The 72,089-nt window shown below is 41.8% G+C and overlaps 1 protein-coding gene and 1 non-coding gene across 11 annotated transcripts; one reads left to right on the top strand and one right to left on the bottom strand.

The window, feature by feature from the left end:
- Window positions 1-11,496: 11,496 nt before the first annotated feature.
- STC1 (stanniocalcin 1) lies at window positions 11,497-22,967 on the top strand. Of its 10 annotated transcripts, none has more exons than XM_064585377.1 (8): window positions 11,497-11,822; window positions 12,170-12,189; window positions 13,119-13,285; window positions 13,386-13,564; window positions 13,819-13,961; window positions 14,657-14,868; window positions 20,803-21,020; window positions 21,207-22,967. In XM_064585377.1, the coding sequence occupies exons 4-8, from the start codon at window positions 13,486-13,488 to the stop codon at window positions 21,437-21,439; spliced, it is 885 nt and encodes a 294-aa protein (XP_064441447.1). In that variant the 5' UTR covers window positions 11,497-11,822; window positions 12,170-12,189; window positions 13,119-13,285; window positions 13,386-13,485; the 3' UTR covers window positions 21,440-22,967. The 10 variants fall into 10 exon arrangements, 9 of the variants coding, with proteins under 9 accessions (XP_064441447.1, XP_064441448.1, XP_064441449.1 ...); XM_064585378.1 differs by lacking the exon at window positions 12,170-12,189 and adding an exon at window positions 12,967-12,980; XM_064585379.1 differs by lacking the exon at window positions 13,386-13,564.
- An 11,863-nt stretch (window positions 22,968-34,830) lies between these two features.
- LOC123849103 (U6 spliceosomal RNA) lies at window positions 34,831-34,934 on the bottom strand. The gene has a single exon (XR_006791944.1). It is a non-coding gene; the product is annotated as a U6 spliceosomal RNA (small nuclear RNA).
- Between the last annotated feature and the right edge of the window lie 37,155 nt (window positions 34,935-72,089).

A 72,089-nucleotide genomic window follows, 5' to 3' on the forward strand; every position in this document is an offset into this window, starting at 1 on the left:
CAATGAGCCTTATTGGTCTATTTATCCCCATGCCCTTCGCAGTAAAGGTGTGTCAGCAAATCACGTTTAAGTCATTAAATCCAAGGTGGTTTTCAGGTCAGGGTTTAGTTCAGGAATAAGCCTGTGACTCAGCTCAGTGCAACAACAAGCCAGAAGGAGTATGGTGAGGGCTTCTGTAAAATAAGTTGACTCACTCTCAACAGTGAGCAAGAAGAAGAGCCGAACTATCACTTCAGAACACCAGGAAGTACTGATGTGAAGCCAGAAGCAAATGCAACCATTTTGTCTGCATGAGAGAAATAGTCTAAAGAGAAAAGCCACAGAGGAAGGTACACACCTAAGGGGCTCCAGAGTAACGAAGGCAGAGCCATTAGAATTTCTTACATTCCAGTTAGAAGAGTCAATACATACCTTGGTTGTTTAAGAGAGTTTAAATCAGATTCTGTTATTTGCAGCTGAAGATATCCTACTTTATACCCTTGACGTCTCAACAGCAGTTAACAGTTAACTATTTCCTTCTTCATGAAACATTATCTTCCCCTAATTGGGGGATTGCACCCTCTTATCTCATTGGACTTGCCTTTTGGGTCTCCTTGCAACCTCCTCTTCCTCTACCCAACCATGTAACGTTTGCTTTCCACAAACCTCTTCGTTTTGGGGGCTTTCTCAATTCTAACCCAATACTTTCTCCTTAAATAATCTCAACTACTCCCATGTTTTCTAAACCCTGACAACCACCACCCAATTTGTAAATCCAGCTCAAATTCCCCTCTTGACCAACAGATCCATGTACCCAACCACTTATTCAAAATGTCCTAATTATTAGGCATCTTAGCATCTTAACACAGTCCAAAATTTGGGTCATCATTTTGCATTTAAACGCATGAAAAACTCTCTCCTCATGGTGTTCTATATCTCGGTAAATGTCACCACATCCATCTAGTTCAAGAGAGAAACCCAGAAATTACCTTTGAATCTACTCTCTCTCTCTCTCTTTCTCCACTGTTTCCCCACCCCATATGTCAATCACCCAGTGTTCCATGTGTCTCTTGGATCCTCTCATTTTTCTCCAACCCCACTATCCCTGCAGTCCAAATACCATTCATCATCAGTCATCTCCTATTAGTGTACCTGTTCTACCTGAGTGCTCAACCAATCCATTCTTCATCCTGTAGTATGAAATACACACTTTTAAAATGCAAATCTTACCAATGACGCTTGCTTAAATCCCTTTAATGGTCTTTCACTGCCTGTAAGAAAGAGTTGAAAAATCTTAATATGGACTACAAAATTGTGTTTGATCTAGCCCCATCCAACCGCTTTGGTCTCATCTAATATTGCTCTTCCTCTCCCTCCATCTTTCAGGTCCTTGGATGCACCATACTGCATCTCAGGACAGCCATGCATCCTGTTCCTTCTCACAAGAGACCTCTCCCCCTCTCCCATGTCACACACTTCCACATCCGAGTTGAATAACTAGAGGGCATCATATTCACAGAGTAGGTAGGCTGCATTTGGTGATCCTTAGGATTGAGCAACCCAATCACCCAGCCCCCACTATTGCCTAACTGCATCTTGTTATTGTCCAGATTTCAGCTTAAACACCTCCTCTTCTAGGAAACTCCTCTGACCACCCACCCAGGTTCAGTCTGATTACTGCCTCAAATGTTTGAACAGTAACACTCAGCACATTCGTGACTATTTGTTTATGTTAGCCTGTAGCTGCCACTTAGCCAAACTAGTGATATTAATAAAGGACTGAACATAATGTTATACATAAGAACGTGGTTGGATTTTTCCCCTCATAACATATCAAATGCCTAAGTAATATTTAACAACACATATTTTCTTCCTATCCCTGCTGATGTTCTTGGCTTAGAAATAGTGTGAAAGAAAAAGTAAAATAACATGGATAATCCTTTCTATGCCAATAACTTGCCTTTTAAATTTGACTTTTCATACAGTTATGAAGCCTAGAGAATAGATACGTACAAATTTCTATCTCCTCTATACTCATTCCTCCAAAAGAGGCATGGACAAAAGACCTCACCAATGGAGAATCAACTATTTGGATGGCACACAGATGCCCTTCTACCAAAGAGGTACATTAAAAAATTAGACTTCAGAAACTTTACCAAGCGTACACCCACTATACTACATATGAATGGAGAAAGGTGTAAGCTTAGAGTTTCCCCAGCAGTTTGGAGGAGTGAGAGCTTGGAACCCCTCAAGCAGTAATGGCTGTAACTCTAAAGGTCTTTTCTTTAAGGAGAGAGCAAGCCAAGAAACCACTGCACTCTCCCAGACTCATCAAAGCAGCCATTGTGTTCCTCCTCCCTTTTTCTCAAGACAAGAAAATAACCCTCAATCAGATTGAGCCATTCCCCAGCAAGAGGCAAAAGCAATTTCAGTGGGACAGTGAAAGAAACACAGACAAGCGTAACCATATAGTTTTGTTTTGCTGCAGTGTTTTGGGTAGTCAGCAGCAAACTCAGCAGTGACCACTAGAAGAAGCAGAGTAGGGAGACAGCCAATGAGGAGCTGAACCCAGCAGAGAACTTCCAAAGGGAGCAGCACTCCTAAACATCTGGGTGCAGCCTGGCCTGACAACTTGGACTCATTGGTAGCAGCAGAGGATTTTCTAAGCTGGAAGAGAAATACCATTCTGGAGTGCCTATTGCTCCTTCCTTCCCTGCTTTGCTCCAACAGGCAGTTTGGAAGAGTTTTGTTCAGCTGAACGTACAGTTTTCAGGACCTAAAAAGAAATGCACTCCACTGTCTTCCTAAATATACTTCTAGCTGAATTGACTGTTTCAGTTTTCTCCTGGAGAATACCATTGGTTAGAATCATGTACACTAGAGTCAGACAGACCCAATGTTGAATCAAGACACTACTTCTTAATAACTGTGCTTCTTTGAACTTCACTTTCCTTGTAGGTAATGCATAATAACACCTGCATTCTGCCATTGTTTTGAAGATTAAATGAGATATTGAAGCCCTGTAGACCCTCAAGGAGAGGTAGATCTAATTAAGAGTATAGCTGTAAAGGAGGAACTTGAAGCTGCAGGGATACAAGCTGGTCCAGAGCAGGACCAAGGTAAACTGAGAGGAGGTGAGTGGGAGCTGGGTGGCTTACAACCAGCATTCCCCAATGTTGATTCCGAGGAACACCAGTCATGCAGGATGTTAGTATTACTCGTTAAAGAAAAGCTTTCTGAATAATACCTTTGGGGTACATTGGACTAAACAATGTAAAAGATTTCTTATTGCAGGATTTCTGGGTGACTTTAACATGCTGACGCTCATGGCGAACCCCTGGTGTATTTCATAGGACCATTACCTCTTGGAACACACCCTAGGAAATGTTGATTTATACTAATGGGTGTCTGGGTCCTGTCTGATAACTCCTTAAACCAAAGGCTTAGAAGCAACTTCTTCATTAGGTACTAGAGGATGGTACCTGGTGTCTGTGAGCTCTTCAAGGCTTACAGATCACTAACAACTGAAGAGAAAATCTGCTGCTTCCAAAGGAAAATAAATACAATAAGAAAACTGCAGGGCGTGCCTGGGTGGCTCAGTCAGTTAAGCATCTGCCATTCAGCTCAAGTCATGATCCCAGGGTCCTGGGATCTGGGATCGAGGCCCGCATCAGTCTCCCTGCTCAGTGGGGAGCCTGCTTCTCCCTCTGCCTGCCGCTCCCCCTGCTTGTGCACTCTCTCTCTGTTGAATGAATAAATAAAATCTTTAAGAAAAAATTTAAAAAAAATAAAATCTTAAAAAAAGGAAACGGCAAAAATTTGAAACAGATATTTAAGTAAACATCTATAAAATGCAACATCATACCAACTAGTCAATTGCTGTTTAACACATCATATATAATATAAATAGACTTTTGATGGAATACAGGTGTGCCTCGTAGCATGCGTGCCATGCTATGAGTCAGGGGTTCCGTTAGGACGAGAGCCTAGAGTTTAAAAGGCCATTAGTTACCTTAACAAGAGCCACAGCTTTAAATCATGTATTACAGTGTCTGATGTACACACAACACACACACACACACATACACACACTGGAGCTGGAGAGCTTCCAACCAATTAAGAACCAAAATCATAAACCAAGCCCCTGGCATGACAACAGCAGTTTTGGATTCAGTCACTTCACAGTGAGGTAGGTTGGAGGCTCTGCACCTTCCACCAACCCGCAGTGCCCAAGCACTCAGTAGGGTTTGGATTCTTACCCCGGTAGCAAAGCCTTCTGGGCACGAGTCACGGAACCCTGCAGCAAGGCACAGGTCTTTCTCAGGAAACCACCACCTCTCCGTGAAAAGCCATTCGGGGCACCTATTTCACAGCTCATGGCTTTGCATTTACCACTTCTAAAGGAGCACGGTGTGTTCCGTTGGCTCTTTCCAGTTCATGCCAAAAGGCAACATTTTAAGGAGGTAGTGGGGGAAGAGGTTGGAGAGGGGCTGAAAGACAAACTCGGTTTCTAAATGTTTGCTAAAGACACTGCATTTATTTGAAAGAAGACACACAAGGAGAGGCACAAATTCTCAGTCTTGTTCCTGGGAGGGAAGACATCTCCTCGCATCCTGTTCGGTCAGCCTGGGTTGAGATGAGGAGCTCATGCCTGAACACAACCATTGGGATCCTAAGAGAAGTCACTCCACGTCCATGCACCTTTCTCTGTGATCTGAAAAGACATCTGGAGTCATGGGATAAATCTAAACTATCCATCAATTCCTCTACTTTTTTGGAGGCAAAAAAAGGAGAAAAGTTAGGATTTAACAATCCCAAAACATTGACTTTTCCATCAGATCAATCTGTTTTTCAACGTCTGTTTAATATCATGTTAGGATATTGTCTCATTTCCAATGTTTGGTTTTAACAGTGTGGCTCATTCTCGCTATTTTCTGTATTCTAAAGTCTGCTGTGAGTGATTTAAACACAAAATGAAGGATAAAGTGCACCCCCCTCCCCCAACACACACAAACACACACACACACAGAGGAAACTGCCCTTCCTTTGTTAATCTACAAGAGACCGGTAAAGACAATCAGGCACAACTATGTGAAGAAATCATTATAGACACAAATATGAGAACAAGCAATGAGAATATAATTAAAATTTGCTGTATGGAAAGAACAATATTCCACCAGGCCACACTATTCTGAGCTAAATTTCTCTGTGTTAGCACAGCGACTCCCCTGTTGACATTTTTGCCCTTAAGGATTTCACCACTTCCTCCAAAGCTGTAACTTTTTTCTCTCTCTCTTCCTCCCCCTTCCTATTATTGTCACTAGAGAGTGGGGAATGACAAGTTCAAGAAAATGTTTGCCTTGAGGCCAGAGTGTGTTTCCTTTGCACTTGGATTTCCATTTATTCCACTAAATTTCCTTACAATTAATTTTTAAATGGGCTGAGAGAGTTCACTTCCCAAACAGCTGACAAAAACCGTGTTCCATGAAAGCCAACGAAATGGCACTCAGTGACCATTTTTGCTACTATTATAAAACCCTTACAGTATAAATTCTGACTCTGAATTCTGCACTTTATTACTCTGATATAGTAGTCAGAATATGTTGATACTCCCATGATACCCACCCAGAGCCAGGAACTGGTTTATCTTAATTGTGCTTTAGCCTAAAGCATATTAAATGCAACTTGATTATAAAATGCATTTGAATTGCCACAATAAATTTCTTGGCAAGATTTCCAAACATCAAGTAAAGAAATCCATAATCTCCTAGTCTGGCCCCTTTGCTGACTTGCCAGGTAACTTTGTATAAAGGCTGCTCCCTCTCCATATCCCCTTTTCTCAGCCAATAAACTAGTAATAATAGATTTGTCTAGCACTCAGGAATGGCTGCAAGACACTTCTTTATACTAGGATGGCATTTTGCAAATGGCAAGCTGGCTTTAGGCTAAATATGTCAGAATGATGCTTCCGCACAGGTTGTAGAAGCGGGTTTTTTTTTTTTTTTTTTAATTTCTCCTTCACAAGCTCATTGGTGTCCTCTATCAATCTCACTGCAGAGCTAACGGTTTAACACTGTATTTACTGCCTCATGTCCAGGTCCGCGTGCCTCCATGCCTTGCCCCACACTGCACTGTCTGTTCTTTCACAGTGCTAACACCGTTCCGGGCACACAGAGCTTAAAGAATATGCACCGGTGGATGGATTGGTTGGCTGGAAGTGGTAAGCCCTGATCTCTAACTGGAGGTCTGCGTTAAGCACCGGGCTGAACCTTTCTCAGACACGTGCGGTGGGACAGGTCTGCCCCAACCCCTGCACGTTACAGACTGCAAACATCTTCTTCACCAAGGTGTTTGGGGACAGGACCAAGAAGCAGGAGAGCACTCAGGCCCCCACATCGACCTCCCACACTCCCCCCAGAAGATTTCCGATATAGGACAGGCACCAAAAACATGTGAGAAACAGAGTGAAAAGTTACTCAGCCTTGACCTTTGTCTAAAAACCACTGGAAGAAAGAATCCTGAGTAGAAAAATGGGTCAAAGAAGTTTCATTTTCTTCAATGATGAAAAGCAATGCTCACTACCACCTGGAAATAGAATTCCTTTTTTAAAACAAAGAACTCAAAGTAACACATGTGTGTTATCACCTGCCCTGAACAGTTAGTACGGGCATTATCCTCCCCTTAGCACTGGGGCAGAACAGTTCTAAAAAACTTCCCTGCAACCTACTTCCCTACTAGGCAATAAGAGGATGGTATCCAGAACGGTATAGATTGTAAAACTTCCAAATATGTACAACCATGCTAGTCTGCAAGCTCACCAGCTAAATTACAGAAGAGTGAGCTTTTTTTATTGTCCACATAAATAGTTATCCCCCTTAAAAAGCATCCCGATAGCCTGAAACAATGGCCAATCTAACAGAACCAAGATTCACAACTTTTTTTTTATCATTTTAAAAGCGGCATCTCATTGTTGGTTGGTTCGAGCGCCCTCATGTGTCTCAACAGAGTAATGTCACTTAAGGCCTTTCAAAGGGCTCCAGGTAATGACAGATTCAAGGACACACATCCCCTCTCCATCCTTGTTCCACTTTGTTTCAGGTGCCTCTTGTGAAACTGCAGATTTGCAGGTCGCCCCCTAGGACTACGAACTTGTCCTCCCAGATGTAAAGCGACATCATAACTTATACCTGAAAGAATGGGGAGCCAACGTTCACAGAAGTGGAGGCTAATTTCAACTTGCCTGCTCTGGTCTAAACATGTTCGGTCATCCTGCCTATTTCTTTTTCCTTCCCCTACCCAGCCTGAGGGGCACTCTAAGCCTGCATACCTCCTCCTCCAAGGTGGTGCTCACACAACTGAAGAACCCAGAGCTACCTCTACAATGAGCAAATCTCAGGAGACCTAGCTCCATCGTCCTCTCTATGATCATGGGCAAGCCATTCTTCTCTCTCTGGGTCCTGGGCTCTTCCTCTGGGAAAAGAGGAGAGCGGGTCTTTTCTCACAGATAAGAGGCATCTGCAGAAATGCCTGGCAGAGAGTAGATAGGCACCCAGTAAATGTTAATTGAATGCAAACCTATAAACTCTATTCCAACCCACTTGACGTATTACATTTCCAGAAAACAGATATTCTTCCTCAAATACAACATTCATGCGTTAAGAACTAGCTTGGGAATTCATGAAGAACAGAAAAAGGTCAAACATTTCTCTGCATTTCCCACAACACCTGACCTAGTGCCAGGCACTCAGTAACCCTCCATAAACCAGTGGGGGTGGCAGGAGTTTGACCCTTTCATATAGTTTCTTTCTTTCTTTGGCAGAGTTCAAAGAAATCAAAGACAAATAAAGAGGCAAAGATTCACTCAAGACTTTGAGACTGACCACACAGAAAACCTGGTATCTTTATATAGGACGAAAATAATCCCCCCCACCGCACACACACACACACACACACTTCTTCTTCCTTTTCCTTCTCCTTCTTTTTCTTGAGTTTTCTTGAGCACAGCCAGGGTATCATCACCCAGCCTTGGGTGTTGGCAGATTCTCCCACCCACTTCTTTGCACTTTTCCTGCTTGGGGGCAACAGCAAAGCCTCCCCTTCCTTCCCACCCACTGCACCTGGGGCACCTCCAACTCACACAGTCAGGCTGGGGAAGGTTCCTCATCTACCGGAAGTACAGTCAAGTCCTTTGGCCAGGTCAGTCTACTACGTTAACAGAAGCCACAACGTGCCTGCCCAACAGACATGCTAGATAATCTTGTCAACCATAAAAGCCATTCCCAATAAATGGGGCGGGAAAAGCTCGGATGTATATTGTCTCCATTATCATTAAACTAGGAGAAAGGTTTTGGTTTTTGTTTTTTGTTTTTTCCCAAGGAGGTTCTTAGAATACTTGATAATTTCCTTTGTATTTAAAATAGCTCTCATATTTTTTTCTTCTCTTCCTTTCTCACTGCTACCATAGTTGTCCGGGACCTTATCGTCACAAACTAGTATTACTAACTAGTCTTATAACCTCCATTCTTTTCTTTTTTTTTTTTTAAACTCCATTCTTTTCTTCCTCCAAACCATCATAAGTCTGATCAAAAGATCTTCCCCAAACACTAACTTCAGTGCATCCTTTAATAATTCCTAGTCAAGAATGCTCAATGACTCCCTGTTCCTGTTGCTTGGAGGATAAAATTCGAACTCAGAAATCTGCTGCTCAGACTCCTCCATATTCTCTCATACCACCCAGGAGACTTGCAAAAGACCAGACATCACCTCCAGAGTTCCCAAAACTCCTCCATCATTGCTATATCAAAGGCCAAGATAGGAGTAAAATGATCGTGAACATTCAGAGAGCCTTGAGCTGCCGTTTAGGTACAAATGCCCAACATAAACTTTACAACTGTTCTTCTTTGGGAAGAAACGTTACATTGGGCATTTCTCCTTAGACCTCAGTTCCTTTCTGTGATGTTCCCAAGTGCACTGATGCTCATGCTAGTTACATTCACACCAAAGTGGCTGGCCGCTGTTGGGTTTCTTCAGTCGACAGCTTATCTCCCCTGTGAAACACTTCAAACACCCGGCAATGAACCTCCAGGTACGTGACAGTCAATGAGTGAAATAAGAAGGAACAATAATAAATCAACATCAGAGAAAAGACAAAACACATCCTGACACTTGTAGGACACTGTGTTTTGGTGGATTCCCCCAGGTAATGGGGGAAAGAATGTGGATGGGAGAAATCATCACTCTACACCCTACCAAGCCAGTAGACCAACATGGGGAAAGGCCAACAAGGGAAACAAACAGGGCTGCCTTGAACAATGAGAAACAGCTAAGGAGGTAGAGAATGCTGAGGAACAGAAAACAAGATCCTCAGGAGGGAAATGCACGCATCTCTCCTCTTGTTCTCCTTCTAGAAGAGAACACTGAACTATATTATATTGCATTGCCGTCTGTCTGCCTCTCCTGCCTAAAGCAAAAAGGACAATCTCTGAGCTTCCCAGATACGAACTTTCTAAAAAAATGAAATAGTCATAGCTTTTTCCCAAATTCTTTCAAAGCAATAACCGCAGTTCACATCCTTCCCACACTGACCCTTCCTTGAAGCCCCTGCCATGAAGCCTTCCCCACATCTCTACCCAGTGTGGACCAGGACCTTCTCTTACCATCCAAGGTCCTGACATCCTGACCCTTCAGGAAACATGACTGAGGTTGACCACCTTTCCAACTTGACTGCAAACTCAACAACAAGAGTCCTTACTTTTCCTTCTCCTGTATCTCTTCTCTGTTACCCTCCCCCACTCAGCCCCCAGCACCCAGCCTAGAAGGTACTTGAGAAATGCCAATACTGTCAGTTAATCTAAATTGAAATGTACTTATTCTTTAATGAAAATGTGAAAATTCCCTTCCTTGCCTTTAGATATTTCCTTTATCCTTTATTTCCTCCATCCTTTTTCTAGCAAACTTCATGCTTCCCAAACAATCCTTTTGTGTAAGTGGGGCGGGACTAGAATCACTCAGCACGCCCACTCCCCTCACACATACAGAGCTGAGTCTTGGTTTGTGGTTAGTAGAGTTGGCATTCTTTCCTCAACCTTTGAAGATTTGGGGATCTAAACTAAAACCACTGTCTGTTTCTTTGCAAGATCATCTTGCTCCTGTGTCTGTGATTCTCCAATGGCCCTTTCTTATTTATGTCCTAAAATTTTGTAAAGATTTTCTTGCTTAATCCCTTCACTTCACTCCAGTCCTTAATGCAATGCCCACTTTTTTATTTTACCCTGATAAGTCCTCTCCTGGATCATCAGCCTCCTTCACAAGCTGGGGACATACCTCAGTGTTGCCAGCTTATAAGGAAATACGAGCTTCTACACTAGGCATGATTTCTGATGCCACTGTAATTTCCCCATTAAGTCTACAGCTTATCAGTCTTCTCTCCTACACATTCTGGTCTTTTCCTACTCCTTCTTCCCAGTCCTGCCTGCCCCCATACTCCCTCCCCGCCCCCAAGAAATGAACTGGTTTACCTAGCAGGTTTAGTCTTGCTTTGGCCAGCTTATTGTTTCAATGTGATTATGAAGTCCCCAGGCTTGAAAACACAGTTTGTTAATTTCCAGGCATTCCCAATGTCTCTCTGTTGAGCCTGGAGGTGTGCATGTGTGTACCTATGGTAGCTAACACTCCTAGAGTTAATCTTGCCGGTGACTAAAAAGATGGACTCGAGGTTAATTTGTGTTACTGGAGAACCATAGTTTTAGAGATGTAAGTAATTCTAGATTCCAACGTGGGCATTTCTCAGATTTGGAAACAGAGGCAGAACAAGGTAAAAGGACTTGACCATGGTTATAGAGCAAGTCAATAGAGGAATTGGGGCCACAGCTCAGAGCCGTCCTATCCCAGTCCATCAGGGCCCTTCCACTCACATATGTCCCTCCTCAGGGGCTCATATATGTGAGTGAGAACTCCGGATGCCCAGATGCAACCAGAGTGCATCACAGACCCAAATGTATGAATCAACGAGATGGGGACAGTGTTGTGCATGTAGCTTACAACACAGACAGTATGCTGGAAAAATCAGACCAAAACTGCTATAAAGAGGTTAAATTAGAACCCAGAGAGACCACATTCCCCATCCTGCCGATGCTGCCCCCCCGCCCCCCGCTGCCAGTAGCTCATTAAAAAAAAAAAAAAAAAAAAAAAAATGGATCTCCCAAAGCACCTTGTTGAGATTTTCATATGATTTTCCTTTAGTTCAATCAATACACAGTCATCCCTTAATTCCGTGAAAACAGCTTTTCACACGTCCATGCACACACTGTCACACACACATGTAAAACATTGGCAGCAGGTACTTTTAATTTGCTGGAAAATATTTCTAAGAAGTCAAACAGCTCCAGCCCAATGAGCGTGCCCTCCGATTGGCTAGCCGGACCAGTTGAGGGACCTGATTGGTCCCTGATCCTAAGGACCGATAAGAACGGCTATAAAATCCCTGGGTGCAGCTCTTGGGCCCCCAGTTTGCAAAAGCCAGAGGTGCAAGAAACAGCCACTGCAGCAGGAGCAGCAAAAGCGTCAGCAGGAGCAGCATCAGCGGCAACAAAAAACCCTCATCAAATCCTCACCTAGGCTCTCAGTGTATCCAGATCCACATCTTCACTCAAGCCGGGAGAGGGAAAGAGGAAAGGGGGGGAGGAAAAAAAAAAAACCCAACAACTTAGCGGAAACTTCTCAGAGAATGCTCCAAAACTCAGCAGTGCTTCTGGTGCTGGTGATCAGTGCTTCTGCAACCCATGAGGCGGAGCAGAATGATTCTGTGAGCCCCAGGAAATCCCGGGTGGCAGCTCAGAACTCAGGTAAGCGGCAAACCCAGGACCGGTTTCTCCCCCAAAGAGCTGTCCTCATTTGCCTCTCGCTTTTGCAACTGTGTCTGTGACGGCTGATCTTGATAATAAATGTGCTTCATGCCTGATGGCAATAAACTGCCAGTGTAATCCAATAGCCTTAGGAAGTGGAGCTCCTTTGTTTAATAAATTGCATGCAACTAACGAAGAAGCTGGGCGCTCTGCTGAGGGTATTTCATTGCATAAGCCTAGCCTGATTGCCTGAAATCTGGCACGTACCCTCTTGGGGGGGGGGGGGAAGGGGGCGGGGGAAAGGCTTGAATGTTGGCATGCTTCAAAGCGCTCTCTATACTTTCCAGAAGCTGAAGCTGATCTTAAGGTGAGACATGATTTGTCAGATGCTGCTCCCCTTCCTTCACCCTTAAGACCCCATAACTGGACTTCCCTGCCCCTTCAGAGAGCACACAGAAAGCTCCCTCTGCAGACAGATGGACGAAACCGTAGCCCTCAAGTCTGACAAATCCCGGGCAGATGCAGAGAAAACCCTACACATCCCACCCCTGACACTGCTCCTTCTCCTCCTCCCGGCTTCCTCGTGCTTCATTAGGCTGCCCGTGCAGCCCCAGGCCAGAGGGACCCTCAAAAAAGAGTATTTGTGAAACGTAGCAGCAGTTTCTTCAAGGGGAAGGTGTCACTCTGGTTCTGACTCCCGGGGCAGTTAATTGTGTATTATCTTGGCCTCTAGAGGACAAGAGTCCCTAGGAAGCCGGTACTAACACCTCTGCCTTTTGACTTCACTTGTCCGGCTTGCTCCTCTAACATTGCTGCCCCCACTCCCCCAACTGTCAGTCGAGATGAGATCGCAGGTGTCCAAATGCTGCAGACAACCCTCGCCTGCGAAGAGCACAGGTCCCTGCCTAGAGGAGGGCTTTGCTTCACTTCCTTTTGTACTTAGTTGCTATAGAAATGCAGTGATTCACAATTCGAGCTTGCCTAAAACAATAGCAACCCTAATGCATATTAAAACTGCTTAAAGCAAAGTTATAATTTGAACCCGTGGAAATATATAATTAGGGAAATGACTTGTAACATCCCAGAGGCTGCGGGTGGTGGGAGGGGGAGGGGAAGCCTAACCGAACCACGCTTTTGATCTCAGAGGAGAATCCTATGGTATGAAGACTGCAGATCATTTCTTGCCGAGCTGCTTGCCAGAACACCCCCCTTCTGAAGGAGAGAAATTACTTTTATGGGAGATCTTATCCAGAATGTAAAAAGCCTCATGCAAGTTCTTTGCGGTTTTTCTTCCAGTCTTGCACAAGGGGTGCCTTGGCCTTGTTATTCCACACCTGTGTTTCTCTTTTAAAAAAGAAATGGCTTTTAATATGAGAGAGATTATGCATACCTCTAAGCACTGTCCTATGGTGGGGGTTGGGATGAAACATGAATGGACCAGATCCCTTTCTGCCAATGGGAAGGTAAGTTTTAAAAGCCCTAAATCAGAAGGGTCTCCAGATGAACTCCGGGCAAAGTCTTCTCTGCCATTTAGGCTAAAATTCCATTCTTATTACTCTGGAGTGCATTTTCGGAAGCCAAATGGACTCCCTGGCCCTTCCACTTCCGAAACCTGCCCACCAGCCATCGCCTCCTGTCTTCCCATGCTTTCGGGCGCTAAGGGATGCCCTTTGATGCTACAGAGCTGCTTCAAGCACTTGCATTCCGCAGATTCTGGCCTTACTTCTCCAGCCACCAACATTGTATGTAATGGTGAGACCAAGAGGGAAAACTCACGCCCTCCCTCTCCTTCCATGTGCTCTTGCTCTTAGAAGCCAAGAGATCTGCCTGCCCCACTCTTTCCACTCCTACCCCCTCTGAATGGGTCCCTCTACTGGCCCCATCGCAGACATCTAAGATAGGCTCTTCTGACCCCTTGTCCTTGATTCTTGCCACCTTGACCCCTTTGAATCACCGTCACCATTTGACCCAGGCTGCACGGATTCGTCTCTTTCAGCTGAAGTGGTTCGCTGCCTCAACAGTGCGCTGCAGGTCGGCTGTGGGGCTTTTGCATGCCTGGAAAACTCCACCTGTGACACAGATGGGATGTACGACATCTGTAAATCCTTCTTGTACAGCGCTGCTAAATTTGACACTCAGGTAATAAGACCTTGACCTTGACCCGTGCCTCCCACGGGCTGCTTGTCTTTAACACCCTGTTAGACTATTGTTCTTGGGAGCCAGTCCCGTGGGGAAGCCGCTCTGCTTCTCAGCGTCCTCAGCGTCAACTCTCAGCTCCGGCGTGTGCACGCACACGCACGCACGGGCACACATGCGCACACACGCGATTTTGAACAGAACCCAGAAGGTCGGTTCTGTACAGGACACTCCCCACCCATTCTAATGCACGAACGTACCATACTGAGAGGCCTTATAACGCAGGGGTGACGAGCAGAAAATCTCTACCTCTTCAAGAGGAAATAAAACGTACTTCGAACAAAGAAGTTCTCCTCCCTGTACGACCTAGCATACTAGCCTGTGAGTTATCGGAGTCTCAATCCCAAGAAGACAAAGCCATTTCACAGCTATTTTTAAGCTGCGGGGTGGTGGATTATGGTTCGTCTCTTTTTTTCCCCCGTCTCGTTATTTCTGTGGAGCTCAATTCCGAAGGTAGGCAAAGAGAGTGGGGACATTTTTTTTATCCTGGTCGCGGCGTACAATTTTCTCACTGCGAGGACATGCAGATGGCCGTGAGACAGTGCCAAGGCAAGCCCCCTTAAGTTCCACATGCTTATGCCCTGTTCTCTCTGGTCAGCTCGAGCTAAAGCTTCTCCCCCTTACCCCTTGCCTGACAGGGAAAAGCATTTGTCAAAGAGAGCTTAAAGTGCATCGCCAATGGGGTCACCTCCAAGGTCTTCCTTGCCATTCGGAGGTGCTCCACTTTCCAGAGGATGATTGCTGAGGTGCAAGAGGAGTGCTACAGCAAGCTGAACGTGTGCAGCGTCGCCAAGCGGAACCCCGAAGCCATCACCGAGGTCGTCCAGCTCCCCAATCACTTCTCCAACAGGTACAGAATGAGTCCGCTTTTCTGCAATGGTGTGGGGGGTGGGGGGGAGGCGGGGCTTTGGCAGAGCCAGACACAGAAGGGGGTTAATTGCCACAGTCATGATCTTATTTTAGCTTGCAGCCTTCCCTGCTTTTGCAGGAAAAAAAAATATGTTTGTGATTGGTTGTGACAGCTTAAGCAGCCTGGATTTTTTTTTCTCACTGTGATAGAAAAAGTTTTTCCATGCAGCTAATAGAAAGCTTCATCTGCAGCATCCTTGGGTGCATTTTCGTTGTCAGTTTCTCACCATAAGCATGAAGGGAATTGGGAAGTTTATGGAAACAAGATTGTGAGACCTCAGATTTGGCTGAAATTACGGCTATGCACGGTACAATTGGTCATTATTAAAACCCTGGTCAAATGTCATGATGCAGACTTTTAAATCTGCATGTATTCTGAGTCGGTCCCAAGCCCAAGCACGTATTTCAGTAGGTGGCCCAGAGTAAGCCATGTCGCTTCACTGGGACTCGGATTTCCTTTGTGAAAAGTGAAATGGCTGGACAAGATGACTCCCATGTTCCTTCCCAGTCCTATGTTATTCCTTTCTCTAATCCAAGATTTCCCGGAATGGTGTTCTGGTGACTGCTCAGTCACATTCTCATCTCAGTATTCTCACATGACCCAAAGCCACTGAACTAGTCATACCTGAGCACCAGCCTCTCTGTGCCTCTGGCTACGGTCTTTGCCAGCCAGGAGAGGGCTGACATCTCATTCCACGGTCTACAAGGTTTCCCAGCAAGACCTGGGCTTCCCCCCATCTGTGATGAAGTTAAGAGAGGTGTCCATGGGGCTGGGGTGGAGGTATGACAGGTACAGTGGGGGCGGGACAAGTTCAGCCTACTGTGATGCCCCGCAGCCTAAAACTTGATTCCCAGTCCTGACGCGCTAGGATCCTTTGACTCTCCGGACAAATCTGCACTGACTGACAAAGATCAGTCGTATTGCATGTTACCCGACCACCTGAGAGCTAACACAGGCTTCCCTGGTTAATTTCCTACCAGGTGCTGCCACCCTTCTTCCAACAGTGGCAACAGCCCACTCCTCCCGGGGCTGACCAGTGATTGAGTCAGGCACACATGTGCAACTGGAAGACAGGAAAAGTAGCTCTTCCTTAGGGAAATGCCTCCTTAGGGAAATGCCCCTGACATTAAAACTTTGTGAAATTTCTGATCCACACTTACCTACACATTAAGTGCTCTTCAGAACCTCATGTCAATTTATAAATTTGTTGGTTCAGTACTTAGAAGTGACAACGGGTCCTAACTGATTTCCTCAGAATAAGAAAATCAAATCCAGCATTTATCTCAAATGGCCTATCTCTTTATATTGACCTTGTTCTTAAAATTCTCCTAAGAAGAATCTGGTTACACCTGAAGAGGAAAAAACAAAACAAAACAAAACAAAAAAACCAACCCTGGCTAATTGTTGGAGACTCCCTTCACCATAAGGAAAAAAAAAAGGATTCTTAGCAGACAGGGGTTAAGGACAAAGTATATATTTGTGTGGTAGTAACTGGGGGGCAGGGGTATGGTGGCAGCACCATTATTATAAGTCTAGATCTTTAAGGATCCTGTGACAATTTGTGACTTATAGCAAATAACCAATTTGGAGGCAATATGAACCTCTCTATTTCAACTGAGATCATATCTTCCATTATGAAGGGAGAGGTCTTATAGAAAGTATGATATAGATTCTGTACTGGTGATCCTAAATATCTAAGAAGAGACTAGTAATAGGAGTTTTTAATCCAGGCCACTATTCCTTTCAAGGGGGTGGGGGTCTCCTTTTTACCACCTTTAGCAAATGGTCACAAGGAGTCTTGTCATCTCCCTTTTCCATCACAGGGAAATCACACTTACTAGGAAATTGGGGAAAAGTGGCCATCCTTTGAAGACCAGAATCTTCCATGCATCTCTTTCTTCAATTATTTCACTTCAACTGGCTAATATTATTCCTGCTCAGAACTGTAGAGATTTCCGGTTCCCTGCTGGGCTTGATTTGCTCTATTTAAGCTCCTCACTCTCCTGAAACATCCTGCTTTCCCAGCCTCTGCCCCACCACAGATACACACGAAGTTGTGCCAGTTGGCACGGAATTGTGAAGGGAAGTAGTTACAGGTTCATTCCACCTTCCTGTGACTTATCTAGCATGAGATTTGGGCCTGGGAGAATCCAAAAGCCTGTGACTGGACCAGGAGCCAGAATAGGGATGTTTTCCGTGAGAGAAACATGCTCAGAAGAGAAAGGAGAGCTGGATGTCCCCCCTGGCTGAATTTACAAACTGCTCTCTCAACCCTGAGGGAGAGCAGGCAAAATTGATCAGGCAAGCTGAGCAGTGTGAGGCTTGGGTAGAAATCAGACCAATCCAGATCCAGAGTGGGAAAACTGACGAAGCTTCCAGCTCTCTAGGGCATGGATAGGGAACAGGAAACAGAAGAATAATATTGATCAAGGGAAACAAAGGACTATTTATAAACCCTCACACAGAACGTTCCTAGGCAGTATGTGTGTATTTGGGTAAGCATGGCTGAAACAGTAGCTATGGAGAATATCTGATCTTATTTTTTACCAAGAAAAAAAAAAGTCTGTGAGGGAATTTTCAAAGTGGGAAAAAGAAACATGCTTTAAAAGTCCTTTCAGGCTGGGTGATCAGAACCCTTAGCCCACCAAGTCCCTGCAGCACATCCCGCCATCCCCTATAAAGGTGAAGAAAGGAATCTCCTTAACTAGTCCTAAGTCTTCCTGCAGAAGATGGTCCTCAAGCAGACCTGCACCATCTTTGTTAAATTAAGAAGGAATATATATATCAAATCCCTAGAAACACAGAATGTCATAGCTGGAGATGATCACAGAGGTTATCTAGACTAAATACCTCATTGTGCTGATTTAAAGAACAGAGGCCCAGAGAGGAAAGTGACCCGCTACAGGTCACCCAGCTAGTGAATGACAGAGCTGGGCCTAGAACGCATGTGGCCTTGAACCAAGCCATTTGATTCTTACTTCAAAAATGGCAACCAGTAGAACCTATAGGAAATATCCACAATCCAAGCGGAATAAAAATAGAAAAAAAAAATAGAATACCAAGGAGAATTGAGTAAATGTGCCCCGTGGTGATCAACGATTGCATTTGTGTACATTCTCTTCTCAAAGAGAAGGCATATCTTACCAACAGCTATAGTGACATGAACAGTTGGTACAAGATGGTGTCTAGATTAAATACATGACAATTGCCAAGTCAACTTTTGCTGGAGACGCACTCTCTTAAAAAATCTCACTTGGTGACTTCTAGATAGGAAAGGTCTGTCTCATTAATCCACACAATCCCAGAGGTCAGCGCCCTTCCTGTGTATTCCAGCCCTTAATGGAGAGGCGCGGGATTAAACTGGCACTCACTCTGGCCAATGATGTGGGCATTAAGGCGGCTGGACAGGTTGACAGGTTTCCCAGACTTGGAGGAGCTGCTAATGGAGCCATGGACATCTTCTATTCCAACAAGCACTCTTAACCTGCCCTTGTTGGGTTCACAAAGCTCCACTAGAGAAGCTAAGGGTAGATTTGGGGACAGTCACTAAGGGTGGTTGGGCTGACAAGGCCATCATGGAGAAACACCAAGAACAGGTGTCCTATCTGGGCAAGCAGAGAAAGCAACAGAAAAGATAGAAGCCCTCAGACAGGGAGAGTGGGGCCCAAGGGACACATGTGGCCTTAAAGAGGTGAGGCTTAGTTTCCTTACCGGTGTTAAGATTTCATCACCCAGGCAAGAGCTTTCAGTGTTGAGCTAAGGAGAGACCGTCTTCTGCAGTTCATCTGGGGGCAGGGGAGGGCAATCTGTTGTGGACAGTTCTTTCTAGAAATGGAAGGGTTAACTTCTAAGTTATAAAGTCCTGGTTGGGGGTCAGGAGGGTGAGAGATCAGAAACCTTATTCTGTAAGATCTAATCACCCTGTAAAACAGATGCAGAGATCAAGGGGACCCATGTCCTCGCAGACCCCAAGAGTAAAGAGGTGCCTGGGGATCTATGTGGGTGTGTAGATATCTGAAGCTGTTGGTACAAAGTAGTTTATTCTCAGTTTTTCCAAAACCATTTTTCTCCCCATTTCCCCATCCAAGGAGATCTGCTTTGACTCATGTGCTTTATAATTCCAAAGGGTTGGAAAATGTGATTCTGTGCCAGAGAATCCCAATTTTAACAACAGCTGGATATAATCCTCCCTCGGGGGAGGGGTAGAGCCAGGACTGTGTCCGAGACCCAGACAACGGCACTTTGCTTGGGGCCCCCAGCTTCATTCTGCTCACTCGCAGGAGGGTGACCGCTCTGCTTCATTACCCGTGTTCCACTCTGTTTACCGTACATCCTTGAAAGGACCTCTCTGGGGGGTTAAGTTATTCTGGAAGGATGTTTGATCCTGTGCTCTGTGAGGTGAGTTAAAAATAAACAGGTTTCTTTTCATGGAAGATCTTGTGGCCCCAGCGACCTGCAGGCTCCTCTGGGGAAAGAGTCTCTCCACATCAATACTATAGGTCACTGTCATCAGGAGAGTCTCTTATTAGTGAACACAGAGCTAATGGGTTTTGACAAGTGCCACCTCAAAACGGAGCAAACACATCCCAACTCAAATTGGAAAATTACCTGAACTGTCTCCCCGATGAGCAAGACAAGGAATTCATAGGCTGTCAGTATCAGTCTGTGTCTGAGCCGTAACACTAGCCACAGCGTTCCGTTTGCCTAAAGAACTTGCACCTCAGACAAAGGTGATTGGTACCAAACACGAGGTTTTTTGGGTAAGACCCAACCACACCTACCTCTAATTTCTCTTTCTGAAATCCTGACTTATTGGAGAGAATTATTATTTCTCAAACTCCCCATTTCCTCCATGACCACAAAATAAATCACCAAATGGACAGTAAGCAGGCAACAGAGCCCTAGGACGCCAGCACATGAGGGTTACAAAGAACAAGGACACAGATCCTGCCTTCAGTAAGTTAACAGTTGAGCAGGGCATGCTGACCTGTGTGATGCTAACCAAGTGTCTGTAAAATGCTCAGAAAAGGAAGAGGCCAGCAAAAGCTAGAGCAGTAGGGGAAGACTTTGGAATTACTGAAGCAGCAACCATCAGGGACCCGCAGTCCCTCCACTTCAGGGTCCTCATTGCCTGGCATCTGGCCTTCTGACTACAATGTCCCTTGGAAGGAAGACTGAGAATGGGATCAGTCAATGGCCATTAGCAAGGCTAGCTGAGTATACGGTAGGGAAGTTAAATCAAATAGAAAAATGCACAAGACACTGAAGGCAGTGGCCTCCTTTAAAAATACAAGTTTAGTCCAAAACCTTCGTGTGCCAGTCCGCCTGCACACACACCACCGAGCAAAAGGCGGATCGCAAAGATGCATCAAAATACCGGCAAATGCATGTGCGTGACTGTTCATCTAACAGTCTCACCAGGGCTGGGCTCACCTCATTACATATTTGACTAAGTCCTGCTTCTACCACTAACCCTTCACATGACCTTAGACAAGTCACTGCAGCTCTCCCACCTTCGTTTCTTCTTTATAAAATGAGATGATGATATATAACTACTGTATGACCTCTGTGATCCCCTCCAGCTATACGATTGTGTGTCTCTAAAACTGTTAGACATTGTTGGCAGCCAGTTCTTCACAAAGTGTCACCTAAGTCTCCTGAGCATTAAACTCGACAGCTGTCTCACGTCCCGTGGCAAACTAGGAAACGTTGCATAAAAGTTAGAGCCGAAAGCCACCTTCAGCTGATGAACCATCTGGATTTGCATGGTTAGGGCAACTGGGGATGGGTGTCGGCTGCAGCCCGGATGAAAGGCCGGGTCTTGCCTTGCCCTCCCTGATTGACTGTTGCATGTGCTCTCTTTCCTCAATGCAGATACTATAACAGGCTTGTCCGAAGCCTCCTGGAATGTGACGAAGACACAGTGAGCACCATCAGAGACAGCCTGATGGAGAAAATTGGGCCCAACATGGCCAGCCTCTTTCACATCCTGCAGACGGATCACTGTGCCCAAACACACCCGCGAGCTGACTTCAACAGGAGGCGCACCAGCGAGCCACAGAAGCTGAAAGTCCTCCTCAGGAACCTCCGAGGTGAGGCGGCCTCTCCCTCCCACATCAAACGCACTTCCCATGAGAGTGCATAAGCAGGGAGAGGTATTCACAGCCTCGCCAGACTAGCATCATTTTAAAGGTGTTCACACATCGACTTTGAGTGTACTGTGCCTGGTTTGATTTTTTTTTTTTTTAAGTAGTTCCTATTTTCTCTTCCCCTTCCAGAAAATTGCATGAAACGAGGCTTCTGTAATCAATATCCCAACATTCTGCGATGGCAGCATTCCCACAGACAGAATATGTGTGATCTTTCTGCCTCTCAGCAGGAGAAAGTACCCTCTTTTATCACGTTCCTTCCCCAGGTCCCCTCAGACTCCTCTCAAACACAAAGCATTTGCATAAGGCCCAGTCATTGTCATTGGAAGCTGTGGGGCCCTTTAAGATGGTTGCCCCAGTAGAGTTAGCTGATGAGAAGCGACTTAATTTAAATGCATGTCTTAAATGCCCATAAAGGTGTTAAATGGAATTCGTGTGATGAATCTGTGCTGGCCATGGACGAATATGAATGTCGTGTTTGAATTCTTGATCTCTCATGAGCTAGTGTCTTACGGTCTTGATCCTCCAGCGTGTAATTTCCTTTCCAACACATTTACCAAATTGCTCAACCCTGGCTCTTCAAGCGGGTTTTGAGCCTGCATCTTCTTGCATCTAATGAAAAACAAAAAGCTAACATCTTTATGTACTGTAACTGCTCAGAGCTTTAAAAGTATCTTTAACAATTGTCTTAAAACCAGAGAATCTTAAGGTCTAACTGTGGAATATAAATAGCTGAAAACTAATGTACTGTACATAAATTCCAGAGGACTCTGCTTAAACAAAGCAGTATATAATAACTTTATTGCATATAGATTTAGTTTTGTAACTTAGCTTTATTTTTCTTTTCCTGGGAATGGAATTAACTATCTCACTTCCAGATATCCACATAAATGCTCCTTGTGGCCTTTTTTATAACTAAGGGGGTAGAAGTAGTTTTATTCAACATCAAAACTTAAGATGGGCCTGTATGAGATAGGAAAAACCAACAGGTTTGTCTGAAGGACCCCGGGTAAAATGTTAATCTCCCAGCCCACCTCAACTCAGAGGCTACTCTTGACTTTGATCTCTCCTGAAACGGCTCTGTCACATCCATCCGGGAATCACAGGAACCCAAAAGAGCATCCCTTTGGGCTTGGACCACTTACAGTGAGTGTGATAAGGCCTAGTCTATCTTGGGAAGTGGCAGTTCCTGACTCGCCCACCACCTTTCATCGGTGAACCGATGATGGCGTGGGAGACTTTCCCTTAAGTCAGTCAGGAACGAGTCAGTCAGCCTTTGGGTCTTCAGTTCCGGGGACTTGGGGCTGAGGGGGTATAAAGAACCCTGGGCTGTCCAGCCTTAATAGACTCCTCTTACATTTTTGTCCTGTAGCACACTGCCTGCCAAAGTAGTCCTGGCAGTTGGGCTATCTCTGTAGGATCGCAAAAAAAAAAAAAAAAAAACAACCAAAAAAAAACCAAAAACCAAAAACCAAAAAAAAAAAAAAAAAACGAAAAAAAGACCAAAAAACAAAAAAAAAAAAAAAGGAAAAGGAAAAAAAAGAAAAAAAGAAAAAAGAAAGAAAGAGGGAAACAGAGCTGGTGGTTTGATTATTTCTGCCGTGATGTTTACAAGATGGCAACCACCAAAGCCAAATGATTAACCTATCTATGAACAACAGTAGTTTCTCAGGGTCACCGTCCTTGAACCCAACAGTCCCTTAAGAGCGTCACTGCCCACCAAAGGTCAATGTCGAGGGAGGAGGAAGGAGGAGGGGTAGGGCTATAGGGGCCACTCCAAACTTGCTTAGGTAGAAACTATTGGTGCTTGACTCTCACTAGGTTAAACTCAAGATTTGACCAAACCGAGTGATAGGGATCCAGGTGGGAGGAGGGAGGGCACATCTCCAGAAGAAAATGAAAAGCAATACAACTTTACCATAAAGCCTTTAAAAGCAGTAACGTGCTGCTCAAGGACCAAGAGCAATCGCAGCAGACCCAGCAGGAGCGGTACACGCGCCGCCGCCTTTGTCCCCACACCGCCTCGAAGCGTGCTGACATCAGATTGTTAAGAGCATTTTTATACTCAGAACTGTCCCATCCCCAGGTCCCCAAACATATGGACACTGCCTTAGCCTCTTGGAAATCAGGTAGACCATACGCTAAGTTGACTCTCCACTCCCCGCCCTTCCTGCCCCGGCCCCCCACCCCCAGGCCAGGCTGACTTCTCCCAACCAGAAAAGCTATTCAAGTTTGTGTGTCGTGTCCGTTTCGCAAACCCACGAAGCCAGGACCCCAATGCGACAAGTAGTTCACGAGTATTCCTAGCGAAATTCTCTCTTACTTCAGTCCCAGTAGATTCTCTCTTTTTGCTGTGACCTCTTCAAACCGTGGTACCCCCCTTTTCTCCCCACAATGATACTTCTATATGTATCTATAATACATATATCTACACATATGGAAAGCAGCAGTTCTCACAGTGTTGCTAGTTTTTTGCTTCTCTTTTCCTCATCCCATCCCACTCCCTCCAAACCCCCCTTTAAACTTCCAAAGCTTCGTCTTGTGTTTGCTGCACAGAGTGATTCGGGGGCTGACCTAGACCAGTTTGCATGATTCTTCTATTGTGATTTGGTTGCACTTTAGACATTTTTGTGCCATTATATTTGCATTATGTATTTATAATTTAAATGATATTTAGGTTTTTGGCTGAGTACTGGAATAAACAGTGAGCATATCTGGTATATGTCATTATTTATTGTTAAATTACATTTTTAAGCTCCATGTGCATATAAAGGTTATGAAACATATCATGGTAATGACAGATGCAAGTTATTTTATTTGCTTATTTTTATAATTAAAGATGCCATAGCATAATATGAAGCCTTTGGTGAATTCCTTCTAAGATAAAAAAATAATAATAATAAAAATAAAGTGTTACATTTTATTGGCTTTTTTTCTCCCCAATGTCTTTCATTGTTATTCTTTGAAAACTTCTTGAATGAGACTTTGAACATGAAGTTAACAGCCGATTAATTTCTTTAAAGTCACAGATTAAGTGCCAATATGCAAACGAATGTAGTTTAAGTCAACACTTTCCAAATTTCCTTTCAAGACCATTTGGTGGCTCCCGTTACCCTCACAATAAAATCGCAAGCCAAACTCACAGACTTCAAAGAAGCTGTATGGTCGGGACACCAGTCGGCTCCCCGGCCTCAAGACTCACCTCTCCTCCCAAGCAGTGAACTCCACGCTCCAGCAGCACAGCAGTTCTGCTAAGGCCTGTGCTCTCTTTCCCTTCCAGGCCTTTACTTACGCTGTTCTCACTTTCTAGCAGACCTTGCCCTCCACCCTGTGCTCAGACCGGAAGTACCCATGTTCAGTCACTGATGTGGTCCTAGCACTGCAAAAGCACAAAGACGCAGGATATCCTTGATAACTTTTAGAAGGAGTTCGGGAGAGGGGAAAAAAGACAATTAAATCAGTGTGACAAGGGAGGCAGATGGTTCTGTGGCGATGAGGATCTGGCTCTGGGGTCGGACTTGGGGGATTTGAGATCTGGCTCTGCTACTTATTAACTGCATGATGTCAGATGACTTAATCTCGAGATGCAGCAGTTTCTTCCTCTGTGCAAGAAGGTAGTGATAACTATCCATAGGGCTCTTAAAAGAAAATAAGTGAAGTGCTTACATGTCCAATACACTGGATTGCTCACTAAGTGGCAGCTATTACCACCCAGGAAAGGGGATGAGAGCAAAAGGAGGGAACTTCCCATCTTGAAAAAGCGGGGAGAGGATTCACAGCAGAATGACATTTATCTGAGTCTTGAAGGATGGTTACAAGTTCAGTCACAGAAAAGCAGGGGAGGGCTAGTGGGGTGTAGTTTTTTCAAGGGGAGTTCTTATAGAGTTTGGGGTTCTTTTTTAATTAGTGGATTTTCTCTACATTGTAAATTCAAATGGGGACATTCTTCTCAATAGCCTCCAGACTGCATTTTCCCAAGTTCGGAGGGGCCCAGGACAGCTAATGAATATTTAAAGTTGTCGCTATGAGGCCAAAACTATGTTGGATTTGCTTTTCTCTGACCAGGCCCAGGATGAAGAACACATTGATTTCATTCTGAGCCTTCATCCTCAGTCTTCTGTCAACGTCCGTGTATGCAGAGAGGCTGCTTACTACACTTTAGTGTTTAAGAACTGAGACCTGAGATTTCCTTAATCCGAATGCAAACCCTAATTCCCCGACTATCTCTGTGCCCTTGCGCCAAGTGTCTGACACCTTCACACCTGGGTTTTTTCAGCTATGAAAATAGCCCTATGAAACAGAGATAAGTAAGAGGCCCTACCTCCTAGAGTCTTGAGCAATTAAATGAGTTATATATAAAGCACGTAAAGTGTCTAGCACATAGCAAGCTCCCCCACAAACAGGATTTATTGCTCACTCAACAAATGGAACTATACTATTTACGTGCATACTATCACCATCATTTAGATTTTACTCCCACCCCTGACGTGAGTCTTGAGGTGCCACTTGGGCTTCTTTTGTAGATCACTAAACATTACTGTTTAATCAAGATCTTATGAGTTAGAATGATGGAATATTACAACTTACCCAAAATGGCAGATTATAATACATGATCATCAGTATCCCATCACCAAGCTTAAGAAATAAAATAGCATAGATAAGATATTCTCCTATGTGCCCTCCTGAAGCCATTCACACATTAAGAGCCCATGCAGTGCCCGACTAGCTCAGTCAGCAGAGCATATGACTCTTGTTCTCAGGATTGTGATTTCAAGGCCCTCAGTGGGTATGGAGATAACTTTAAAAAATAAATCTTTAAAAAGAAAAAAAAAAAAAGAGTCCATGATTAAAATGTTTTGAAAAGCCATGGCTTAAAGTGATAGAATTTTTCAAATCATTGAAGTATACTTAAAATTTTTTGAATTTCTATCAGCCTTTCAAAAATGGAGTTGAAAAGATCATGAAACTGTCTGCGAATCTGTGGAATAAGAGAACAGATCAGGTTGTCCCTCCCAGGGGACCTGCATGAACGCCCTAAGAGCTACCAGCATAACTCCTGAATCGGTGTTTCTCAGATTTACTGTGCATACAAGTCACTGGGGAATCTCATTAAAATGATTCAGTCCTTCTGAGTGATGCCCCAGAGCCTGCATTTCTAACATGCTCCCAGGTGATGTTGATGCTCCACGATGGATGCTTTGAGTGGCAAGGCTCCAGCTGTTTCAATATACCGGAGTCAGTTCCTCATTCTGAGAAACTCCACACGGCCACTACAAGGATGTCGCTGAAGTGCAAGCATGATCATTTCCTGTCCTTGCTTTGGTAGCTCCCCATTGCCTAGAGGACAACTGAGCATCTTGACTTCAAATGGAAGCCCCTCAAAATCTAGGCCCATCATTATCTTTTCTGCCTCATCACCTTCACATATTACTTCACATGTATCATTCTTTCTAATGAATATTCTTCTCCCCAAACTCTTTTTCATTGGCCAAAGCCCATGTCACCTGGGAAGCTCTCCCCAGCATGGCCAAGCTTATAGCCAACTGCACTGCAGAGTGCTTGCAAAGAGAGAGAACTTGGTTATCCTTGTGTTCCAGTGCTTAACACAAAGCAGCATGAGCTAAGCATCTGTGAGTAGAGGACAGAAGGAAGGAAGGAAGGAAAGAAGGAAGGAAGGAAGGAAGAAGGAAGGAAGGAAGGAAGGAAGGAAGGAAGGAAGGAAGGAAGGAAGGAAAGGAGGGAAGAAGGAAAGGAAAGGATTCCATTACCCACCAACTAATCTATGACTTTTCCTCCAGTAGAATGCTGAGCCTTAGCAGCAATAGCAGGGTATGCTGGGGCATGCAGGGCATGTTGCCATGGTGAGTAGAGAAATTAATTCCAGGTGCCATTTGGGTATCTTTTAAGTCTGCCAGCTTATAACAACACCACATAATTCTATTCTTTCCAGCACTAGCCCTGATAAAAGTTTACACTTGCTGTTACTTTCTCCTGGTAACCTGAGCAACAAAAGACTCATCAACAAACATGTTTAGATATTTGCTAACTTTGTGCAAAGCATCATACTAAAGAGCCAGAACACAGAAGGAATATGACCATCTGCAAGGCAAACTACATTTTGTTTTCTTATATCTTTAGTTATTTTGTCATACAGTTATTCTCATAATAGCCCTCAATTCACTAATTCTTCTTCCCTATACTCAAGCTTTGCCATGAACTGAATTCCCCATGGCCCTTTGATATCTTACCCCAAGAAGAACTTGAGTGCCAGAGTGAGGCATTGGCTAAGCCTACCCCACCACTCTACTATAAAGTCTGAAGAGCAATGCACATCACTCCACTTTTCAAATAACTAACTGAAGCCCAATTATTGACTAAGTTATCAGCTGAATAGCTATGTACTACTTGACATCATACCTGGAGGCAGCGTGCAGCAGGCTAAGCTGAGAACTCACTAATTCAGACCCCTGCGTGCCAATGAAATGCAGCTCTGCTCCCCACTGTGTAATAAGGGATTTGTGGCTTCCAATTGAGGACAGAATGCTATTCTCAACTCTAGCACAGTTAAGTCATACTGCAAGTATACTCTGCTTTAGTAAAACCAGATACAGTATATGTCCCACAGAGACCATCAGGGTTTCCAACATTTGGTCAAAATCTTGGAACCAATTCCATGACAGCCTGCTCATCTGTCTTGGGATTTCCTAGAAACACAGTCACTCCAGGCCATGGCTCACCCCCTCCGCACAGGCCTGAGCTCGTCCCTTCCCCATCCCCTATCCATCAGGAGACTTCTAGGACTATTTGAAAAGCCTGCAGCTTGCTAATCCTTTCATGCCTTATACCTGGTCATCCAAAGTCACCACTCAAGATCTAGCCAATGTCTAGCCCCTCCCGTCCACGTTTTCTTTTTTTTCAAATAGCTTTAATAGTATACAGTACAGATGAATTTCAGTTTTAAAAAATAATCAAATCAACTTTATTCATATAACTTTCTCATTGAATGTCCACATGTTTTTTAATGCTTTATGCCCCTTCTCCCTGAATGAACCTCCTACTACTATCCTCCTTCCAAAATCTGCCCATTCCAAGGTAATTATCTTCACCTTCTCTTTTAATATCACCTTCAGTTTCTTGTCTGAAACCCGATTCCTCAAAAATCATTGTTATTCTTCCAAATCTCAAGCCTGATGAGTAGGGCCCAGAGGCCACTTTGTCCCAATGCTGTTCCAGACTGATTTTGCCACTGTTCTATAAAACTGCTGACCTACTAAGGCTTAGGCTGCTAGGTGCTGAATGTTTGCGTCTCCCTGAAAATTCATTTGCTGAAATCCTAACCCCTAAGGTGATGGTACTAGGAGGTGAAGCCTTTGAGAGATAACTAGGGTAGAGCCCTCATGAATGGGATTAGTATCCTGATAAAAGAGACCTGAAAGAGTTTGCTCAGCCCTTCTACCATGGGAGCACACACCGAAAAGACAGTCATCCACGCACAGGAAGTGGCCCCTCACCAGACATCACATCTACCATCATCTTGATCTTGGACTTCCAGCCTCCAGAACTATGAGAAATAAATTTGTGATGTTCATAAGTCACTCAGTCCATGGAATTCTGTTACAGCAGTCCCAAAGAACTGAGATAGGCCATCTGGCTACCCCACTTTCCTCCTCTTTGTCACTGTTACCCAGGCCAAGTATACTCTGGAATGATATGGAGAGGAACTGCCTTGTAGAAGATATTGATAACAGGCTCGTGATGGTCCTTTTCACTCTCAAGTCACCTCATCGGTCTGGACAAATTCAATATTCATGAGAATGCTTCATCCAGTGCTCAAATTCTTAGTCCTTCCTCAGCTCCACCTCATAGCCAAACTCTGGAATCAGGAGGCACACCCCAGTATGGCTGTGGTTTACTCTGATTGGTCCATTATCATACCAAAATGTATTAAATATTAACCTTTTCTGACAATGGTACAATTCAGAAATCTTAAATCCAGAATCTCTGACTGCAACATCCTTCCTTTATGGCTCTCCTATTCACTTATTTGCACTGTATCAGATCTTTAACCTTCCTCTGACCTCAGGCCCTTGACCTTTCTGCATTCTCCTGATCTCCCAAAACCTGTCCTATCTTTATCCTCTCTGCTCAGCCTTCTCCACATGGTTAATCACTTCAACCACGCAGTTGCATCACCCTCAAATAGCTTGCCCCATCAATCTCTGTCACACTCAACTGGAAAAATCCCAACCCTCAGCTAGAGAAGAAGATCAGAAAGCCATGCACAGATTTGGTGTCACTTAAAATTGATCAGCTTAATAGGACTTTCAGTGCTGCCTGGGAATCTTCTTCTCCATCTCTGTTCAGCTCCCTTTTCCACTCTCCATAGCAATGGTTAAAACCTTCTCCAGTCCCACCCAGCCACCTCCCTAATAATGCCCAGCAGAAAATCTTGCCTCCCACTGCACAGACAAAATAGAAACCACCACGGGAGATGTCCCTCAGTTCCCTGCCACCATAGCCATCTACATATATCCTTTTATATATTTCCTTGCCACGAAAGGTGCAGAATCTCTCTTCCTGTCTCAGAATAATGAATCCACCTGAGGTCTGGATCCCAGCCCCGTTCCCCCTCATGCAAGATCCCTGGCCTTCAGGTGTCCCTCTCCCTTTATGCCTCCCTCCTCTCAGTGCTGTCTTTTCTTTCAGCTGCCTCTCTCTCTCTCTCTGACTCTCGTAACCACACCATCTTCTTTAAAGAGATGTCTGCTTTCAGTTCCATTTCCTCACCTTCTATTCACTCTTTGATTCTTTAGAATCTGGCGTCCACCTTCCCTGAAATGACTCTAAACTAGGTCAAAATATCTCCTGTTGTTAAATCCAAAATCCTTATCTTATGTGATTCATCTGCTCCATTTGGCACTGATAAACATTCTGTCCTCCATAAAAGGCCCTCCATGACAACGCTTCTCAGTCTCTACTTCCCCTTCCCATTCCTGAGATGATGGAGTTGTTCAGATTTCTGTGCTGGCCCTTCTTCTCTTTTCCTCCAATGTACTCTCCTTTAGCACTATATCTACTCACATATTTCAATTCCTGTTTATATGTTAATAACTCCAAAACAGTATTTCCCTTGAAAATGATCCACATATCCAACACAAATCCAACTGGATACTTCCTCTCTGATGTACAATAGGCACTCAAAACGTAACATATCCAAAACTGAATTCTCCAAACCTCCTTCATTGTGAGACTTTCTCCTTATCTGTTTTCCCAAACTCACAGAATTACATCTCCATCCACCTGAATACGGTCTTTGACTCTTGCCCCCTTCCCTCTTAGCAAATAGATTTCCTTCTAATTGTCTTTCTAATCTGTCCATTTATCCACATTCACATAGCTACTGTCTTAACTTAGGCCTCATTCTCAAAAGCCTCCTAAATTCTCTTTCATGGTTCAGGAATGCCCTCCCTTTGCCCCCAAATGCATTCCCTCCTTTGCAGAGAGGAAATCTGATTCTGTCACTCCACTGCTTAGAAACCATCATGGCAACTCTTAAACACCAGAAAAAGATGCACACTGCACACACTGAATATAACATAAAATGCTAGATAATTTGGCCACTTCTTGCTTTTCAGACTATCTCTTGCCAATCAATTCAAACCCATCCTACTTCTCTCACTGTGTGTTCCAGCCATGTATGTAGTATGTGCAGTTTCATGTGGCTAGAAGGTTACATAATAAAATGTTGATAGTAATTGTTTTTGTTTAAAGAGTTGCTTGCCGGGGCACCTGGGTGGCTCAGTTGGTTAAGCAACTGCCTTCGGCTCAGGTCATGATCCTGGAGTCCTGGGATCAAGTCCACATCGGGCTCCTTGCTCAGCGGGGAGCCTGCTTCTCCCTCTGACCCTCTTCCCTCTCGTGCTATCTCTCATTCTCTCTCACTCAAATAAATAAATGAAATCTTAAAAAAAAAGAGTTGCTTGCCATTTTGGCTTTGTCTTTTGCAGCATGGTTTGTTTTTTTTTCTACAATGTGCTATTTTTATAATAAGACAAAAATAAAATTTTAAAGAATCAAAATCGAAAAGCAAGCCTTAAACAAATCAGTCACTTACTGCTGTAAAACTAATTTATTTTTACCTTAAAACATCCAAAATATTAATATCATGGTCTCACCATATACATTTATATAAATGTCCTCTTCAAAGTAGCAAATGCCCTTGTCATATTTAACTGACAGCTCTTCATATATACATCCAACAATTTTGATATTTAAAAGATATGTGTCTGTTCCAAGAAAACTGCTGAATCACACAACTCAAGGTCAAGGCAATTCATATATCATGCAGCATCATTACCCAGTTCCTAGTAAGTGCCAGGCTCTGTATTCATCATGGTCCAGGACTAATAATCCCCTTCACTCCTACAAAATAATAACAGCTCAAAATTTTTACCAGTGTTTTTTTTTTTATGTTAAAGACTTTATTTATTTGAGAGAGAGAGCACAAGCAGGGGAGAGGGGCAGAGAGGTGGGTGAGCAGGCTTCTCGCTGAGCAGGGAACCTGATGCGGGGCTCAGTCCCAGGACCCTGGGATCATGACTTGAGCCAAAGGCAGACGCTTAACCGACTGAGCCACCCAGGTGCCCTTTTTCCAGTGTTTTTAATGAGTAAAAAACACTTCCTACCAGGTTACAAATTTGTTGTTCCTTTCCATACATTGATGAAGCCATCAGGATGACAAATACTTCGAGCTGTTTTCCCAAGTGGAAAAATAAATTCACACCCGATCTTTGCCCCCTCCTCGCTTTCTTGGCTATGCGACTAAAGGCAACCATTTGCAGGGTAGCTTGCTGTAGGGAAGATGTTCTACCTGTGCTCAGGGACCAGAGCAAAACCAACTGTCTCGCTTTTGATCAAACCCATTCCTCAGTCCTCATTATTCTAGTGAATAACAAACTATCTTAATATCCTAATGAACTAAAATCACTTGCCCCGTTAGACTCTAGAAGGGAAGTAGCAGACCTGGAAGTAAAGTTTTACAGGACCCACAGTCACTCAGTGACAGACTGTCAGAGAAACAAATATGGCAGTCTCCAACCCCCAAAGCAGAACATATGCTTTGACAAGTGACTTAAGAGGTCCATGAAGAAGGACGTTGGGAGTCTGCATATCTCATAAAATCTGGGCTAGAAGGTGACCACACCCAAAAAAACCACTCCTACTCCAACCACCCCCACCCCATCCACCTTTTAGGAACATTTCATCTCTAACAACAAGAAATAAGAAGGCTGGGCTCAGTGCACAGAAATGGAATTAGCGACAGTGTCTTGCTCTAAAGCTTTGACTAGCTGCAGTAAAGCCCGAGTTCCCAGCTCCGCCTCACCTCACCTTGCCTGCGGGAGCCCAGCATTGCCAGCACACGCCTGTGGCCTTGGGCTCAGTGGCCGTGGCAGTAGTGTATAATCCTCAGTCAACTTCTCTTGAACCCTCTGACCCTTCTCAGCAAGTGCTCCTGGGCTCCAAAGCAAGCCAATCCTCACCATCTTCACCGTCTAGTCCCTTCCCTAACTTTCTGCCCCCTTCTTTGTTCTCCTGTAGATCAACATGTTATATAACTTAACTGGGTTCTGAATCTTGTCTGAACCATGGCAGACTCAGTATACTCGGAGAGTAGAAATGATCTCCCTTAAAATAAATTCATGGGGCCATTTAACAGAGTAGCTGCAGGGCCTGGCTGAGAGCTGGCATCTCCCGCTGCCAAAACCTAGTTTCCCTTTATCTTTCCTTTTGTTCCACTTTCTTCTCGTTTAAGGTTAATGTGGCTGGGCTTTTCAAAACAGGTGACTCTAGCTATGTTAATAAAGCAAGGTGTGATAGCATCTTCCATGACTTCAGATGTCAAACACTGAGAAGAGGGAAAAGTACTTTTAAATGACCACATCCTCTTAATAACATTCCAAGGGAGAGACCGCTTATCTTGATTTTAATTTTTCAGTCTCCTTTTATCTCTTCCTCCAAAAATATGGCTGAGAGCAAGATCACCCATGAAGCACTTATCAGAAAGACATTAACTAACATTTGTGGGAGCCAGCTGGAGTATGGGGCAGATTGAGGGCAAGGACTGGAGGGGGAAAAGTGACAATGGTACCTGATGAGAATACGCTTTCTACTTTGTAAGGCCGGGCATCATTTATAAACACAGACTTGAACACATTGAAATATTAAAGTTATTTGAGTAAAGCATGGCCTGAAGTTCACCTCTGAATTTCCTCTGAAGAAAGAGCTAATCAAGCAAAATGCTTAGGACAGACAAACTTAGAGAGAAAATGTTTAACTTATTTAGAAATTTAAATTGTTTTCAGTCCCCAAAGAAACTCTGATTTAAAACAATCATTCTTACCTCATGTTTAAACTGTGGCTTTAAGCCTCTGTTGGCCAACATGACAACATCTCCCTTTATATGAAAGCCAGACTTCCAGAAACTTCAGCATTGGTCAGTGTTGCTCAGAGTGAATGATCCATGAACCACATGTACCGGAGGTACCTGGAGTCTTAGGCAGGTCTAGGCCCCATTCCCCCTTAGTCACCATCATCCCAACCCTTTTCCTGACCTTTCAAATCAGAATCTCCTCCAAGATTTAGTCTGGAGTCTAGAAGCCCTTCCGGGAAGGCATTTCTGGCAGCATGGATGGATATACGTGGTCAGGCAGAATTTGGCCTATAAAAGGCTTCTAAAGGATTCAGCTAAAGACAAAATTGAAGAATCCTGGACTTCCAGTACTAGAGACCCAACTATTGATACCTGGACAATGACCAACAACACTTTCACTTACTAAAGAGAAACTATGGAGCCCAACGAGGCTTCTAGATCAAAGGTAAGAGAAGTTAGGAATTAAAGACCAGAGACAATGACAATGACCGGGCAGAGGTTCAAGTCCAAAGACGGAAATCCAGAAACAAAGATCAAAACCCAGTGGCAAAGCAGTTGATCAATAACTATAGAAAGAGCTGTAGTTAGCAGCAAGATGGACATGGTGGTGTGCTAAGGTCTTCTGAGAAAGGGGCTTGTCCAAGGCAGCTTCGTCCCTGAGCTGGGACAAAACATGTCCGCATAAGCTCACAAGCACATCTGATTAACAAGAACAGATGAATACTAATTAAGAGCCCAAGCTACTCCCAACATCAAGTCTCCCTGAACTCAGCATCATACAGGAGTTTCCATAAAAATGCTTCATGTTAAATGTACAATGCCACCAACGGCTACAATTCATCATCACAGGGAAAGAGGACAGGGACACAGGCACTTGGGAGGGGAAGGAGCTGACATCACATTATATCCCCAGGCCAAGTTTTAACAAGGGCAAGGTAAGTCATCATTAGCCCAGTGTGCAAGTTCCAGCAATCAAAACACTCAAGTCCAGGCTCAGGGGAACAGGCACACCTGTAGAGGAAGTACACTCATTGCTCAGTGTTGAGCAATTGACCAGCCCTCTCTGTGGCTTTCTCCAGCCTATTAAGTAACCCAGCATTGTAGGCAGCATGAAATGACATAAAAATCCCATTCTTTGAGAACCTAGCAGGGGCATTACACTAGCATACTATTTAATAGACCCAATAACACTGGGAAACAAGCCGTGCTATCCCCATTTTACAGATAAGAAAGCCAAGGTACAGAGAAGATAAGGGATCTGCTCAAGAACATTTCTGACAATTTTTCTTTTCTTTTTTTCCTTTTTTTTTTTTTGGCCTTTGAAAAAATATGGAAGGCTTCACAGGTTTTCATGTCATCCTTGCACAGGGGCCATACTCATCTCTGTATCATTCCAATTTTAGTATACGTGCTGCCGAAGCAAGCGCTCTGGCAATTTTTCATGCTCAAAACACTCGTCATACATTTTTCAGAAGCTGCTTCTTTTATAGTAAAAAAACAAATCATATGGCAATTTCATTACTTTTATCATGAAAAAGGGCTTTAGAAGTTGGGTACACATATGCATATACAAACATACACCACCACAGCCTCCATCTTATATTGAGTTTGGGAAAGAGAGAATTTCCTGTGGATTTTCTTGAATGTCCCTCTCTTGTTTGACCCAAACTCTGCAAGGAAACCACTGTGATTACAACATGCATAAAGCTTGCATTAGTGTTCCGAAGTACCAGAGCCCACTCACACTTTGAACCCAGTTCTGTCCAACACCCAACAATGCTTTTTCCTATGACACCATGCTGCACCGCTGCACTTCCACTTCCTTCGGCCCCGGCCCCAACTCTCTCCACTCACTGGGATGTTACCCAAACATCAGGACCCAGTTCAAATTCCTACCTTCTACAGAAGACCTTATGTGAGCCATCAGCCTGTGCTACCCCCTTTCTTCTCACTTTATGGCAAGAAGGGACAGACTAAGCAGTCAGCACCAAGACAGGTGTTTGTGAGCAAAATCAGAGATGGTGCAAGCCTAGGCTGCCAGGAAACTAGAAAAAGGGAAACAAAACAGAGTGAAAGCAGCCAAAATAGAGTTAGGGCTAGTCTCAAGTCTACCTAGCAGGCAAGGCAATAGAAGTCATAAAGCTTTGCAGAAAATATTGAGGAGGAAGAGTCCATGAGTCAACCCCAGGGTTTGAGATGACTGGTGCTAGCAGGCAGACCAAGTATGGGAGCGGTGGTGACCTGGTCATTCCAGAGTCCATCCCAAAGCTGCCTTGAGTGCCAGACCTCTTTTGCCACAAAGGGGGAGCAAGGCGATGGAAACCCAGAATCTGACACCATGATTTCAACCAGCACCCCTCACCCAGAGGTAGAAAGTTTCCCTGCGTCACAATATGATTTTCGGGACACAGGAAATGGCACTGACGGTTTCCATATTTACCACCACACCAATGCCTGAAATGTCTTTGGTTGTGAAACAGAACTTAATGGCTTTTATTAAGGATGAGCCTTGAGGTGCCATCAACTGGAAGGGAGGAATCAAGAACTCCTTCCCCAGGATCAGAGTGTTTGAAAGGGAAGAACTTGGCTCCAGAAAGACAGAAAACACAGACATCGTGGAAGGCAAAGCGGTGTGCAAGGTGGAAAAAAGGAAGTCGGGCATTTCATAGTCTCCATTAGACCTGCATCAGCATAGCTCCAGATGCCCCTTCCTTCTCATCCGACTGAAACTGGCCCGGGGGCAGGGTGGTGGGAATAGTCAGGAGCCAATATCTGATAGAGGCTCCCTGTGCACCTGCACCCCGCCCACCACGTGCCGCTACAGATGCCAGAAGACACGCGTAACTGAGAGTGAGCTGGCCCTGAGTTTGTAGCTTGGAGATGTCCATACTATTCCTGCTGTCACTGATTTTTCTCTGTGATGTTGGACAAGTGCCAAAACTTTTCTGTCCTTTCATTAATTCATGAACAATATGTCTAATCCCTGTCTCGTAAGAATGCTGTGAAAATTAATGAGCTTATAAAAAACTAAACAAAACTGATGTAAAAGTCTTTGTATACCCTAGAGATGCTATAAACACCAGGTGATCTAATTTAAAATACAGATGTGTATTTCCATTTATGTGAACCAATATAAGAACATTTAACTTTACAGAGCAACGGCTATTTGGTGATTCCAGAACAGGGGGAGGGGCAGGGAGGTCCTTACACAGAAGATAGAATATCTTGTAAGTGGAAGAAAATTGATGTTGGGTACTCAGTTTAACATTTTTAATATCAAAAACCTTCACTGAAGGCTTACAATGTGCTAGGTGCCATCCTAGGCATATATTATCATCTCATTTAATCCTCACAGTAATCCAGTGAAAAGGTTCTTAGTAGCTCCCATTTCACAGATAAGAAAACAGAAATCCCTACAGATTAAGTAACCTGCCAGAGATCACAGATCTAATCAGTGGTGGAGACAAGATTCAAATCCCAGAACTGCTGTTTCTTACTTATTTGTCTTTCCATTAAACAACTGCATCCCCAGCAAATATATAGAACCCCTAAAACATGTCATGTTTGTAAAGTATTAACTGGCAAAAACACAAAACAAAATGAAACCTGGCAGAGCAGCCAAGGGACAAAGCTTAGAAATCCAAATGCTCGTTAGTGCTAAAGACAATACATATGATAAGTTAGCCCTAAAATTAAATAAATCCAGAGGAGAATAAATAACACTACATGTAGGAAATTCTTATTTGCATTTGCCCTTCCACTCAGTTCATTCTGGTAATCAGATTTATGACAAGGGTTTCTAGGGGTGAGGAATACCATCCCCCATGGAGCAGGACATCACTTGCCTGGGAATCCAGCCTCGTCCAGCCCCATATCCCCTACAGCCTTGGGCAGTTCAGATCCCCTCTTGGGAAAATCCAGTACGACTCAGTCAACACTGACAGAGGGCCAAACACCAGGCACTGGCCCGACTGCCCCTTCTAGCTCGCAGGGTCCAGGCTTGAAGAAAGCCCCTCTGAAGTGGGCTTTAACAGTGCATTTGCCTGCAGAAATGACAATGGTCAATCCTTTTCCATGCCTCACTTATGGCTGCGAAGAAGAAGTGAAAGTGATTCTAGGCGATGCTCAACTGACTCCTCATCACAAACCCAGCAAGCCCGACTCTGACTTCCCTCTCTGCAGCCTGACGTCCCAGCCATCGGATGATTAACACGCCATCCTGTGAAGGGAGCAATCACCTCCCGGCCCCCGGGGAGTTGGTGACCCTGGGCTTCCTCCAGCCCACGTGGTGTCCACCTGTTTCCTCTCTCTCTGTCATGCAGTTCTCAAGACACTGCCTAAAGCCCAGAAGCAGAGAAGAACACAACCCTGAGCCCTACGAGTGGAGCTGAGCTTAGTCAGCCATTCAGGACAGTGCTGGGATCTTCCCTTTCCAGTCTCAGGGGGCCAAGCCCGAGGCCACTGGGGCTCCTCCACACCACCTGCAGACTCCATTTTCCGCCTCAGCCAGGAAGCATAGAATGATAGGGAGGGGAGGGGAGGGGAGGCATACCATTCTCCCCAGAATGGAACTGAAGAGAAGAAAAAAGCCAAACATGAGCATCCAGGGGGCCAGCTACACCTACATAACTCTCTGAGGCCAGCCCCAAGCTGATGGAAAATAGGTAGATGCCTACCAGGTGGCAGGATTTTAGGGATACTGAGACAGCGCCCCCTTAATGGAAAAGGTTGCCTTCCCTCAGGCTGCCAGCTCAGCTCATGGGCTTACAAGTCTTTGGTCCCATTTTGTCTGACCATGGTGCACAGGCTGAGATAAGACCTGGGCTGCTGGCTGAGGCTGGCGTGCTGTCCTGGGGGTTAGAGCTGACGTGGTCACTATGAGCAGAACAGGTCCAGGAGTGAGGGTCAAAGCATGGCTGAGGGGTGCCCACTGGGCCCCCTCCCATAAACCACAGGACCCAGAGCCAAAATATAAAACACTTCAGGCACTCCGGCCTCACTCACTGTGATTGTCTCACTTTCTAGTTCTTTCCTTACCCTCGCTGGGGTTTTTTTCTGGCTGCTCTATTTCAATGCCCACTCAATGCCTTTTACTTTTCTTCTCATTTCTAGTACCTTCTTTGCTGCCCTGGATCAACATTGGGCTTTCGCTTCTATGGCACTAGGGCAAGGAAATATCACCAAGAGGCTTTGCAGTCAGACAGACGGGGGCCTAGTGTCCACTCTGCCATTCACTACCTGCACGCACATGAGCAAGTTATTTTAAACTCCCTAATCTTCGGTTTCTTCATCTGTCAGATGAGGTCACTAATACCAGCCATGTAGGGTTATTGGGAAGATTAAATAAGATAAAGGATGTGAAGTTCAGAGGCTGGTAGGATGTCAGGAATGGTCACACTCATCCCCTGGCTGTTCCCAGTCCAGGCCCGAGCAGCTGCCCAAGCACAGGCCAACCCAGCCCAGCCCCCTTCCCAGCCAGACTCGTCCAGACCCAGCTGAGAGCTGGGGGCACAGGAGAGCAGCCAGGCAGTGCCCGGCGGGGAGGTAAATACTGTCATCAGATCCAAGGGGGGGACAGGCACAAAAAGAAGAGGAAAAGCCAGAGGCCAGTGCTGGACGAGGGTCCACGGCTAGGGCTCAGAATAAGGCAGGAGTGTTTGGGGCTTAGTTGTAGTGGTGCTGACTCCACGGTTCTTCAGGGAGGCACAGGGCTTCGAAGGGAGCCGCTAGACGGAACATGCTTAACATGACATCCATGAAGAGTAATAGGTTATGCCCCCCTGGCCAATGGACACCTCAGGCTTGAAAGGGTTTCCCTTTCCAAGGACGAGGGCACTAGACCCTGGAGGGGAGAAAGGAGAAAGGCATCAAGGGGCAGGACACGCTCAGAAAGGGGAGGATGTACCCCGAAGATAAACTGTTAAATTCTCAGTTTTCTTTTCCTTTGGAAAGAACTGCAAGTTTCTTCAGCACCAGGCAGTAGCTGCATCTTGGGTCCCCAGTACCAAGCGCAGGGCCTACATGGATGAATAAATACATATCATAACACAAGTTGCTTTCAACCTCTCCCGAGATTGTTGGGATCCCAGCCCCAGGCAGCAGCTCCTGATGGAGGCATCTGTCCGTCTCCCCCACTTACTTAAACCTACCCTTCCTCGCTTCTCGTTCTCAGGTTCCACAGCCCAACCCTGAAGAGGCAATCGTTAGGATAGCGGTCAAGATTGGGGCTACAAGTGCAGACACCGGAGCAGGACGAGGTCAGCTCAAATCTTCTTTCTAGTTTGGGATTTGGGCAAGTTACATGTCCTCTCCGAGCCTTGAGTTCTTCATCTGCAAGATGTGACATGGCAATTTCTCCCTCACAAGGTTGTGTGAAGGTTTTGGAGCTTAACACGTGCAAAGTGCTCTATTAATGTAATAGAAAATATATAAACTATTAAGATCTGCTTTCGACCTCTCTCCATGGTCTGACAACTCATTATAGACTCTTTGCTCTGAGTTTCTCAACCCATCTCCCCAGCAGATTGCTTAATCGACATGTCACTTCAGTGTAAGCATCAGTGCTGCTATTTTGTAAGAACTACTGCTCCCAGGCGCCTGGGTGGCTCAGTTGGTTGAGCGACTGCCTTCGGCTCAGGTCATGATCCTGGAGTCCCTGGATCGAGTCCCGCATCGGGCTCCCTGCTCAGCGGGGAGCCTGCTTCTCCCTCTGACCCTCCCCCCTCTCATGTGCTCTCTCTCTCTCATTCTCTCTGTCTCAAATAAATAAATAAAATCTTTAAAAAAAAAAAAAAAAAAAGAACTACTGCTCCCACCAGCTCCCCACTCCCACCCCACCAAGACCCCCGGCCCAGCAGGCAAGCTCCTCAGGCTCCCTGCAGAAGAAAAGATATAGACAGTCACTCAACGTGGTGTCACTTACCTTCAGTAAGATTAATAATAATGGTGCCTTCAGTAAGGGAACTTAGGGGCACCTGGGTGCTCAGTCGTTAAGTGTCTGCCTTCAACTCAGATCATAATCCTGGAGTCCAGGGGAATTGAGCCCTGCATCGGGCTCCCTGTTCAGCTGGGAGTTTCCTTCTCCCTCTCCTGCACCCCCCAACCATCTCCTCCTGTTCTCTCTGTCTCTCTCTCTCAAATAAATAAATAAAATCTTTTTAAAAAAAATAAGGGAACTTAAATTGGACAGTAAGCAGCAAACATTCCCCTGAAAACTTTTGTATGCAGAGCATTTGTGCTTAACCTCACTTGGCTATAGTTTCTTGATATATAAATGTGAGCACTGGTGAAAACCTTTCTGGTTCCTAAACTTTCTGTGTTATGTGACCATTAAAAATCCAGTGAAAGGGCGCCTTGGTGGCTCAGTTGGTTAAGCGACTGCCTTCGGCTCAGGTCATGATCCTGGAGTCCCGGGATCGAGTCCCGCATCGGGCTCCCTGCTCGGCAGGGAGTCTGCTTCTCCCTCTGACCCTCCTCCCTCTCATGCTCTCTGTCTCTCATTCTCTCTCTCTCAAATAAATAAATAAAGTCTTTTAAATAAATAAATAAATAAATAAATAAATAAATAAATAAATAAATAAAATAAAAATCCAGTGAAAGCTATCAACTCCCTTTGAATCTAGAGTACAGGCCCTGGATTAAGAATTCCCGGACTAGATGATTTCTGACCCATATAAAGCAGGTTAAGAAAATAAGCTAATATAGAGAGAAATGACATTCATCTGATATGCATTGTTACATCTATGCCGACCATTAAAATCTTGAATTACTTCTATTCAGGCATCTGTCCCAAAGCCTTCTTATCTCTGTACCCCTGCTACTCTGGACATTCTGATTCCTGCCCCAGACCTTAAAGGTATCCTCATCATCTAGCAATTAAAGGGACAAAAGGGAGGCCTCTGAGACCCTCTGCTAGCGGGCCAGCAACCATTTGATCAATTAGTGCCCACTGTTTTGAATACCATTCCTAGTATCAACTAAATCTTCAAAGAATGGTGCAGACAAAAATGGCTTAGGAGATCAGAAAATGTCAGAGAAGCTTCATAGAGAAGGTGATATCTGAACTAGGCCTTGATGTAATGTAGGCTATAGATACCACAGAGAGAAGAACCCATTCCAGAAACACGGAGAGTTTCATGATTCTGAAACTTCTCAAGTTCACAGAGTGAAATGAAAAATTCAGAAAATAAAGGGAAATAGATGATAACAGCAAATTATCATAAAGCCCAGAGGCTGTGAATTTTGTCCTGACTCTACCTCATTCAACATCTCAGAGTTTCCAATGCCCATGCCAACTCCAAAGTTATTTGATACTAAGATAGGGAATTTAGGCTCCTGTATATCATTTTCCGCTAAATTTTTTAGATTTGGAGGTCAACACACAGAATTCTTTGACTAGTACGCAAATGATCAACCATGATCACCCCCTTTGTTACATTTTTTTCCCCTAGTGTTAAGGTCAATAAAAATTTCCAATTTAAGCAGCCACTGTATGCCATTCTTAGCTCAAAGCAGGTGATAAGAATACACTGCTACTAGGGACAGCCCCTGGTTTGACTTAGTACTGGCTTTTTGGCACATTAACATGAACCAGAAAAGAGTAAAAGATATTACTAGATGGAGCTGTGCCTTCATCTATTCCTTACTTGCATTCATAAGGCTCAAGATTGCAAAGAGAGGCAAAGATAGGGGAGGAGGGTGGTTAGTTAAAGAGAGGGCAAAAAAGAGAACAAGGGAGAAAGAGAAGGAAAGCAAAACAAAATCAAGTGTTGAATAAACATTTGTTGGCAGCTTAAGACATAAACAGACTTTAGGGGTCTTATGTTCATGAACCTGGGTTAAGTCGACACGTAGAGCCAGTCACCATGAAGGCTCCTGCCTGCTCCTGCCTGGGTTAAGTCGACACGTAGAGCCAGTCACCATGAAGGCTCCTGCCTGCACAGTAGACTGTTGTGGCACTCCAGGCAGAGAGGCAGGTGGACTAGCAGCACAGTGGAGTGTGAGGTGGGGTGGGAGGGGGGAGCAGGAGGGAGGGAAGGTGGGGGGGCAGGGGGGACAACCATGAGTCTCAAAAATGGCCAAGAGAACAACGTGCAGAGGATCTCTATCTAATCAGCTGCTGCCAAAGCACTCCCCACACACACACAGTTCAAGATTACTAGGCAGCTGCTTTTTCAAAAGCCCTACCTTGGCTAGAACATCAGCTCACCAAGTCAATAGCAGGCTGGGTTCCTGAGGCTAGAACTCAATCAAGATGGCAGGAACAGGAAGTTCCGGAGGGTGAGAGCAAGTCCGGTTGCATATACAGGATAATGAAACTCAAGAACCCCAAGTATGTCTTCGTGGATCCAGATACAGGTGATAAATCGAAGAGCTCAGAGGCGAAGAGAGGCAGTAGCAGGGAGAAACTAAAAACAGAAGTGATATATGCATGACCGAAAGAACTGCCCCCACTAGAGCTGTGAGTGCCCAGGCTGCTTGTGATCCAGTTTCAGCTATGAAATGGTGGGGGGGAAGAGGCGCCTGGTTTCAATTCACAGGCTTAGGCACATAGTAAGCAAATTAACCTCTTCCTCCCTTGCTAGGAATGTCAACACACTCACAACTATTTGTCCGTGTACACACATACACACACACACACACAAACACACACAGTCTGAACCTTGGCACCTCTATTTTAAGACTGTCAACTCCTCATCTAGAGATGACTCTGGGCTACTAGTAGGAAAAAATAGATCCTAGTTCTTGATTTAATACCAACCCATTTGGGGACTCTAGAATAGTCTCTTCTCTCTAGCCCCTGGTTATTTCCCACTGTCAAGCTACACCTAATGTGGGCTAAACTTCTGGTGGTGAGAGAATGCACTGTGAAAGTGCTCTGGAAAAGCATATGTGTTCTATCAATGTAAGAGATCATATTATTAAAACAGCTTTGCAGGCTGCTTAGTTTTCAGTTTTCTTTCAAAGCCAGACTAATCCCAAAACCGCAGCCAGTGACAACTCATTTATGATTATAGTCAAGACGTGACTTTTGATTCCTAGATCAGCTCACCGTGACTTGCTTCAGGTACTTCTCATAACTTCACTAAGTAGTTTTGTCTTAGAGTTGCCAGAAAAGAAAGCAAGACATCCAGTTAAATTTGAATTTAAGATAAACACCAAATAATTTTTTAATATATCCTAAATCACACATGGGACATACTTACACTAAAAATGTATCCTTTGTTTATCTTTAATTCAAATTTAAATGCACTCTATATTTTTATTTGCTGGATCTGGCAACCCTACTTTATTCACATACTGACATCTTATCTCCTCCTGAACCTAACAGTATTCAACATAGGAATGATGTCGGCCAACCTTACAACAGAAAGTGAGGCATTAGTTGCTAATTTGATTCTTCTTGAAAACATAGAATGTTTTATTTTTAATTTAAATATTTTATAAACATGTTTCAATCTTTTTTTTTTCATAAAAAGACTATAAATGCAAAAAGCTCAGAGATTAAAATGCCTAGCTCCCCAGCCCCCTTCTCATCATCCCCACATTCCAGCCCAGCCCCTCCAAATAACAAAAACTAATCTCAAAACAAAAGGAAAACAAAGAAAACCCTCCCCTGTCACCAGCACCAACTTCAGTCCTGGCTTCCCATTAGATCAGGGAGATATAAAGGCCAAAGTACTGACTGATTCTCAACCTCAGACGCACATTAGAATCATGGAAACATTAAGAAATTCAAATGCTGAGGTCACACCCCAGACCAATTACCCCAGAATCACTTGAGGCGGTACTCAGACATGAATATTTTTTAAAGCTCCTCATGTGATTCTAAGGAGCATCTAGCATTGAAAACCGCTGTCTTAGCCTTTACCATCTCATTTTTATACCCAGTCCATGCCCCTTAGGAAGCCTTAGGAAGATATAGGAATCAGGTGACTGGGGAAAGAGAGTAAGGCAGCAAAAAGAAACAAGATCTGGTTACACTCTGTCTGTCCTCAAATTCTGAATCTGGACTTGGTCTTGCTTCTATTTTACTTTGGCTACAGCCATCTTTGCCATGGAGCAAATATATCACCCAAAGCCTATTGCTAAATCTCCTCAATATTAGCAAATAAATTTAAAAGATGAGGTAAGAATATGAGTAATAACTAACACTTTTAGAATTTATAATGTGTTTTATCCTCACAACCAGCCCTGTAAGATCACAGTACAAACAAAAATGCTAAGAGTCATGAAGTTTAAGTGACTTGACCAAGGTCACCCATTGTGTAAGTGGTCCAGTTAGAGCCAAGGTCAGGCTGTTTCTATGACACAATAATGTACCACTACATACAGCTGCTTAGGGTGTGCACTGTCCAATTCCAAGGAACATCATTCACTGTACTATGGTATGAATGGTGGCTCTGAAGTAGAACTGAGGACAATCCGCATAATCTGTCAGCCATAAACTGCCACTTCCCCTGAGTTATGAGAGATTACTGATGGAAGTTCCAATGATCAGAGTTCTACAAAAAGGAACCTGATTTGGGCACAAAGTCTCCTTGAACCAGGTAGCAAAGCCACATGTTCTTTGCCCCCCCAAAAGAGGAGGAAGGATGAATGGGGGACAAGGGGAGGGAGTTAGAGCAAGGGTCAAAGACAAAGAGCATCCTCTTATGGCCATCTCATGCTCAGCATTTCCCAAATTCTCTCTACCCAAGAACTGTTCCTCCCCCGTAATATCTCCTAACAGTTCATCTCAGCACTTTTCATGGCAATTCTAGCCAAAGGTCTGGAACTTATTTTATATCCACACCCATTCCCTCACTCCCTCACACATAGTAAAGTCAAGATGTCCTGACATTTTACATCCTAAATAATTCTCCTATCTCTCCCTGAGTGTCCAACCCTGACCACACATCATAGCTCAGGCCCCACTGTCTGTTCCCTGAGCTAATGTAATGATCTCCCAGCTGGTCTCCCTGAAGTCTATCTTCGCACTTCAACTTCATGCTCCACATGGCCATCACTGTGACAGCTCTAAGGTGCTAACATGACGTATCCCTCCCCTGCTTAAAACTCTTCAGTGGTTCTCCCAGGGCTGACAAATGCTTGCATGACATAGGAAGATTTTTACGAGCTGCCTGCCTATTTCTCCAGTCTCACTCTACTACTTCCTACCTTGCCTATTATGCTTTGGTAAAATCAAACTGCTTGTAGTTCCCACCTTATGTCAAGTGATTTCACACCAATATACCTTTACCCATGGTGGACCTCTAACCTGAGCTCCCTTCTCCCCCCCACTGTGCCTTCTTTATTGGATAACGTCTTCCCAGTCTTCAAGGCTCACTCAGGTGTCATTTCCTCCAAGAAGGCTTAATTCAATACCCAGCATGGGTGAAGAACCTCATTTTTTAGTTCCCATAGCAACTTCTATTGTGATTCTTATTACATTGTATAAAAAGTGCCATTTTTGCCTATCCATGTGATCTTCTCCTTTAGAGACCACATACTGATAACCTAAAGGCTAAATGCAACCCCAGACGTTTTTCTGCTTGCCTGCAGTATATATTTTTGAAATTCTGTAGTAATTGCCAATATTTAACAAATGAGCAAAATAATGTTCAACTTTAATCCAAGATAGAGTAACAAAGACCACATTTAACCTCCTTGCCTGAAACAATCAAACTAAACAAAAAACAAAACAAAAGGCAAAAGATAAGAGAAAAAGTTTCCAAGAAACTGGACATCAGGTAATGAAGGACAATGATCCCTACAAGATGGGAAACACATGAGGTAAGCCCTACCTACCACTGCCTCAGTATACTGCCTTCAGAGAATTTCCAGGCCATGATATAGGGGAAGGGGAACCTGTGCAGAGCCCAGAAAACTCCTTGAACTGAGGAAATTGAGCTGACCAGGGTACTTAGAATTCACAGGACAGAATATCAGAAAAGAGAGAGCTGTACTGGCAAAGAACCCTGGATACCTGTAGATGGTCCTCATGGAGCATTCAGCAGAATGTTGACCAATACATGCTTCTGAAAAGGGAAAGAACAGTCCAAAAAGATTAGGGGAAAAAGTTCCCAGTACTCATATAAGACCAGGAATATTGCCTATTTTCGACAGCCAGACTGAAAAACCTCATATTCTCAGGGCACTGCATAGAGTACTCAGAAAGATCTTACCTCAGTAGTGTGAAATTATAAGCCCTAGACCAAACATTGCTCTAGTGCCACCTAACAAATCTTAAAAGCAAGGCCCCAAATGAATCAAAGTTGTTCCAAGTATCTCCACTGTGTGCAAGAATAAAGGTTAAAAAGATTTGTAAGAATACAAAGATATCCAGAGCACCTGGGTGGCTCAGTGGGTTAGATGTCCAACTCTTGATTTCAGCTCAGGTCATGATCTCAGGGTTATGAGATTGAGCCCTGTGTCAAGCTCCATGCCGGGCATGGAGCCTGCTTAAGATTCTCTCTCTCCCTCTGCCCTTCCCCCCTCTCTCTCCAGCTCTAAAAAGAACAAAAATAAAAACAAACAAACAAACAAAAAGAATACCAAGATATCCAACATGGTAAAAATCACAATGTCTGAAATACAAAAAAAATTACCAGGCATGCAAAGACACCAAAAATATCATGGCTTGTAAGAAGGAAAAACAATCAATAAAAACCAATCCAGAACTAATACAGATGTTAGAATCAGTAGACAAGGACATTAAACAAACATAAAATGTAATAGTAGTCCATATGTTCAAAAGTTAAGATATGTAAGCTATAAAAATGACACAAATATAATGTTGAGAGATTAAAACTACAATGTTAGAGATGGTAAAATATGATGTATGGGATTAATGGCAGATCAGTCATTACAAAATAATAGAGAACTTAAATACATAGCAACAGGAACTATACAAAAAGAAACACGGAGAGAAAAAAGGAAAATATCATCAGCTGGACAAATTTAATGGGACTAATAATATACATATTGTGGGAATTTCCAAAGAAGGAGAGTGGGAAAAAAGAGTTGAAAAAATAATAGCTGACAAAATTGTTTTCATTATTTTGAGCAACAAAATAAATTAAGAAGCATCGAGTTATAACCCAAAATATAAAATAAATATGCATGAATCTATACTGATATTAATAAAAACTGAATGAATAAATAAATGGGAGATAATAGATAAATCACAAAAAATTCCAAATAATTTATAGAAATACTCTGCTCTGAAGGGGTGGGGAGGCACCTAACTTTACAGTGGAGAAACCTGACAAATGCTACCTGAAGCCAATGAGCAAGGTTAACATGACCAGTGAGAAGTTTTGTTGATAGTATATCTTTGACATGATGTGACTGACATGATTATCCCTGTGGGATTCCTTCCAAGCACACATAACCTCAGTCTAACCATAAGAAAAACATCATACAAATCTCCACTGAAAGACATTCTACCAAACACCTGACTAGTACTCCTCAAAACTGAACAGGTCATCAAAAACAAAGGATGCCTGAGAAATTGTCACACTCAAGGAGACTAAGGAAACATGACACCTAAATATAATGTGGTATCCTAAGTGAGATCTTGGAAGAGAAAAACAACATAAGGTAAAAACTAAGAAAATGTGAATCAAATATGGATTTTAGTTAATAATATATCAATATTAGTTCATTAATTACGGTAAATGTACCATACTACTAGTAGAAGTTACTAATAATGAAACCTGGGTATGGCATACATGGGAACTCTGTTTTATGTCTGTAACTTTTCTGTTTACCTAAAACTACTCTAAAATAAAAAGCAGATTTCACTTGGGAAAAAAACAGACAAGAAGACAGAAGAGCAACTTCTTTAAAGAAATGGAGTAGGGGCACCTGTGTGGCTCAATCAGAAGAGCATGCAACTCTTGATTTTGAGATTGTAGGTTCGGGCCCTGTGTTGGGTGTAGAAGTCACTTAAATAAATTGTTTTTTTTTTTAAAAAGTCCTCTCGGGACACCTGTGTGGCTCAGTCGGTTAAGCATCTGACTTTTGATTTCAGCTCAGGTCATGATCTCAGGATCTTGAGATCAAGCCCCATGTCCATCCTATGTTTGGGATTTTCTCTCTCCCTCTCCCTCTGCCCCTCCCCCACTAAAAAAATTCTGAAAGAAGAAGAAAGAAAGAAAGAAAGAAAGAAAGAAAGAAAGAAAGAAAGAAAGAAAGAAAGAAGAAGAAAGAAGAAAGAAAGAAAGAGAGAAAGAAAGAAAGAAAGAAAGAAAGAAAGAAAGAACGAAAGAAAAAGAAAGAAAGAAAGAAAGAAAGAAAGAAAGAAAGAAAGAAAGAAAGAAAGAAAGAAAGAAAGAAAGAAAGAAAGAAGTAAAGGTTAGCTTGGAAGATGGCAGAGTAGGAAGACCCTAAGCTGACCTTATCCCATGGATGCAACTAGATAACACTCACATCTGTGTAAATAACCCAGAAAACAACCTAAAGATTGGCAGAACAAACTCCACGACTAAAGGTAGAGAAGAAACCACACAGAAGAAAGTAAGAAGGGTGAAGACACAGTCTGGGAGCAAAATGCACCAGGGCCTTTCACAGTGGGGAGGGAGCTGGTGGCATGAAGAAGAGTGCAAAACAGACTTTCACACCAGGAAGCCCACAAATAGGGAGGACGAATCCCTGTAATATTTGCATTTGAAAGTGAGAGGGACCGAAATTCATGAGTTCTTACAACCAGTGGGCCTAAAAGCCTGGAATTTTAAAAATTGGCAGCTCAGCTCTGGGAGAGCCCAGAGGGTACTAGGAGGCTGAGTCCCTGCCCTTAAAGAGACAGCATGACAAAGAGTTCGTGCAGATATAACATAGAACCAGCAGTTTGAAAAACACCAGGGGCAGACAGGAAGGAGAGTGGGTTGATCATCTCAGAGCACAGCCTGGAGAGACAGGGATCACTGAGAGACTGCCTCCAGGAAAAAAGGAGCTGGCAGGCACCATTTTCCTCCCCCATCCACCAGTGTAAACAATGGCCACCTAAGCACAGCACCAACACTCATCACCTAACTTGCTTACACCAAGCCCCACACCCCTGTGCTGCAATGGAACCACCCTTCCCAGCCACACTCACCTGAGTTCCTGCACTACTGACCTTTCCCACAGAAGACCAGCACAAACTACAACAACACATCTCCTGACCCACACATTTTGCAGGATCTTAGTTCCTTCAGCAGTGGGGGCAAAGGGCAGGTCTTGTATGGAAGGCAGACTGCTGCACATCTGGTTAAAATGCACCCCACCCCGGCTAAGGACCAAACACTGCCCACAACAGGCAAAGAGAGCCTTGCTCTCTGGACTGAAGAAAAAAGAGGCCAAGACTCAACAGCAGAGCACACACAACACACAAAGGAGACACTCGCTGAAGGGCCATGCCCTAGGGAACAGGGTACACTGCACTTCTTTATAAAGCTATTATTGTTAAGAGCAAGAGAAGAGACTGACATTTCCTTTTTTCTTAAGATTTTTTTATTTATTTACTTGATAGAGAGAGACAGAGAACAAGCAAGAGGAGCGGCAGGCAGAGGGAGAGAGAGAAGCAGGCTCCCCACCAAGAAGGGAGACTCATGCAGGGCTTGATCCCAGGACCCTGGGATCATGACCAGAGCCAAAGGCAGTCACTTAACCAACTGAGCCACCCAGGCACCCTGAGACTGACATTTCTCACACACAGAAATACACATAGAGGGGTGCCTGGGTGGTGCAGTTGGTTAAGCAACTGTCTTCAGCTCAGGTCATGATCCCAGAGTCCTGGGATCGAGCCCCACATCGGGCTCCCTCCTCAGCAGACAGCCTGCTTCTCCCTCTGCCTCTGCCTGCCTCTCTGCCTACTTGTGCTCTCTTTCTATCTCTCTGTCAAATAAATAAATAAAATCTTAAAAAAAAAAAAAAACAGAAAGAAAGAAACACACATAGAAAGTCAAATAAAATGACGAGACAGAGAAATATCTCCCAAATGGAGGAACAGGACCAAACCACAGTGAGACCAAAGTGAAATGGATATAAGTAATATACCTGATGGAGAATTTAAAATAATGATCATAAAGTTATCACTGGACTTGGGAAAAGAGTAGAGGACATCAATGAGACCCTTAACACAGAGATAAAAAAGGAACCAATCAGAGACCAAGAACACAATAAACGAAATTAAAAATATACATGATGGAATAAATATCAGGCCAGATGAAGCAGAGGAATGAGTTAATGACCTGGAAGATAGAGTAATGGAAAGTAACCAAGCTGAGCAAAGGAGAGGAAAGAAAATTATGCAAATTGAGAATAGTCTTAGGGAACTTAGTGACTCCATCAAGCATAATAACATTTGCATTATAGGGATTTCAGAAGAAGAGAGAAAAAGAGACAGAAAATTTATTTGAAAAAATAATAGCTGAAAATTTCCCAAAGTTGGGGAAAGAAACAGATATCCAGATCCAGTAGGCACAGAATCCACCCAAAAATTCAACACATGGAGGTCCACACCAAGACAGAGTAATTAACATGACAAAAGTAATGATAAAGAAAAAATTTTTAAAAGCAACAAGAGAAAAGAAGTCAGTTACACACAAAGGAAACCCCATAAGGCTATCAGAGGATTTTTCAGCATAAACTTTGCAGGGAGTGACATGTTATATTCAAAGTGCTGAAAGGGATAAGTCTGCAGCCAAAACTACTTTATCTAGCAAAGCTATAATTCAGAATAGAAAGAAAGATTAAGAGTTTCTCAAACAAAAACTAGAGAAATTCATGACCACTAAAACAGCCCTATAAGAAATAGTAAAAGGGACTCTGAGTGGGAAGGAAAAACTGTGAGAGTATGAAAAATAAAAAACACAAAATCAGTAAAAATATTTCTGTAAATCAGTCAAGGAATTCATAAAAGAAAGGATGACACCATTACCTAAAATGTAGAGGGGAGAGGTGTACAGAATGGGTTTAAACTTAGTGATCACCAACTTAATATAGACTGCTTTATGCAGAAGATGTTACATAGAAATCTAATAGTAACCACAAATCAAAAACAAGTGAAAATTAAAACACAACAGTCCAAAATCTTTGGGATGCAGCAAAACTGGTTCTAAGAGGGAAGTTTATACCTCAAGAAGCAAGAAAAATCTCAAATAAACAACTAAACTTACATGTAAAGGAGTTAGAAAAAGAAGAACAATTAAAACCCAAACCAAGCAAAAGGAAGGATATAATAAAGGTTAAAGCATAAATAAATAATATAGAAACTAAAAAAAAAATAAAAATAAAAAAATAGAACAGATCAAAAAACCAGGAGCTAGTTCTTTGAAAAAATTAACAAAATTTATAAAACTCTAGCAAGACTCATCAAAAAGAAAAGAGAGAGAGAGAAAGAGAGAGGGGAGTGAAATAAACAAAATCACTAATGAAAGAGGAGAAATAACAACCAACACCACAGAAATACAAACAATTGTAACAATATTATGAAAACTTATATACCCACAAATTGGACAACTTAGAAGAAATGGATAAATTCCTGGAAAAAATAGAACATTTGAAGAGATAAATTACCAGTAATGAAATTGAATCAGTAATCAAAAAACTCCCAAAAAACAAAAGTCCAGGACTAGAAACCTTCACAGGTGAATTCTACCAATCAAACATTTAAAGGAGAGTTAATACCTATTCTTCCTAAACTATTCCAACAAAGAGGTAGGAAAAATTTCAAAATTCATTCTATGAGGCCAGTATCATCCGGATACCAAAACCAAATAAAGACACCACAAAAAAAGAGAACTACAGGTCAATATCTCTCATGAATAGAGATACAAAAATCCTCAACAAAATATTAGTTAACCGAATCCAAGAATACATTTAAAAAAAAATCATACATCACAGTAGAATGAGATTTATTCCTGGGATGTAAGAGTGCTTCAATATTCACAAAGCAATCAAAGTGATATGTCACATCAACAAGAGAAAGGACAAAAACCATATGATCATCTCAATAGATGCAAAAAAAAGCATTTGACAAAGCACAACATCCATTCATGATAAAAACCCTCTGCAAAGTAGGTCTAGAGGGAACATACTTCAACATAATAAAGGCCTTATATGAATAACCCACAGCCAACATCATACTAAATGGTGAAAAACCATTTAGGGCTTTTCCCCTAAGGTCAGGAATGAATCAAGGATGTCCACTCTAACCATTTTTATTCAACATAGTACTGGAAGTCCTAGCCACAGCAATTAGACAACATAAATAAATAAAAGGCATCCAAATTGGTAAGGAAGAAGCAAAACTCTCACTATTTGCACATGACTTGATACTGTATATAGAAACCCCATAGGACTCCACCAAAAAACTACTAGAACTGATCAATGAATTCAGCAAAATCGTAGGGTAAAAAAACAATGTACAGAAATCTGATGCATTCCTATATGCTAATAATGAAGCAGCAGGAAGTGAAATTAAGAAAACAGTCCCATTTTGTGCAATCCCATTGCACCAAAAACAATAAAATATCTAAGAATAAACTTAACCAAAGAAGCAAAAGACCTATACTCTGTAAACTATAAAACACTGATGAAAGGAACTAAAGATGACACAAAGAAATGGAAAGATGTTCCATGCTCATGGGTTGGAAGAACAAATATTGTTAAAATGTCTATACTATCCAAAGCAATCTACACATTTAATGTAATCCCTATCAAAATATCAATAGCATTTTTCACAGAACTAGAACAAACAATCCTAAAATTTGCATGGAACCTCAAAAGACCTCAAATAGCCAAAGCAATCATGAAAAAGAAAAACAAAACTGGAAGTATCACAATTCCAGATATCAAATTATATTACAAAGTTGTAGTAATTTAACAAGTATGGTACTAGCATAAAAAAAGACAGATAGTTCAACAGAACAGAATAGAAAACCCAGAAATAAACCCACAAAATATATGGTCAATTAATCTTTGACAAAGGAAGAATGAATATACAATGGGAAAAAGAGAGTCTCTTCAACAAATGGTGTTGGGAAAATTGGACATTCACATGCAAAATGAAACTGGACCACTTTCTTATACCATACACAAACATAAACTCAAAATGGAGTAAAGACCTAAACACGAGACCTGAAACCGTAAAAATCCTTGAAGACAGCTCACGCAGTAATCTCTCTGACACTGGCCATAGCAACAGTTTTCTAGATATTTCTTATGAGGCAAGGGAAATAAAAGCAAAAATAAACTATTGGGACACATCAAAATGAACAGCTTCTGCACAGTGAAGGAAACTATCACCAAAACTAAAAGGCCTACAGAATGGGAGAAGATATTTGCAAATGACATATCCAATAAAGAGTTAGTATCCAAAATATATAAAAAATGTATACAACTCAACACCCAAAAAACAAATAATCCAATTAAAAATGGGCAGAAGACACGAACAGGCATGTCTCCAAACAAGATATACACATGGCCAACATACACATGAAAAATGGTCATCATCACTTGCCATCAGGGAAATGCAAATCAAACCATAATGAGATATCACCTCACACCTGTCAGAATGACTAAATTCAAAAACACAAGAAACAAGTGCTGGCAGGGATATGGAGAAAAAGGAACCCTCTTGCACTGTTGGTGGGAATGCTAACTGGTGCAACCACTCTGGAAAACAGTATAGAGTTTCCCCAGAAAGTTAAAAATAGAACTACTCTGTGACCCAGTAATTGCATTATTTGAAAAAACAAAACAAAACACTAGTTCAAAGGGATACATGCACCCCTATGTTTACTGCAGCATTATCTGCAATAGCCAAATTATGGAAGCCCAAGTGTCCATTGTTAGATGAATAAAGAAGATGTGATATATAATATATATATGTATATGTATACATACATACATATCAATGTGGATAGAGCTAGAGTGTATAATGAATGCTAAGCAAAATAAGTCAGTCAGAGAAAGACAAATACCATATGATCTCACTCATATGTGGAATTTAAGAAACAAAACAAACAAGCAAAGAAAAAAAGAGAGAGAACAAATCAAGAAACAGACTCTTTAAGTATAGAGAACAAACTAATGATTACCGGACAGGAGGGGGGTGAGGGCATGGGGGAAATAGGGGATGGGGATTAAAGAGTACACTTATCATGATAAAAAAAAGAAAGAAAGAAAATTCCTTATTAAAACAAAAAGAACTGGAGGAAAAACTATTGTCCCCTTAGAATTCTATACCCAGCAAAAATTTCTTTCAAAAGCAAAAGTGAACTAAAGATGTTTTCAGACATTGTAAAATTGAAATAATTCATTAAAAGACTCCTACCACAAGAAATGTTAAAAAAAAAAAAAAAGTTCAGACAGAAGAAAGTGGAAATGCGTATCTCACAGAGGCATAAAGAGCATAAAAAATGGTAATTGTATATATAATAAATATCTAAGAATTTGTTCTATTACTTAAATATCTTTAAAGGTAACTCTTTAAATAGAAATTATGATAATGTATTGTGGATTTAGAATGTATACATAATCAAAATGAACTAGAAAAATAGAGATAAAAAGATACCATGTTAGGTTCTTATACATGAAGTGGTACGGTATCACTTGAAGGTAGTCTGCAATAAGTTAAAGATGCTTACTTAATCCCTCAAGCAAACAAAAATAATAAAATAAGTTGTAGCTATAAATTATCAAGGGAAATAAAAGTAAATCATAAAAAATACTCAAGTAATCCAAAAGAACATAAAAGTAGGAACAGGAAACAAGGGATAGATGGGGGCAAATATAAAACATACAACAAAATGACAGACTTAAACATATCCACAGTTTCACAGAATACAAATAGTCTCAACACAGTGTCTAATAGGATTTTTTTTAATGACTCAACTATATGCTGCCTACAAAAATGCAATTTAAATATAAAGACACGAATAAATTAAAATTCAAATGATGGGGAAAAATATACCTTGTGAACATTAATTGAAAGTTGGAACAAGAAAACAAAATCAGAAAGTATGTGAAAACTTGTACAACATTATCAACAAATTTGATCTGACATTTTAGAAAAATCCACTGAATGACAGTAGAAACACACTCTTAGCAAATGCACAGGGAACATTTTCCAAACAGACAATCTTCCAGGCCATAGAACAAGGCTCAATACATTCAAAAGGATTCAATTGACATATTGTATGTTCTCTAACAACAATGTAATTAAATTAAAAATCAGTAACAGAATTATCTCTGGAAAAATCTCCAGATATTTGGAAATTAAGTAATGTACTATTTTTTATGATTTTATTTATTTATTTGTCAGAGAGAGAGAGAGAGCACAAGCAGGGGGAATGGCAGGTAGAGGCAGAGGGAGAGGGAGAAGGAGAAGCAGGCTCCCCGCTGAGCAGGGAGCCCTATGCAGGACTTGATCCCAGGACCCTGGGATCATGACCTGAGATGAACGCAGCCATTTAACAGACTGAGCCACCCAGGCATCCCTAAGTAATGTACTTCTAAATAACTCGTGTCATAAAAGAAAAATTAGGACGTATTTTGAACTAAGTAAAAATGAAAATACAGCATATCAAAATTTGTTGGATATACCCCAGAGAAATTAAAACTTAACAGGAACCTGCACACAAATGTACATAGCAGCTTCATTTATGGTAGCCAATAACTGGAAATAACCCAAATGTCCTTTAACAGATGAACGGTTAAAACTGTGGTACATCTATCTATACCAGTAATGAAAAGGGACAAACTGAAAGCTAAGTGAGCAAGATGATGGATTGGAAAGCTCTAGGTCCTCATTCCCCCATTAAATATCAAATAAACAGCAACCTACAGATCAAAGCAGCTTTATCTAGAAACAAATTAAGAAGCTGCATCAATCAAGCAAATGCCTAAGGGATGTTGAATGGCAACAAGGAAAGTGGACATCCTTGTCTTGTGTCTGACATTAAGGGAAAAGATTTCAGTCTTTCACTTTTGAATATGATGTTAACTATGGGCTACTTATAAATATCCTTTATTATCTTGAGGAAGTTTTTATTTTTAATTTTCTGAGAGCTTTTATCACAAAAGGGTGTTGGATTTTGTCAAATGCCTTTTCTGTGTCAGTTGAGATGGTAATGTGGATTTTTTTTTCTTGATCCAATTAATTGTTTTTATGAACCACCCTTGCATCCCCGGGATAAATCGCACTTGGGCATGGTGAATAATCCCTTTGAAATGCTGTTGGATTCAATTTGTTAATATATTTTTGAGGATTTTTACATCTATATTCATAATAAATATGGGTCTGTAATTTTTTTTCTTATAATGTTTTTATCTGGCATTGGAATCAGAGTAATGCTAGCCACATAGAATGAATCAAAAAGTATTCTCTCCTCTTCCGTTTTTTGGAAGAGTTTCAGAACAATTGGTGTTAATACTTTAAGTGTTTAGGCAGAGGATCATAGGGGAAGAGAGGAAAAAATGAAACAAGATGAAACTAGAGAAGGAGACAAACCATAAGAGTCTTAATCTCAGGAAACAAACTGAGGGTTGCTGGAGCAGAGGGGGTGGGGGTGATGGGGTGGCTGGGGGGGATGGGGGGATGGGTGATGGACATTGAAGAGGGTATGTGTTGTGGTGAGTGCTGTGTATTGTGTAAGACTGCTGAATCATACACCTGTACCCCTGAAACAAATAATACATTTTATGTTAATAATAAAAAAATACTTTAAATGTTTGGTAGAATTCACTAGTGAAGCCATCTGGCCCAGAACTATTCTTTCTTGGGAGGTTTTTGATTACTGATTGAATCTCTTTAACTGTTAAACATCTGATGAAATTTGCTACTTCCTCTTGAGTTAGTTTAGTTAATTTATGTGTCTCAAGGAATTTCTCCATGTTCCTTCCAGGTTATCTAATTTGTTAGCATACAATTGTTCATAGTATTCTTTTATCATTTTTAACCTCTGTCAGATCAGTTGTAATGTTTCCAGTTTCATTTTTATTTAGGTTATTTTTGCCTTCCCTTTTTTCATTGTCATTCTAGCTAAAAGTTTGTAAATTTGGTTGAAATTTTCAGAGGACCAACTTTTGGTTTTATTGACTTTCTCTGTTGTCTATTTTATTTATCTCTACCCTATTTTTTAAATTATCTTCTTTCTTCTGCCAGACTTAGGTTTAACTTGTTCTTTTTCCAGTTCTTTAAGGTATAAAGTTACATTATTGATTTGAGATGTTTCTTTTTCTTTAACATAGGCATTTACAGATATAACTTTCCTGTGAGCACTGCTTTACCGCATGCTGTATGTGTTTGTATGCTGTGTTAGTACTTTCATTCACCTTTAAGTATTTTCTAATTTCCCTTTTGATTTCTTCCTTGAATGACTGGTTGCTTAAGAGTGTGTCATTTAATTTCCACATATTTGAATTTTCCAGTTTTCTCTCTGTTACTGATTTCTAACTTCATCCCGTTATGATTGGAGAAGATACTTTGTATGATATCTACCCTTTTTTAATCTATTGAGAGTTGTTTTGTGGCCTTATACATGGTCTATCATGGAGAACATTCCCTGTTCACTTGAGAAGAATGTGCATTCTACTGTTGTTCAGTGGAGTGTTCTGTATATGTTTCTTAGGTCTAGTTGTTTTATTGTGCAGTTCAAGTTTGCTTTCTTATCTTATGTCTGGTTGATCTGTCCCTTACTGACAGTGAGGAATTAAAGCTTCTGACTATTATTGCGTAACTGTCTACTTTTCCTTTCGATTCTGTCCATTTTTCCTCCCCATAATTTGAGAGTCTATTAAGAGGTGCATAAATGTTTATAGTTGTTATGTTGTTATACTGAAACTTTTATTAATATATAATATCTTTCTTTGTCTCTTGAACCTTTTTGGATTTAAGATCTATTTTGTCTGATATTAGAATAACCATTCCAGCCTTCTTTTGGTTACTATTTATATACAATATGTTTTTCATCCTTTCAATCTGAACCCATTTTTTAGTTTGGATATATATATAAAGTGAGTCTCTCAAACCATAAGAGACTCTTAATCATAGGAAACAAACTGAGGTTTGCTGGAGGGGAAGGGGGTTGGGAATGGGGTCACTGGGTGGTGGGCATTAAGGAGGGCACATGATGTAATGAGAACTGAGTATTATATAAGACTGATGAATCGCTGAACTCTACCTCTGAAACTAATAACACATTATATGTTAATTGAATTTAAATTTTAAAAAAAGAAGAAGAAAATTAAGTGAGTCTCTTGTAGATAGTATAGAGTCAAATCATATTTTTTATCCCTTCTGCCGATCTCTCCATTTTGACTGGAGGATTTAATCCACTTACACTTATATTACTGATAAGGAGATACTCCTGCCATTTTGCTATATGTTTTCTGTATGCCTTATAGCTTTTTTGTTCCTTGTCTCCTCCAATACTGCCTTCTTTTGTGTTTATTTTTTTGTAGTGAAACAAAAATTTGGTTCCCTCTTCATTTTTTATGTATATTCTATAGATATTTTCCTTGTGGTTACCATGGTGGTGACATTTAACATCTTAAAGTTATAACAATCTAATTTAGAATTTTACCAATTTAACTTCAATACTATACAAAAACTATGCTCCTGTACACTCCTGTCCTCATCTTTCTGTTATTGATGTCCGAGATTGCATCTATATACATTATGCACCCAATAACATCAATTAATAATTTTATGCATTTGTCTTTTAAATCATATTCAAAATGAAAAGTGAGGTTACAAGACAAAATTGCAATAATACTAGCTGTTACAATTTCCCATGTACTTACCTTTACCATACATCTTTATTTCTTCAAATGGATTCAAGTTACTGTCTACTTTCCTTTCATTTCAACCTGAAGAACTCCCTTTAGCATTTTTTGCAAGGCAGTGTGGTGGTAATGAACTCCTTCAGATTTTGTTTACCTAGGAATGTCTTTTTTTTTTTTTTTTTACTTTTTCTCCTTTTTTTTATTCTTATGTTAATCCCCATACATTACATCATTAGTTTTAGATGAAGTGTTCCATGATTCATTGTTTGTGTATAACACCCAGTGCTCCATGCAGAATGTGCCCTCCTCAATGCCCATTATCAGGCTAACACATCCTCCCGCCCCCCTCCCCTCTAGAACCCTCAGTTTGCTTTTCAGAGTCCATCGTCTCTCATGCTTCGTCTACCCCTCCCGATTTCCCCCGCTTCATTCTTCCCCTCCTGCTACCTTCTTCTTCTTCTTCTTTTTTTTTTTTTAACATATATTGCATTATTTGTTTCAGAGGTACAGATCTGAGATTCAACAGTCTTGCACAATTCACAGCGCTTACCAGAGCACATACCCTCCCCAGTGTCTATTACCCAGTCACCCCATCCCTCCCACCCCACCCCCCACTCCAGCAACCCTCAGTTTGATTCCTGCGATTAAGAATTCCTCATATCAGTGAGGCCATATGATACATGTCTTTCTCTGATTGACTTATTTCACTCAACATAATACCCTCCAGTTCCATCCACGTCATTGCAAATGGCAAGATCTCATTCCTTTTGATGGCTGCATAATATTCCATTGTATATATATACCACTTCTTCTTTATCCATTCATCTGTCGATGGACATCTTGGCTCTTTCCACAGTTTGGCTATTATGGACATTGCTGCTATAAACATCGGGGTGCACGTACCCTTTCGGATCCCTACTTTTGTATCTTTGGTGTAAATACCCAGTACTACAATTGCTGAATCTTATGGTAGCTCTATCTTCAACTTTTTGAGGAACCTCCATACTGTTTTCCAGAGTGGCTGCACCAGCTTGCATTCCCACCAACAGTGAAGGAGGGTTCCCCTTTCTCCGCATCCCCACCAACATCTGTCGTTTCCTGACTTGTTAATTTTAGCCATTCTGACTGGTGTGAGGTGGTATCTCATTGAGGTTTTGATTTGGATTTCCCTGATGCTGAGCGATATTGAGCACTTTTTCATTTGTCTGTTGGCCATTTGGATGTCTTCTTTCGAAAAATGTCTGTTCATATCTTCTGCCCATTTCTTGATTGGATTCTTTGTTCTTTGGGTGTTGAGTTTGATGAGTTCTTTATAGATTTTGGATACTAGCCCTTTATCTGATATGTCATTTGCAAATATCTTCTCCCATTCTGTCAGTTGTCTTTTGGTTTTGTTGACTGTTTCCTTTGCTTTGCAAAAGCTTTTTACCTTGATGAAGTCCCAATAGTTCATTTTTGCCCTTGCTTCCCTTGCATTTGGCTATGTTTCTAGGAAGAAGTTGCTTCGGCTGAGGTCAAAGAGGTTGCTGCCTGTGTTCTCCTTTAGGATTTGGATGGACTCCTGTCTCACGTTGAGGTCTTTCAACCATTTGGAGTCTATTTTTGTGTGTGGTGTAAGGAAATGGTCCAGTTTCATTCTTCTGCATGTGGCTGTCCAATTTTCCCAACACCATTTGTTGAAGAGACTGTCTTTTTTCCATTGGACATTCTTTCCTGCTTTGTCAAAGATGAGTTGACCATAGAGTTGAGGATGCATTTCTGGGCTCTCTATTCTGTTCCATTGATCTATGTCTCTGTTTTTGTGCCAGTACCATACTGTCTTTATGATGACAGCTTTGTAATAGAGCTGGAAGTCCGGAATTGTGATGCCACCAGCTTTGCTTTTCTTTTTCAACATTCCTCTGGCTATGCAGAGTCTTTTCTGATGCCATACAAATTTTAGGATTATTTGTTCCATTTCTTTGAAAAAAGTGGATGGTATTTTGATGGGGATTGCATTAAATGTGTAGATTACTCTAGGTAGCATTGACATCTTCACAATATTTGTTCTTCCAATCCATGAGCATGGAACGTTTTTCCATTTCTTTGTGTCTTCCTCAATTTCCTTCATGAGTATTTTATAGTTTTCTGAGTACAGATCCTTTGTCTCTTTGGTTACATTTATTCCTAGGTATCTTATGGTTTTGGGTGCAATTGTAAATGGGATCAACTCCTTAATTTCTCTTTCTTCTGTCTTGTTGTGGGTGTATAGGAATGCCACTGATTTCTGTGCATTGATTTTATATCCTGCCACTTGACTGAATTCCTGTATGAGTTCTAGCAGTTTTGGGGTGGAGTCTTTGGGGTTTTCCACATAAAGTATCATATCATCTGCAAAGAGTGAGAGTTTGACTTCTTCTTTGCTGATTTGGATGCCTTTGATTTCTTTTTGTTGTCTGATTGCTGTGGCTAGGACTTCCAATACTATGTTGAATAGCAGTGGTGATAGTGGATATCCCTGCCACATTCCTGACCTTATGGGGAAAGCTCTCAGTTTTTCCCCATTGAGAATGATATTCGCTGTAGGTTTTTCATAGATGGCTTTTATGATATTGAGGTATGTACCCTCTATGCCTATACTCTGAAGAGTTTTGATCAAGAAAGGATGCTGTATTTGTCAAAAGCTTTTTCTGCATCTATTGAGAGGATCATATGTTTCTTGTTCTTTCTTTTGTTAATGTATTCTATCACGTTGATTGATATGCGGATGTTGAACCAACCTTGCAGCCCAGGGATAAATCCCACTTGGTCGTGGTGAATAATCCTTTTAATGTACTGTTGGATCCTATTGGCTAGTATTTTGGTGAGAATTTTTGCATCCATGTTCATCAGGGATATTGGTCTGTAATTCTCCTTTTTGATGGGGTCTTTGTCTGGTTTGGGGATCAAGGTAATGCTGGCCTCATAAAATGAGTTTGGAAGTTTTCCTTCCATTTCTATTTTTTGGAACAGTTTCAGAAAAATAGGTATTAATTCTTCTTGAAATGTTTGGTAGAATTCCCCTGGGAAGCCATCTGGCCCTGGGCTTTTGTTTGTTGGGAGATTTTTGATGACTGCTTCAATTTCCCCAGTGGTTATAGGTCTGTTCAGGTTTTCTATTTCTTCCTGGTTCAGTTTTGGTAGTTGATACATCTCTAGGAATGCATCCATTTCTTCCAGGTTATCGAATTTGCTGGCATAGAGTTACTCATAATATGTTCTTATAATTGTTTGTATTTCTTTGGTGTTGGTTGTGATCTCTCCTCTTTCATTCATGATTTTGTTGATTTGGGTCATTTCTCTTCTCTTTTTGATAAGTCTGGCCAGGGGTTTCTCAATCTTGTTAATTCTTTCAAAGAACCAGCTCCTAGTTTCGTTGATCTGTTCTACTGTTCTTTTAGTTTCTATTTCATTGATTTCTGCTCTGATCTTTATGATTTCTCTTCTCCTCCTGGGTTTAGGCTTTATTTGCTGTTCTTTCTCCAGCTCCTTTAGGTGGAGGGTTAGGTTGTGTACTTGAGACCTTTCTTGTTTCTTGAGAAAGGCTTGTATTGCTATATACTTTCCTCTTAGGACTGCCTTTGCTGCATCCCAAAGATTTTGAATAGTTGTGTTTTCATTTTCATTGGTTTCCATGTATTTTTTTAATTCTTCTTTAATTTCCTGGTTGACCCATTCATTCTTTAGTAGGATGCTCTTTAGCCTCCATGTATTTGAGTTCTTTCTGACGTTCCTCTTGTGATTGAGTTCTAGTTTCAAAGCATTGTGGTCTGAAAATAGGCAGGGAACGATCCCAATCTTTTGGTACTGGTTGAGACCTGATTTATGACCTAGGATGTGATCTATTCTGGAGAATGTTCCATGGGCACTAGAGAAGAATGTGTATTCCATTGCTTTGGGATACAATGTTCTGAATATGTCTGTGAAGTCCATTTGGTCCAGTGTGTCATTTAGCGTCTTTATTTCCTTGTTGATCTTTTGCTTAGACAATCTGTCCATTTCAGTGAGGGGGGTGTTAAAGTCCCCCACTATTATTGTATTGTTGTTGATGTGTTTCTTTGCTTTTGTTATTAATTGCCTTATATAATTGGCTGCTCCCATGTTTAGGGGCATAGATATTTACAATTGTTAGATCTTCTTGTTGGATAGACCCTTTAAGTAGAATATAGTGTCCTTCCTCATCTCTTATTACAGTCTTTGGTTTAAAATCTAATTTGTCTGATATAAGGATTGCCACCCCAGCTTTCTTTTGGTGTCCATTAGCATGGGAAATGGTTTTCCACCCCCTCACTTTCAATCTGGGGGTGTCTTTGGGTCTAAAATGCGTCTCTTGCAGACAGCATATCGATGGGTCTTGTTTTTTAATCCAGTCTGATAGCCTGCGTCTTTTGATTGGGGCATTTAGCCCATTTACATTCAGGGTAACTATTGAAAGATAGGAATTTAGTGCCATTGTATTCCCTGTAAGGTGACTGTTACCGTATATTGTCTGTGTTCCTTTCTGGTCTATGTTGCTTTTAGGGTCTCTCTTTGCTTAGAGGACCCCTTTCAAGATTTCCTGTAGGGCTGGTTTTGTGTTTGCAAATTCCTTTAGTTTTTGTTTGTCCTGGAAGCTTTTTATCTCTCCTTCAATTTTCAATGACAGCCTAGCTGGATAGAGTATTCTTGACTGCATATTTTTCTCATTTAGTGCTCTGAAGATATCCTGCCAGTCCCTTCTGGCCTGCCAGGTCTCTGTGGATAGGTCTGTTGCTAATCTAATGTTTCTACCCTTGTAGGTTACATATCTCTTCTCCCGAGCTGCTTTCAGGATTTTCTCTTTGTCTATGAGACTCGTAAGTTTTACTATTAGATGTCGGGATGTTGACCTATTCTTATTGATTTTGAGAGGGGTTCTCTGTGCTTCCTGGATTTTCATGCCTGTTTCCTTCCCCAAATTAGGGAAGTTCTCTGCTATAATTTGCTCCATTATACCTTCTGCCCCTCTCTCTCTTTCTTCTTCTTCTGGGATCCCAATTATTCTAATGTTGTTTCGTCTTATGGTATCGCTTATCTCTCGAATTCTGCCCTCGTGATCCAGTAGTTGTTTCTCTCTCTTTTTCTCAGCTTCTTTATTTTCCATCATTTCATCTTCTATATTACTGATTCTCTCTTCTGCCTCATTTATCCTAGCAGTTAGCACCCCCATTTTTGATTGCACCTCATTAATAGCCTTTTTGATTTCTACTTGGTTAGATTTTAGTTCTTCCACTTCTCCAGAAAGGGTTTCTCTAATAACTTCCATGCTTTTTTCAAGCCCAGCTAGTATCTTTAAAGTGATGATTCTGAACTCTAGATCTGACATTGTACTAATGTCCGTATTGAGTAGGTCCCTGGCAGTCGGTACTACCTCTTGTTCTTTTTGTTGAGGTGATTTTTTCCGTCTTGTCATTTTGTGCAGAGGAGAATAGATTAATGAGAGAACAAAATGCTAGCAGAGTAACCACGTCCCCAGAAAATATACTCTAAACAAATCAGAAAAGACCTGAAGCAGTGGAAAAAGAAAGGGAAAAAGAGAAAAAAGAAAAAGATAAAGATAAAAACAGACAAAAAAAAAAAACAAAACAACAACAAAAAAAAACAGAATGTGATCAAATATGATCAGGCTGGTATATAGATCAGTACCACACACTAGATTTGGGGTGTATTTTGGTCTGTTAGAAAAAAGTGCCTCCCAAAATTTTAATGAAAGAGAAACTTATATATGTACAAAAATAAGGGTTGATATGATGAAGGGATGGAAGATGACTGTAAAGATGGAAATTATGAAAAATTTTATAAAAGGAATTGATAAGAAGTTGTTCGAAAGAAGAAAGAAGAGGATTTAAAAAAAGAAAAAAGAAAATAAAGGGAGAGAATGTGGTCAGGCAGGGGAGTAGAAAAAACCGTATACTAGAGATTTAGGGTATATTTTAATCTGTTAGAAGAAACTATCTCAAAATTTTAAAGAGAGAACAACTTATATATATATATGCCAAAAATACGGGTAACTACTATGAAGGGATAGAATATGACTCTAAAAATGAAAAATAAAAATGTTTTTTTTAAAAAGGGATTGAGGGCGCCTGGGTGGCTCAGTTGGTTAAGCAACTGCCTTCGGCTCAGGTCATGATCCTGGAGTCCCAGGATCGAGTCCCGCATTGGGCTCCCTGCTCAGCAGGGAGTCTGCTTCTCCCTCTGACCTTCCTCCCTCTCATGCTCTCTGTCTCTCATTCTCTCTCTCTCAAATAAATAAATAAAATCTTAAAAAATAAATAAATAAATAAAAATTAAAAGAAATAAAAAAGGGATTGATAAGATGTTGGTTGAAAAGGGGAAAAAGAAAAATTCAAAAAAAAAGAAAAAAGAAAAAAAGACAGTTAAAAAAATTAACTTTGAAAGACTAAAGAATCATGGTAAAAAAGCCATGAATTCTATGTGCAGTATTCCCCTAGAGCTGGAGTTCTGCCATTCTCATTGATCGGTAAACTCCGTCTTGGCTGGCTGTTCTCTCTGATCTTCTGGGGGAGGGGCCTGTTGCCGTGGTTTCCAAATGTCTTTGCCGGAGGCGGAATTGCCCTGCCCTTGCCTGGCCCGGGCTAAGTAATCTGCTCGGGTTTGCTCTCCGGAGCTTTTGTTCCCTGCGAGCTTTCCGTACAGCTTTGGAAGCGGAGAGTGAAAATGGCGGCCTCCCAATCTCCACCCCGGAGGAGCCAAGAACTCGGGCCCCGCTCCTCAGTGAGCCCCCAGAGAAAAGCCGCCAGTCACTCCCGTCTCCCCGGTTTCTGGCCGCACTCCGTGCTCAACCGGCCTGTGACCGCGCGTTTCTATCTCTGGTACCCAACCCCGGGTGGAGTCTCCAAACCCAGCAGATCCCTGTGGTGCACTCCCGCGCGGCTCCTCCCGGGGAAGGAAGGTGAGTCTCCCCGGATCTGCCGCTTGTGGGGTCCCTGCTGGAGGAGCAGTGGCTCGACTGTGCCACGGATCACGGTTTATGGCCACCCCGAGCTGGGAGCCCGCGCCTGGGCTCCGCCTCTGCAGCCGGCTTCCCTGCTCCGATACCTGGGAGCTCTGCCGCCCTCAGGCACCCCCGGTCTTTCTGTGACCCCGAGGGTCCTGAGACCCCACTGTCCCAGAGGGTTCCACCCCCCGCTTAGCCACCAGAGTGACGTCCCTCAGCGGAGCAGACTTTTAAAAGTTCCGATTTTGTGCTCTGCGGCTCTATCACTTGCCAGAAGCGGCCAACAGAGGCCCCTTCCCCGCCGTCTATCCTCCCGAATATCACCTCGGATTCACTTCTCCGCACATCCTACCTTCCAGAAAGTGGTCGCTTTTCTGATGAGTTGTTGCTCTTCTTTTCTTCTATCTCCTGTTGAGTTTGTAGGTGTTCAGAATGGTTTGATTCCTATCCAGCTGAATTCCTGAGAGGAGACAAAATCCAGGTCTCCTACTCCTCCGCCATCTTGCTCTGCCCCTCTACCTAGGAATGTCTTTATCTGGGAATTTATCCCTCATTTTTGAAGGATTATTGCCAGATATAGATTTCTCAGTTGAGTTTTTTACTTTCAGTACTTAGAACATAAAAACACCCTACCTTCTGGCTTTCCAACATTTCTGATGAGAATTTGGCTGATAATCTTATTGAGGATCCATTGTATATGCTGAATCACTTTCCTCTTGATGATGTTAAGATTCTCCCTTTGTCTTTGACTTTTGATAGTGTGATTATAATATCTCTCATAGTGGGTGTCTTTTAGTTTATTCTACTTGGTGTTAATGAGCTTCTTGGATTTGTAGACTATGTCTTGCATCAAATTTAGGGAGTTTTCAGCCATTGGTTCTTCAAATATTCTTTCTGCCACTCTCTCTCTCTTCTCCTCCTGGAATTCCCATAATGTGCTTATTGATCCATTTGATGATGTTCCACAGGACCCTTAGGCTCTGTTCACTTTTCTTCGTTCCTTTTTCTTTTTGTTCCTCAGAACTTGGTAATTTCAACTGTTCTATATTTAAATTCAGTGATTCTTTCTTTTGCCTGCTCATATCTCCCTTTGACATCCTCTATTGTACTTTTCATTTCAGTTACTGTACTTTTCAGCTCCAGAATTTCTTTGGTTCTATCTCTTAATTAATATTCTCATTTTATTCACTCACTGTTTTCCTATCTCTATCCATGCCTACCTTTAGCTCTTTGAACATCTATAGGAGTTGTTTTAAAGTTTTTGTCTAGTAAGTTCTGAGACTGGGCTTTTTAGGTACATTTTTTGTCAATTTGTTTTGTTCCTTTGAAGGGACTATCCTTTCCTGTTTCTTTGTATGCCTTATGATTTTTTTGTTGTAAGCATTTGAGTCTTATAATGTAACTATGATAATTAGATTCTCTTCCCCCAGGATTTGCTATTTTTCTGTTTCTTAGAGGGTGTCTCTCTGTGCCAGGATAAGCCTGAGGTGAAAACAAGTTCTTCTCAGGTCTTTTCTGAGCTTGTGTATTCCCATGGGCATGTGTGATGGTTTCTAAGTTTCCCTAAATACCTAGTTGTTTTTGAATGTCCAAAAGAATGGTGGAGCCCTTTAAATATCCTAGAAGTCACTGCAGCCTATGGGGCTGGAACAGTGGCAGCCAGCATCCATGCTCATGCTTCAGTGACCAGAACAGCAATCCACAACCAGAACACAGACCTCCAATATTTGGAGGAGAAGATCCTTGTTACCTACCCTCACTACAGAAAGCAGAACTACAAACATAGGTTGTCATTCCCACAGCTACCTGACACAGGCTTGGGGAAAGGGAGCAGGTAGTCACACTGTGCTGATGGCTAAAATTGACAAAAATTAACCGCAGTTTACCAGCCAAGCTGTTGCCTGAAAAGTTGCAAGCATTCAAATAAACTCCAGAGTTCTGAAATATTTCCTTCAGACAGATCCTGCCAGTTCTATTGTCATCCAAGTGGAGACACAGATTCCTGATGCTTCCTACTCTATTATCTTCCCTCACATAACTCTTAAAGGGAAATTTCTATCACTAACTGCCTAGATTAGAAAAGAAAACTGTCTCAAATCAATGACCTCAGCTTCCACCTTAAGGAGAAACTAAAAAGAAAAAAAAAGAGCAAGTTAAATTCAAAGTAGGCAGAACAAAAGAAATCATAAAGATCAAAGCAGACAATAATGAAAGAGAATATTACACCAAATCAATAAAAGAAAAAGCTGGTTCTTTGAAAGGATCGACATAAATGATAAAACTCTAGCCAGACTAGGGGAAAAAATGGAGGCAATATGAAATTACCAATATCAGGTATGAGTGAGTTGATTCTACACATATTAAATTTGACAACTTGGATGAAATGGGCAAATCTTTGAAAGAAACTATCAAAGCTTACTCAAGAAGAAACATTTAACCTGACTAGTTCTTTTTCTAACAAAAAAATTAATTTTTATTTTAAAACTTTCTCAAAAAGAAAACTCTAGGCCCAGGTAACTATACTGGTTAATTATCCCAAATATTTAAAAAAGAAATAATACCAATTCTACACAAACTCTACGAGAAAATGGAAGAAAAGGGAACACTTCCCAGTGTACTCCAAGAGGTCATATAACCCTAATACCAAAGCTGGACAAAAACATTACAAAAAAAAAAGAGAGAAAGAAAGAAAGAAAAAGAAATCTACAGGGATGCCTGGGTAGCTCAGTCAGTTTAAGCATCTGCCTTTGGCTCAGGTCATGATTTCAGGCTCCGGGATTAAGCCCTGTGTCAATCTTCCTGCTCAGCAGGGAGTCTGCTTCTCCCTCTCCCTCTGCCCCTCCTGACCCCCGCCCATAGGTGCACTTTCTCTCTCTCCCTCTCTGTCAAATAAATAAATAAAATCTTTAAAAAAAGAAATCACAGACCAGCATTCTTCATGAACATAGATGTAAAATTCTAACATAAAGTTTAACTAATCATGTATAATTATATATAAAAATGATAACACATCATGACCAACCAGGGTTTTTAAAATTCAAAAATCAATCTACTCAATTCACCTATTTACAAAATAAAACATACAAATCATATGATTATCTCAAAAGACACAGAAAAGACATTTGTCAAAATCTAACATCAATTCCTGAAAAAAAGAAAACACTTCTCAAAACACTAGGTTTAAAAGGAACCTGATAAAAAGAACCTAAAAAAATTCTATAGTTTACATCTTACTTAATGATGAAAGACTTTACACTTTATACCTAAAGATCAAAAACAAGGCACTCTCCTTGTTTCCATTTTCACCACTTCTACTCAACATTATATAGAAGGTTCCAGCCAGTGCAATCAGCAAGGAAAAAGAAATAAAAGGCATCTAGATAGGGAAAAAAAAAAATACAACTATCTTTATTGCAGACAATATGATCATCCATGTAGAAAATCCTATGGAATCTAAAAAAAAAGAAAATGTGACTAGAACTAATAAGTGAGTTTCATAAGGACCAAGATACAAATCAATATAGAAAAATCAATTGCAGGGCACCTGGGTGGCTCTGTTGGTTAAGCGTCCAACTCCTGATTTGGGCTAGGGTCGTGATCTGAGATTGAGAGATCTAGCCCCACATCAGGCTCTGTGTTGGGCATGGAACCTGCTTAAGATTCTCTATCTCCCTCTTCCTCTGCATTTACTCCCACCTCTCTCCCTCTCTAAAAAAAAAAAAAAAAAATTTAAATCACTTGTTTTTCTATATATAGTAAGATATATAATATAATATATATCATATATTATATATAAGATTATATATAATATATATAATAAGTATGTAATAATTAGAAATTTAAAAATATTAAATGCCATTTATAATAGCATCAAAATTATTTGAGGCACCTCACTGGCTCAGTTGGAACAGCATGAAACTCTTGATCACAGGTCTAAGTTCAAGCTCCATGTTGGGTGGAGAGTTTACTTAAAAAAATAAATAAAATCTTTAAAAAACAGCATCAAAATTATTAAAATACTTAGGGAAAATCTGACAAAAGATATATAAGACCTGTACACTAAAAACTATAAAACACTGATGAGAGATAATGAAGAAGACCTAAATAAATGGAGAATTACACTTTGTCCATGGGTCAGAAGATTCAATATTGTTAAGATGTGATTTCTCCCCCAAATTCACCTACTGAATCAATGAGACTAAAATCAAAATGTTAGTGGATTTTTGTTGAAATTGATGGATGACTCAAAAATTCTTATGGAAATGCAGAGGACCTAGAATAGTCAAAACAATAGCCTGGAGTTTTGTTTGTTTGTTTGTTTTAAAGATTTTATTTACTTATTTGACAGAGAGAGACACAGCAAGAGAGGGAACACAAGCAGGGGGAGTGGGAGAGGGAGAAGCAGGCTTCCCGCTGAGCAGGGAGCCCAACGCGGGGCTTGATCCCAGGATCCTGGGATCATGACCTGAGCCAAAGGCAGCCACTTAACAACTGAGTCACCCAGGCACCCCTGGAGTTTTCTTTTTGAGAAGTTTTTAATTACAAATTAAATTTCTTTGTTAGGCACAGTCTTTCAAGTTAATTATTTCTTCTTGAATAAGCTTTGATAGTGTATATCTTTTAAAGAACTTGTCCATTTCATCTAAGTTGTCAAAATTATTATCTGCAGAACCAACTCTCTCACACCTGATATTTGTAATTTTGTACCTCTTCCATTTTTCCCTCATCAGTCCGACTAAAGTTTTATCAATTTTAGCCTTTCATATAACCAATTTTGGAAATTAAGAATAGAGTTGAAGGACTATAACTAAATAATTTCAAGACTTGTTATAAAGCAGATGGTATAACATTGATGCAAAGATAGAAAAACAGATCAATAAAATAGTGTCTAGAAACAGACTCACATTATCTTCAGACAATTAAATTTTTGACAAAGGTGCAAACAACAGTTTAGTCAGGAAAGAATAGCCTTCTCATCAAATGGTGCTGAATAATTATATGTCCATATGCAAAAAAAAAAAGAAAAGGGAACTTCAATACATAATCTCAAACCACATACAAAAGACGAATCATAGATTTAAAATGGAAAACCTAAAGTTATAACACTTCCAAAAGAAACCACAGGAGAATATCTTTGTCACATCAGGTCATGTTTCTTATCTACAACAAGATTATACATAAAAGAAAAAATTGATAAATTATATGTTAAAAAAATTGAAAACTTCATCTACATTTTAAAAATCCATGTATCAATAATATTTTCTACATTTTATGATGTTTTGACATTTTGGGGAGTCTTGCTGGCTGAGAAAAGACACCCCTTCCAGGACAAGCTAATTTCTAAGATAATAAACAACTGGTCAGTGAACCTCCCTTTCATATACAAACCAATCAATCCCAAACCCAACTGCTTCCTATATTTAATACCAAGCCAGTATTTCTCCTGCCTGATTCAACCTACAGTCAGGTACCAGATCACTAAGGACATTTCCCATGCCCTGAAGCCTGCCAAAATTATTCAAACTACCCAATTGTTAGCTGTTTCCCCTGCCTTGGCTTTCCCATGGAACCCCAATTAAAGCTGTAGCCTATGTCTCCCCCTTACTTCTTACTGGCCCCAACAACACTAGAGCTTCCACATGTGGCCCTGCACGGCGTGCTGTTGCCTCTCATTTCTAGGAGGACTGTGAGTAACATTAAACTTCTATTTCAATGGCATTGACTTCTCCATGTTGTCACTCTGTCTTTATAAATTAAGACCTGGGCATTAATCAATCTACTTTTCAGAAAACCCTGTTAAGAAAATGAAAAGAACAACTGCAGACAG

Source organism: Mirounga angustirostris, unplaced genomic scaffold (assembly GCF_029215605.1).
Source record: "Mirounga angustirostris isolate CCGP_5_RB_7025 unplaced genomic scaffold, mMirAng1.0.hap1 SCAF_2, whole genome shotgun sequence".
NCBI lineage: Eukaryota > Metazoa > Chordata > Mammalia > Carnivora > Phocidae > Mirounga > Mirounga angustirostris.

What these genes read in the sequence shown, in the direction of transcription:
- STC1 (XM_064585375.1), top strand. Translation starts at nt 11,705, where the DNA reads ATGCTCCAAAACTCAGCAGTGCTTCTGGTGCTGGTGATCAGTGCTTCT. An exon ending in CCCTTTCTGCCAATGGGAAG is followed by an intron (nt 13,286 to 14,656) that starts GTAAGTTTTAAA and finishes CTTGCCTGACAG; the next exon opens with GGAAAAGCATTTGTCAAAGA. An exon ending in CCTCCTCAGGAACCTCCGAG is followed by an intron (nt 21,021 to 21,206) that starts GTGAGGCGGCCT and finishes TTCCCCTTCCAG; the next exon opens with AAAATTGCATGAAACGAGGC.